Source organism: Engystomops pustulosus, chromosome 6 (genome assembly GCF_040894005.1).
Source record: "Engystomops pustulosus chromosome 6, aEngPut4.maternal, whole genome shotgun sequence".
Taxonomy (NCBI): domain Eukaryota; kingdom Metazoa; phylum Chordata; class Amphibia; order Anura; family Leptodactylidae; genus Engystomops; species Engystomops pustulosus.
This window is the reverse complement of record NC_092416.1, coordinates 124,682,753-124,754,841: the sequence shown is the minus strand read 5'-3', so window position 1 is coordinate 124,754,841 and position 72,089 is coordinate 124,682,753. Positions and strand designations below refer to the sequence as shown.

The 72,089-nt window shown below is 41.7% G+C and overlaps 1 long non-coding RNA gene across 1 annotated transcript; it reads right to left on the bottom strand.

Moving 5' to 3' along the window:
• Positions 1-18,851: 18,851 nt before the first annotated feature.
• LOC140066057 (uncharacterized) lies at positions 18,852-60,771 on the bottom strand. The gene is made up of 4 exons (XR_011848093.1): positions 60,591-60,771; positions 56,875-56,915; positions 26,550-26,658; positions 18,852-19,108 (listed from the first exon to the last, which is right to left on the bottom strand). It is a non-coding gene; the product is annotated as an uncharacterized lncRNA (long non-coding RNA).
• Positions 60,772-72,089: the final 11,318 nt, after the last annotated feature.

The window sequence follows — 72,089 nt, the reverse complement described above, 5'->3', positions numbered from 1 at the left end:
ACCAGCTCTGGCCCTGCCTCTCCGTCTGGCCCCACCACTGCCTCTTCCAACCTGTTCTGCTATAGGAATCGCCTCCGTCTCAGAAGCACTGTGTTCACCCGGCCTATCAACCCAGCTTGGGTCTGTCACCTCATCATCCTCCGATCCCTCAGTCTGTTCCCCCCTCGGACTTCCTGCCCTGACAATAACTTCACCACTGTCTGACAATCGTGTTTCCTCATTGTCCGACACCTCTTTACACGCTTCTTCCACTACGTCAATAATGTCATCATTACCCACAGACTGCGACCGGGGGAAAACCTGGGCATCGGAAAATAGCTCAGCAGCAGCCGGACAAGTGGTTTGTGACTGTGGGAAGGGTCCAGAAAACAGTTCCTCAGAGTATGCTGGTTCAAATGCCAAATTTTGCTGGGAGGGGGCAGACTGGGGGGAAGGAGGCTGAGGTGGAGGAGCTGGAGGAGTGCCGATTTCGGTGACATGGGTGGACTGCGTGGAAGACTGACTGGTGGACAAATGGCTAGAGGCATTGTCCGCAATTCACGACATCACCTCTTCGCACTGTTCTGGCCTCAACAGTGCTCTACCACGAGTCCCAGTAACTTGAGACATGATGAACCTAGGGAGTGTAGCTCTGCGGCGTTCCCCTGCTCCCCCATCAGCAGGTGGTGTCTCACCCCGCCCAGGACCACGGCCTCTGACCCCTGCAGTAGTTGGACGCCCACGTCCACGCCCTCATCCTCTACCCCTAGCCCTCGGGTTAAACATTTTCCAAATTAAAGTGTAAACTTTAAAAAAAAAAATTTTGTGTTTATTTTTTTTTATTTTTTAACAAAACGATGCTATCCTATTGCTATGGCTAGTTTCTAACCTACACTGACAGCACACAACTGGATTTTGTGCTGTGCCTGATGACTTTGAGCTATAAAATGAAATAAAGGTAAAAAAAAAAAAATCAGCAGACTCTGCCTAATTCTAATCAAACCCCTAATAAATTGTCCCATTTCGGTGTTTGAGGTGGATATGCGTGTCACTAAGAGCTAAACACAACGGTCGCAGGTCTCCCAGCAAATTCCTCACAATATGGTACTAGCTGCACTACTAATGCCAGCAAGCCCAGCCACAAGCAAACAAAAAAAAGGAAAATATAACGCTATTGTAGGCCTAAGTAAGCCGTTGGGGTTCTCCTATGGCTATTTTGTAGCCTACACTGAAAGCACACTGCTTTGCAAGATGAGTTTGAGCTATAAAATGAAATAAAGGTAAAAAAATAAATAAATCAGCAGACTCTGCTTAATTCTAATCAAACCCCTAATAAATTTTCCCACTTTGGTGTTTGAGGTGGATATGTGTGTCACTAAGAGCTAAACACAATGGTAGCAAGTCCCCCTGCAAATTCCTCACAATATGGTACTAGCTGCACTACTAGTGCCAGCAAGCCCAGCCACAAGCAAAAAAAAAAAAAATGCATAACGTTATTGTAGCCCTAAGAAGGGCTGTTGGGTTGTTGTAGAATCACTCCTGCCTAACACTATTCTAATAGAACAGCCTAACGCTTTCCCTGACCAGCAGCAGCTCTCTCCCTAGTGGCATCCAGACACAGAATGATCCGAGCAGCGCGGGCAGGGGCCAGTCTATTCCAGGGTCACCTGATCAGGCCAGCCAACCTATCGACGTGTAAGGGTACCACGTCATGCTGGGTGGAGTGCAGAGTCTCCTGGCTTGTGATTGGCTCTGTTTCTGGCCACCAAAAATCACAACGGCGGGAGCTGCCATTTTCTCGAGCAGGCGAAGTATTCGTCCGAGCAACGAGCAGTTTCGAGTACGCTAATGCTCGAACGAGCATCAAGCTCTGACTAGTATGTTCGCTCATCTCTAATGATGTCCTATCAAAGTTAGGGGGGATGTAACCTGTGTTTACAGTATCAATTTTCTGATGGTTACCAAAGAGAAACAAAAATAAATGTCTAGATGATAGTCAAAAGCATCTATGAGCTTCACTGGGCCTTCTTAGGTGAAGATGCATGCAGAGACAATATCAGACTTAGCATGTGGGGAGACCTGCAGTCCCATGGCTGCACATCAGCATCAATCCGAATATAAGTTATGCTTGGCGATGCCATTCCTGTTAGAGTATCTTTAAAGGGGTTATGCCACGAAACTAATTACTTCAAAAAGCTCCCAAAGAGGTTAAAATATTTCAAAAATCTCTTCATAATGGTTACCTGGAATTATAAATACTTTTTTATTTGTTATTTTGATGCTTGTGCAGCATCTATTCTGTGTCACAGAAAAGCAGATGTGGGAGGGGCCTAGCCAGGCACATGCACGGCACTGACAGAGGCAGTTCAACCACAAGTCCTATAATGCTTTACAGGTGTCTCTCTCTCATAGGGTATGCTTCCACCTGATGTGTTAAAGTAGTCCCTAGACTTACTACAGCTGATTCTGCTAAAGAAACGCCATGTCTCCTCCACCAAAGCCATGACACTGTTTCGTTCACCTTTCATCACTGCATATGTGAGATACATATAACAGCCAATAACAGCTAAGATATACGTTTTTCAAACACATATAAAAAAATTAAATATAAGCTAGGATTGGCTGCGAGGGGCAATATAGACAGCTTTTTTTCTCATAAAATATAACATATATATATACTATACTGAGGACTAACTTGTGATATATATACACACACACTATGGGGGTGGGAATAAAGCAGAGGTGTTATTTGGAGCGCACAGTGACAGTTGTAAAAACTGACCCCTCAAGAAAGTGACGCAAATGCAAAAGTGGTGCATCAACTTTTAAAATGATGTTAATGAGCTTGAAGGGTTCTATGGGGTGTTACCAGGATTCCCCCGTGCCTCAGATTCATAGGTTAGATGCATAGATAGATAGATAGATAGATAGATAGATAGATAGATAGATATAGGAGATAGACAGACAGATAGACATACAGATAGACATACAGATAGATAGATAGATAGATAGATAGATAGATAGATAGATAGATAGATAGATAGATAGAAGATAGACAGATGGATGGATGGATAGATAGATAGATATAGGAGATGGATAGATAGATAGACAGATGGATGGATAGATAGATAGATATAGGAGATGGATAGATAGATAGATAGAAGATGGATAGATGGATAGATATAGGAGATGGATAGATAGATAGAAGATAGACAGATGGATAGATATAGGAGATGGATAGATAGATAGATAGATAGATAGATAGATAGATAGATAGATAGATATAGGAGATGGATAGATAGATAGAAGATAGACAGATGGATAGATATAGGAGATGGATAGATAGATAGAAGATAGACAGATGGATAGATATAGGAGATGGATAGATAGATAGAAGATAGACAGATGGATAGATATAGGAGATGGATAGATAGATAGAAGATAGACAGATGGATAGATATAGGAGATGGATAGATAGATAGAAGATAGACAGATAGACACTCACATGTTGCTGACCTCTGGATGGACTCCTGCTAGTCAGGGACAGGGGTTCTTTGTAGGACAGCAGGGCAGTATAGAGGGATGCTCAGTAGTCAGGACTTACAGGAGGAGGGCTGCAGGACATGTGTGAGATGAAGTGAGGTCAAGGCTCAGCTCCTTTACTTGTTTTGACTAATGGTGGCTACATAGGGAGGGGAAGGGAAGAGCTGCTACACTGTAATATGTCAGAGCTACAGACTGGTTAGGGGCAGACTGTGATCTGCATGGACCCTCTGTATTCCTGGGTGTATTTACCTTTAATGTGTCCCTGTTTGCACTGGTGGAGCCTGGTGTTATCACTGAGACATTCAGTACAGATCACACTTCACTCCGCTGCACAGCTCATTTGGCCCCTCCCCCTCACTCCCATTGGCTGCTCCCTGTCAGACTCGGCCAGGGGAGAAGGCAGTCAGGACGGGACTCAGCTACCAGCAGGGGGAGCCAGCAGTCACCTTACAGCAGAATAGCTCAGTAAGACTGCATATTTTCTAATAACAGTAAATGGTGAAAGGATAGCTTACAGTGCACTGAGCTAGAGGATGTCTTTCTGCTATGATGACACAACCCCTTTAAGTTTAATTTGGATTTCTGTAATACCGTACAACCTCCAGAGCACCACAAACAATAAAACAAATACAAGTAAACAAACATAGTAACACATCAAGCAAGATAACATTTCAGGTGCATCTGGCAAAAGTATACTTATACCGACTACTTTCATCAGTTTTCATGCGCACAGAGGGGTTTCTCCTATTCTTGTGTCTTTGTGGGTGGGGAAGATCAAAGAAAATGGTAGGCTCTGTGGTGGTCCGTAGAAGGGTTCATTCCAATCTGGGATATCCAGCAAGTTCAAGGCCTGGAGGAAGCCTGCAAGGTCCTCATAGAGTTAAAGTCACACTTTTTGTGCCAGAGCGGGCATGCAGGGAAGCCCCAGCGATATGCAATATTCCTTTCTTGTATGTGAAGGGCTCACCTGACGAAGGTCTGGGCGAGCTCCCTTTGCTTTATATGGAAACGCCATGTTGCTGGCCAAAGGTGTTGGCTCAGAAGGTCTCACCAGGGGGCAAACTGGCGATTCAGCTGCCGTGGTCTGAGTCCCAGGTCCACGAGACGCAAGTGGAGGCCTTGGCGGGGAGGGTGCTACCCGTGAGGTCCAGTTTGGGGGGGGGGGCTTTTATAGTGAGCAGTTCCCTCGGTTCTCCTTGTTCCCTGACGCTCCATTTTGATGTGGGGAGATGCCAGCTGAGGAGTGCTGGGACTAAGATGGCAGCGCCCTAATTCCCAAACGGCGGTAAGCTCTGCCTGTGGAAGTGAGCAGGTTTGGATTGGGGAGAAATAATTGGATATGGGGGTCACTACTGCTGTGGTGCCTTCCTGGCCTCTGTCCTGACCATTTGATTTCTCCATAAAAGCGTGGCTGGGAGTCCCAAAAAGCTTGGCCCGGTGCAGAGCTCCTTCTTAGTGAGGCCATCTCCTGGCATGGCTAGGCACGCTCACCGTTTTAAAACATTTCAAAGAAGCAAATAATGGCAGATAGTAGGAAGAGGAGGGCACACTTGTGCTCTCTATGCGAATACTTTGTTACACTGGTGTTCAATATATAGAAATATACCTTTCTTCTTTATACTATATAGCATTACCTCCTTAACTGAAAGTATTGCTGGACTAAAGAGATGTGGTGCATTCTCTATACAGCTGCAGCAATGAAGGTTTTTAAAATATCAGAGATACCATTGATCAATGCTTACCAAAAGCTTTGTCGCATGTAATTGATCGATTTGCCCATTTATTGTCACTGCCTTGCTTTACATGCTTTATAGTGCTTGCACTAATTTGGAGTTACTCCAAGGATATGAAAGCAGTCCCCCTTACGGTGGGTTGTACATATTTTGTTAGTTATATTTTGTTTGTTATATTAAGTTATCTCATGTTCACAGCAGAGGGAATAACAATCATTGGGGATTTGCTTAATAGATTTCCCCCTTAATAGCGAGAATGGGTGTCCATCCATTTCATTCAATACTATGGGGGTATTGGAAACTGCCAAGCCCAGCACTCAGCTATCTCTGCAAATTCTGTAGACAGTGAATGAGAGACTCTCAGATACCCGAGCCATGTGCTCTGCAATTACTTACACTTCCTAAGTAGTGAATGTAGCATCAAGATGCATCCGTGACCTGTCACTTCAATTAGTGAAAAACAGGACCCCCATTCTTGTGATTTGTCCCAGCAGTCAAACCGGTACCTATCAGATAGTGATCCCTCATACTGTGGATATGGGATAACAATAAAACTGGGTAATACCTCTTTAAGCTGGTCATACACAGTAGTGGAAGTAGTACATGTGTACAGAATAGGAGAGGGAGAAAGCCACTGCCAGAAACCTGTGGCAACAGATAATCATTAATGCTACCAAATATGAGAGTTGGCTGACAGTTCACATCAAAAATCAGTGGGTTAAGCTTAAACATATTTATAGAACTTGGCCATCTGTAGATTCTCTGCTCTGTTTATTTAGCCTTTGTTAGCAAGTGCTTTTAATTGCCAGTGTAAATGTTATGTAATTCCTTTGTCAATTAGCAAGTTTTTCAAAGCAATTATGTACTATGAAATAGCATTTTCCTCCATTAATGCCTTGGGAAGTCTCAGCAATTCCCCCATGTCAGCCATCTCATTTGTGAATGATATTTGTTCTCAACTGCTTTAGCAAATATATTTAATTTCATTCAAGATTTTCCTATTACGCAGACATTACAAGGTATCTGTTTTACAGAAATAATTATAAACTATTAGTTACTAAGCTGTTTCCAATACTAGGTGTTAGAATTAAATTAATTAAATTGCTTGGTCCTATAATTTCGATTGAGCTACCTGGAGCCTGTCAACATGAAGAGACATCCTAGAAATACTTTGTACATGGAGAATGACAAGTTTTATTAATAATCTTCCAGGAATGAGATGGATCCAAAGGAAACACTGTGGAAAATGTGACATTTGGAGGTGATTGACAGGTATTCTGCCATTGGTAAGTCCTCTTAAATTTAAACCGAAATCCTAGCTTTATTTCACAATCAAATCCAGACTGTCTCGAATATTATTGAATTTCCTATAGTATATCCACCGTCCTATGTTCTGCCTTTATCTGTTATTAGAAAGAACAGAATTGCTCGGCATATTCCTGAGAAGAAACGTTGAATGAAAATCAGAAGTTGGGAGAAATCCAAAGGCTGAGAGCAGCAAGATAATCTAATTTGAATTCTAAAATTAAGACATTTTCTACGTTCAGTCATAAAAAAGCATCAGACATTTCAGAATATAGCTATTTAACTATAAAAGCGATGATAAAATAAATCTACAGAAAGGGCTTTATGATTATGATATTAGATGGCTAGGGAAATAAAGCTAAGCACTTAACACGCTCAGCCAAATCATTGCACTACTGTATATCTTAATACAGGGTCTCGGGGGGAGATCATAACAGTAGAATTTCTTTTATTATAATAATAATATAAAACCTAACAGAAACACGCATAAAAAACACAGCACTCTGGCGATATCTTTCCTTTACAATATATACAAAAAGACCATTTCACAAACATCCACACTTACTACACTAAATATAAGCAGAGACGCTACAATTTAAATGAAATATAAACATGACAAAAATAGTAACATGAGAAAACAGACCTTATTTTCTTATTGCTGATCAAGCTGCAAACTTACAACAATAATACCCAACCACAGCCCCGCTCCCACTTCAGTTTATTATATACACAAATAGGCTGCATTCACACTACTGTACGGGGGATGTATGTATGGCTGCAAGCTTGTGGTCATACATACATCCCCCATAGACAACGATGACTGCATGGAGCTTTCACTATACTGCAAATTTCTGGAAAAATGTCTTAAACGCTTATCCCACTGTCATATATGTTGGTATAAGCAGCTGGTTGGGCATACAGCATGGCACAGAAGGAAAGCTTTTTTTCAGTTTTTTGTTTTTATTTCTATCCTCTTCATGACTGCTTTACGTAAATATACATCAGCTCTTATGAAGACAGATTGCAGAAAGGACGTTTATAAACTTCATGACAGTGAGTAACTTCAAACGGCTTTATGTCCTGAACCCTCGTCCTAGAAACACCCCTTTAATATGATATATGGATTGTGTATGAATGCTTCACCGAGCAAGAGATATCCACCCTTAAATTTGTACTGAAAATGTAGATTTTTATGTACAGCTTTCTATTGCTGATTGTAAATTTAAGAGTGGATATCTCCATTCATTCACAATCACGGAAACTCTCCTGTTTAGTATGACACCAGAAAATACAAAATATTTTGTCTCTGCAGGAAAGAACTTCACCTTCACTTTTCATTATTGCAGAAGTACATGCACCCTCTGCATCTGTAGCTGAACCTGGGACAGGGTGATGGAATAATGCTGTACATATTTATAACATAGTTTGGTTAAAAGTTACTACTGCTAAAACATTTTAATTAGAAAAAAGATACATTTTAAATATGTAATTATTAATACTACCATATCAAGATAAACCCTCATGTCTTGAAAAAATCTAAGTAAAATTTGTTATTATATGTAATACTTTTCCAGAGATATCGTCATTTAAAGAAGTGCATAGCAGAACGTCAAAAATTTACAAAAAAAAGAATAAAAAAAATATAGCAATAATAGTCGACCGACTTAAGACAAGAAAAAGAAGCTCCAAGAACATATGGGAAGTGGAAAGTATTGGAGTCAGTAACCCCAGTTAGATTTGATCTTAGAATCAGGACTGGTGTATGTCTTTGTATGGTTATATGTCAGAATGTAAGATATTTGTATACACAATGTCAAGAGGTTTTGAGTGGTGTTTAATGCAAAGAGGGAATAAAGTGAAATTTCAAAAATCTCCGAATAATGACACTTAAAATTTTTTCGCTGAACGCAAGAGGCCCGAATAGCCCATATAATAGGAAGGCTTTATGGAATGAGGTAGTTCAGGTATGCTGTAAAGTGGTATGTATCCATGAAACACATTTATTAAATAAGGATATATAACAGAAACATTTTGAAAGAAATTTTTGTATGAATCTAAATAGTAAAAAAGCAGGAATTACCATATTTTTCAGACTATAAGGTGCACTTTTTAGCATGAAAATCTTGCTACATAGTGCCTGCGTCTTATAGACCTAAGGTCAGGAGGATTCAGCACTGCGAAACCCTTCTGACCACTGTAATGGAGATCAGGAGAGGCGCTGAGATGATGCTGCATCTGATCTTGTAGAGAGGAAAGCCTCCGCACTGCTCTCTCTCCCTCTCCCCGGTGTCTCAACATGCTTACTCACTGCTTACAGGACCTGTAGTGATGTCAGAGTCATGTGACTGATCACATGCTTCCTATTCCACTCAATGTCCTGATACTTCTGAGAATGGGGATATGCTGCACTGGGACAGGGTCAAAACAAGAGGAAGGGAGGGAGGTTCTGTGTGTGTGTATTCGTGTGTTCCTTATGTGTGTATAGCAAAGCTGTGAGTGTGTTAATGTGTTTAGCAGTGGCCAGCGTGTTCCGTATTTGTGTATGTAGCAGTGTACCCTGTGTATAACAAAGAACAGTGTAACTAGCAGTGTTGAGTGTGTTCCTATTTCTTTTTGTGTGTGTATAGCTGTGCTGTGTGTGTAAATGTATGGATGTACCAGAGCTGTGTGTGTTAATGTATGAAACCAGCAGATCTGTATGTGTTGTGCTTTTGTGCAACCAACTGGGATATTTAAACTGGTGTAACATATATTTTTCCTTTTTTGGAAGACTAAATTTGCATGTGCATGTTATAGTAAGGAACGTCTTATAATAGTATTTTTGTTAAATCCACGGTAAACTTACAATTGATAGATTGTTTGAAGGATACAGAAGAATGGTGCAAAATTGTGGGATGGATTTAAATTGTACAGTTTTGCAAAGTACATCTGGAATGCTTCTGCATGAAGTAAGCCGACACCTGGAACCGGAATCTAAGTGGCACCCGGTTTTCAACAGAGCCCGCCGCAAAGCTGGTTGGACTTGTTGCAGCGTGGTACCACCAGTCCGCTCCACAGGTGTGACTTTGTCCACGGTGGCGAGATATACAAACGTTGAGGAGAATCATAGTTGGGGACAGGCAGGAGATCAGGACGTGCAGCACAGGATCAGAGTTGGGGATGCAGCAACAGCTCAAGGCAGACAGCAGAATCACAAATACAGCACAGGGCATGAGACAAAGCTTTCTCTAAGGCACAAGGCAGGAAGATCCAGCAGGGTGTGCAGGGAGAAGCTGGTTTATATGGTATTCTGGGAAATGGGCAGTGCCAATTAATGATGCACTAGCCCTTTAAATCTTCTGAAGCCGGCCCAAGCGCCCTAGGAGATGGGGACACGCGCAGACAGAGGACAGGGAACAGGACAGGTAAGAGGTGCGGGTGCTGCGCTTGTGAGGAGCGAGGGGCATGGGTGAGGCCGCGACCCAAGATATGTGTTGCGGGAGCACCCGTGACAGGTTCTAACTGAATTTCAGTTGGGCCCCATCCTGGGCTCCCAGTGTTTTTTTTTGTCTCTTGTCACAAAGAAAGCCTTTGACAAGATACACTGGGGGTATCTGGAGACCACTTTAAAGAAGTTTGGTTTGAAAGGTCAACTATTACAAGCCATACTGTCATTATACTCGAATCCAAATGGACAGTGTGAGGGTTTTATTCCTCAGGTTATGATGATAGCACCCTTTGCTCAAAATATCACACTGAACCAAAAAATTAAAGGGATCCATGTGGGTACAGAGATGCACACCATTGGATTATATGCAGACGATGTTATCTTTATGTATACTGATTCAAAAGATTCAATAAACGCCCTGATGGGGTTAATACATAACTTTGATAAAGTCTCATTTTATAAATTAAATATAGGTAAATCGATATTGGTTCCAATAAATCTGCCAATGGCGATGAGAGAGAAAAAAATAGATAAGTATAGTTTCATAAAAATCTTGAAAGGGTTTAAGTATTCAGGAATACTAATGTGTTTACCAGTGAGTACTCTGGTGTCTAAAAATGGTATATGACAACATGAAAAAAGAAATAGAAAGATCTTGGATTGCTAGGATACAGATTTGTAAAATGACATTTTACCAAATACGGTACTTAATCTTGCTTACCACTATTTTTTTTCGAAAACTCTGTTAAAATTGTGTTAGGATGGATTTATAAAGTTTTATATATGTTTGTATCAATATATGCTCCTTATACAGGTCAGTGTAAATTTTTTAAAATTAATGTTAAAAAAATAGATGCAATTAAAAAGGGTAGTTTGGTGTTATGTGGAGATTTCAATGCCCTTGTGAGCGGTTTATTGGACTTATCGCATATTAATAGAACTGAGACTAGTAAGATTGTCCCAGAATGGGAATTACATGATATTTGTAGATATCATCATGCAAATGAATGTGACTATACATACAGTATTTCTCACCAAGACATAGGTCTTATTCTAGAAAAAATTATTTCCTTGTTAATAAAGAGACTATTCCTCGGTGTATGGAGTCAAATACAGGCAGTCCCCGGGTTAAGTACAAGATAGGGTCTGGAGGTTTGTTCTTAAGTTGAATTTGTATGTAAGTCGAAACTATATATTTTATAATTGTAGATTCAGACAAAAAAAATGTTGGCCCCAGTGACAATTGGAGTTTGAACATTTTTTGTTGTAATGGGACCAAGGATTATCAATAAAGCTTCATTACAGACACCTTACAGATGATTATAGCAATCTGGGACTATAGTAAAGCATTCAGAAAGCTTCACCAGGGGTCAGAGGGGTCTGTCTGTAACTATGGGTTGTCTGTAAGTCGGGTGTCCTTAAGTAGGGGACCGCCTGTATTGGAGATATAATGTGGTCGGATCATGCTCCAATTATGCTAATCTTACAGGATGGCCCCCCTGACATGACTATAGCTGGCCATTTTAAAATCTGTAGAGTATCAAGCAATTGTACTAAAGATACAAAAGAATTAAAAAATAACATAAATAAATGAAGAATCCCTAGAGAATACATATCAGCTGTTTATTAGTATAAATTATGAATATAGTTCAAAGGGAAAAAAATGCAAAAATGAACTTCAGTTGGGTCCCAGCCTTTGACAAGATACACTGGGGGTATCTGGATGCCGCTTAAACTGGTTCGCGACCGCCCGCCATGTATTCGGGTCCCGCTGCATGGAGAGGACTCACGGGCTGAGCCCTCTCCATAGCCGGTAAGTCTTTGCTGCATATTGCAGCAAAGACTTACCAGGATAACACCCATGATCAGTTCTAGCACCGATCGCAGGTGTTATCACAGCGATGGCTGCCGGCAAAGCTGCCGGCAGCCTCAAAAAGATAGCGCCGCCATCTTGCCTAGGATCGTCGCTCCTCGTGACGTCATCGGGGAGCGTCGATCCATCTCCATGGTAGCCTCGGGTATTCCAAAGACCCAAGGCTATTTCGTTTTAACCCCTTCATTACAATGTGCTGAGGAAAATCCCCATATACTGCCATACCGTAGTATGGCAGTATATGATAGGATCGATCAGACAACCTCGGGTTAAAGTACCCTATTGAGTCTGAAAAATAGTAAAAAGAAAAATAAAAAAAAAGTTTTAAAAAAAAATTATAATAAAAAAACCTAAAAATTCAAATCACCCCCCTTTCCCTAGAACTGTCAAAAATATAAATAAACTGTAAAAATTATAAACACATTAGGTATCGACGCGTCCGAAAATGCCCGATCTATCAAAATATATTAACGGTTTTTCACTGCATTTAACCCCATAACGGAAAATAGCGGGTTTTTTTGCCATTTTGAAAAATATAAAGAAATCTATAAAAAGTGATCAAAAGGTCGTTCAGTCCTAAAAATGATATCATTAAAAATATTATCAAATGTTGCAAAAAATGACACCACCCACAGCTCCATAAAACAAAGTATAAAAAAGTTATTAGCGCCAGAAGATGGCAAAATAAAAAAAAAAAATTTTGCACAGGAGGTTTTCATTTTTGTAAATGTATGAAAACATTATAAAACCTATACAAATTTGGTATCCCCGTAATCGTAACAACCCAAAGAATAAAGTAGACATGTCATTTGGGGCGCTCAGTGAAAACCCTAATATCTAAGACCACAAGAAAATGGTGCAAATGCTTCCAAGTACACGGCATGGAATATTCAATACCATCACTATGAAGTGCAATTTGTTACGCAGAAAACAAGCCGTCACACAGCTCTTATGTGTAAAAATACAAAAGTTATAGATTTTTGAAGGTGGGGAGTGAAAAATGGAAATTAAAAAACAGGAAAGGGCCCTTAACCGGTTAAAGAAGCTTGGATTAAAAGATGAACTATTACAACCCATTCTGTCATTATACTCAAATCCAAATAGACACGTATTAGTGTCAGGGTGTCAGGCACCAGGGGTAGTGGACCCACTGGATCAATGCAGATGAGGACGTAAGCCGACACCTGGGAGCAGAGCCTAAGTGGCACCCGGCTTTAAATCAGGTTGGACTTGCTGCGGCATGGTACCACTAAGTAATTCCACAGGTGCGACTTTGTCCACGGTGGCGGCCAAGGGGAAGTACAAAGCCGTATAGCAGAACAGTAGTCGGAGACAGGAAGGAGGTCAGGACAGGTAGCACAGGATCAGAGTCAGGGGCGTAATGGAAGGTCAGGACAGGCAGCACAGAATCAATGTCAATAACGGAATCGGGTCACAACAGAAAATCACAAGCACAGGGTATCGGATACAAGCTTACTCAATGGCAATGAGGCACAAAGATTCCGTGGGGTGTGCAGGAAGAGGCTGGTTTATCAGGGATTCCAGGAATGGCCAGCACCAATCAATGGTGCACTGGCCTTTTAAATCTTTGGGAGCCGACACGCGGGTGCCTTAGGAGGCAGGGACGCACACGCCAGACCGTCAGAGCAGGAAGGAGGACAGGTGAGTTGGACAGCAGGGTTGCCGGAGTTCGGGGAGGAGCCTGCGGCCTGAGACGTGGGTCATGGGAGCACCCGTGCCTCAGGATATAAGTTATGGCGCCCTTTGCTCAAATAATCAGCCTATACCAAAAAATTAAAGGGATCCATGTGGGTACCTAGATGCACATTATTGTGCATTGTATACTGACCCAGAAGAATCAACAAAAGCCCAGATGGGCTTAATACAATGCCTTACTTAATCTGCCAATGGCGATGACAGGGAAAATAATTGATAAGTATAGTTGCATAGATGGCTCAGGAGGGTTTAAAGGACATCTATCACCGGATCAAGGATTGTAAACCAAGCACAACTACATAGTGATGTTTGACCCCTCTGTCAGGTTCTGCTCTTCTCTTAGCTTCTTATGCCCTGGTTTTTAAGAAAAAAAGGCTTTTAAAATTATGCAAATGAGCCCGAGGGGTTCCAGGCTCCATAGCAGTTAATGGAGCCTGGAACCCCTCAGGCTCATTTGCATAGTTTTAAAGCCAACTTTCTTAAAAACAAGGGTATAATAAGCTAAAAGAACAGATCCTGACACACACCAGGGGGCACACACCAGTATGTCTGTGTGCTTGGTTTGCAATCCTTGTTCTGGTGATAGATGTCCTTTAAGTATTTAGAAATACAAATGTGTTTACTATTGATCACTCTGGTGTCTTAAGACTCAGACACTTTCTATCAGGAATTCCTTCAAACATGAAAGAGACCAAGACAGCATTTGAAAATGTGTTCTTATCCTAACCATTGATGAGGAACCTTGGAAACTAGAAGGGAAATATTGTATAGATGGTATTATACCCCTAGTAAACTTGCAAAAATATTCCCAAATTGTTCTAACAGTTGTTGGAGATGCCACGCAGGATATGCTTCATATATTTTGGAAATGTACTGTGATTCAGAGGTTATGGCAACAGGTTAAGAACTTATTAACGGATATCCTAAAATCCCCTATCACATTAACACCGGCCTTAGACCTTCTGGGACTACGGTTGTCAGACTATATGCCAGAAGAGCAAAATGTTATATTCCATGTTTCTACTAGAGCAGTGGTACTCAACCTGTGGGTCGGGACCCCAGCGGGGGTCGAAAGACCAAAACCGGGGGTCGCCTAAAGCCATCAAAGCCGCAATTTTACTGTGTTTTTACTGCGAGTTGCATGGTTTGGGGTCACCACAGCATGAGGAACTGTATTGCGGGGTCACAGCATTAGAAAGGTTGAGAACCACTGTACTAGAGTCATCACTATCATAGCTTCCCTGTGAAAACCCCCCAAAATACTGTCATTCACTGAACTAACTAGGCGATTGAATATGACATGGAACCTAGAGAAGGTTATGGCTTTCACAAATGACACACAAAAGAAATACTATGCTAGATGGAAACCCTGGGGGAACTGTATTTTTTATAAAGCCTCAAATGTAGAAGATTGTGGGGGTCAGAACAAAATTGATATTAATCGTAACAGTAAAGTGCTCAAATATTTCTTTCTTGTACAAATTGATTGGATATGTATAATTCATTCTTATTGTATACCCAACTGAACTGAACTTGCCTTAGCTATTTGATATGTATACTCTCAAAAACCATTAGTGCCTGTAGTTTTTGTTAGTGGTTACACTACATTACTTCATCTATGTTATGTCTATTATGTATGTAAAATTGTAAAATGAAGTCCGCTTAGACAATGGCATATCTGCATATATGTATCTTGTTCAATAATATGTGTGTTCATGCTGACTCTAATAAAGTTGTTATTAAAAAAAAAAAGGGAAGACTAGGGGTACCAAACTTGGGGTTAAATCACAGAGCAACAATTTTAGATGCTTTGAGTGAATGTTGAGTACACATAAATTGATTCAAATCGAAAGCATTGGAGTACCAAAAATTAAATCAGAAATCTTATGGAGAGTTTATATATTGACCATATTAAAAGAGATTATTATTTGGACTCAATTAGATACAGTATGAAAATTTGGAAGGAAATATAATGCAGATGCATTATGAAATTTCCCTAGCTAAAACATAAAACAATGGAAATATAGAAAGAAAAAATGGCAGATGTAGGAGTTTAATCCCTATGTAATCCTGATGTTAAATAAATAAGGAAGTAATCTTCCATTCTTACTTCTGTCTTTTTTGTTTTTCAGCCACTTAGAATTAATAAGAAATTGTATGGGATGCTTAGAGAGGAAGAGTGTGTATTGTTTGTATTAAACCCTGTTTCCTTTAAGTATTGTTATATTTGTTATAGAAATAAAAAGGTTTTTCTATGTCTAAATGTATAATTTGTATATATGTTTGCACATATAAACTGAATGTACACATGAAACTAATAATAAAAAAAACAATATTGTTTTTGTACTTGTGCATGTTACAATAGGTGCCAGAAATGTATGCAGTCAACCATCCTGTATGGAAAGGGTTCAACCTGTGAGCCCACTTCATTCATGGTTAATATTGGTTAATACGGGGTTAACATCTTTCAAAGAAAACTTCTGTTTTGGCCAAGAGAACAAGAATCTTGAGAGGCATTTGGAACATTATTATTAAAGTATTTTAATATACATTTGGCAGTTTGTCATCCCTAAGGGTTAAATAAACAACTAAGCACTTATTTACTTATCACCAGTAGATAAGTCACCAATTACCATTAACAATTCCAGTTAATTGTGTAAATTAGCAATAATGAGTTGTTAGTTACAGTGCAGCTGATGAATTATGTATGTGGCTGTACATAAGGTGAATCACTGTTTTTTTTGCTATATTTAGTTGCTGTTTGTTTTTCTTCCTAATGATTCATCAACTGGGGAATGTTTTGTTATTTTACTCAGTAATTGATTGGAACTTCAAGAGCAGATAACAATAGAGACTGCAGGGCTAAAATCCATAAATAACATTAGCTTTTAAAAAAATAGTATAGTATAGTGTCCCTCTTGAAGGTTGGGAGAACTCTAGCTGCTCATGGCTGATATCTCCTAAGAGCACCTGAGGGCATATGGTATCTCTGGGTACAGGCTGCATTTAGATGGCTGTGTGCTTGCCCAGGGCTGGATCACAGAGCCGGGTGGAGAAGGGAGGGGGAATGAGCGCTCCTCACACTTCCCCTCTCCATTGAAAGATAAACAGCCGCTCTGCAGGATGGGTCCAAAGATAAGATTTGCAGTGCGGCTCACAAATGCTGTGGTGGTAAATACAGCCATTCAAATGGATGACCGTATTTCCCAAGTCAAAGGGGGCTGTGTGATAGCCATGTAAAAACATTACAGTATGGCTAGCACATGGCCAAAAAATAACTTTGTGTGCAAGGGGCCCAACACTGAGCTCCAGAATAAAACTCCCAGCTTCCAGGGAATAGATAATGCAAGGCAGCTGTAAATCGAAGCTCCCAGAAAGCCAAACCTAGTTGTCACACATGCTCAGAAACCTGCACACAGGACCCATTCAGAGAGTTCTGATTAAGGAACATTACAGACCCAGAGCAAATAGGAAATAAGATTATACACCCCAACAAACACAAAAGCTAAACAAAGTCAGAGAAATGAAGAAAACAAAACTCGGAAAGATGATAAATGATGATACAAATGAGAGCTGACAATAAAGCAGAATAAAGGAACTCACAAGAAAACAGAAGTATGCCAAAGGACCAAAAAAGGTAAAGTATAAACAACTTTTATTGATATATAAATAACACCACAACACAAAAAAACCATAAAAACATTTAAAAGTGTGAACAACACACTAACAAACAATCCAGCAAGGGGACCTAGCATGTGATAGTGCTGGTCACCCCTACAAACCACCAGCTCCCCCTCCTGAGATAACACCCCCCTAGCCGCTCAGGGTGCCCCCCTGAGGAAGCCAGTTGGGTGGCGATACGCGTGGGGCTGTGTGCCCCAGCTTCCCCTCACCTCCCCTTTGCGTCTATCCCGGTTGCAGCAGGTAGATATGTGGATCCATCTTGTACATATACCTCATTGCACTTGCTTATAGATTGTTCTGTTGAAGGATTGCTGGTTACTTTTTGCTGATTCTCCTGGGATTATGAGCTTTGACCACACACACTGGATATCTCATCCACTATAAGATACATTTCTGGATTTTGTGCGGCTAGGGGGCGTTATTTCAGGAGGGGGAACTGGTGGTTTGTAGGGGTGACCAGCACTATCACATGCTAGGTCCCCATGCTGGATTGTTTGTTTGTGTGTTGTTCACACTTTTAAATGTTTTTATGTTTTTTTTGTGTTGTGGTGTTATTTATATATCAATAAAAGTTGTTTATACTTTACCTTTTTTGGTCCTTTGGCATACTTCTGTTTTCTTGTGAGTTCCATAGTTTATATGTATAGCCTTGACCCTCATTATACTCATCCTAGGTGTGCTAGTCCCGCTTTTTTCGTTTCTGTGTAATAAAGCAGAATAAAAACCTCATATCACAAAATAAAAAATAAAGCACTCACCAAACCAGAGAAAATATAACAATGCAGAATCCACACCAAAGTTTTGATCAGAGTACATACTCTAAGGCCAGATGTACAATTATATTAAAGGAATATAGAAACCAGACCAAATAATAGATTTGGACACAGAACAAAGACCAAATGATGATTAAAGGAAACCTACAATTTAGAATGGCAGGGGTAAGCTGTAAGTACCGAGCACCAGCTCAGGGTGAGCTGGTGCCGGTACTTATTTTCGTTAGTGTTATAAACTGCGGTATCGCGGTTTTAACACTTTTTAAACTTTAGAGCAGGAGAGGCTTCGGCGCTGCGTGCGCACGATCGTGCGCGCGCCTACATAGGAAATAGCGGAGATGTTGCGTGCGCCTCTCCTGCTCTAAAGTTTAAAAAGTGTTAAAACCGCGATACCGCAGTTTATAACACTAACGAAAGTAAGTACCGGCACCAGCTCACCCTGAGCTGGTGCTCGGTACTTACAGCTTACACCTACCATTCTAAATGGTAGGTTTCCTTTAAGAAAAAGACCCCAAAAGACAATAAATAAAGCTATAGACCAAAAGAAAAAATAAAGTATGGATTAATGACCAGATGATCTGATCTAGGCCTCAGAAGAGATGAAATTTAAGAATACAGACCATAGAACATATAATAAAACAAATCCTGAATAGTGATGAGAGGACACATAAAAATTCTCGGATGAACCTGAATTTTAAAAATCTGTATGAGATACTCAAACCACGGACCCCTACCAGTAACACCCGCGAGCGGTGCCAGTACCGACTGTTAAAATGCCACAACAGCTTTCTTTTCAGGTTAAAGCTCCTCTTGTGGAACGATTTCAGACCTTTCCTCCTTGCTGTAACTTCTCCTCCTTTCCTCCTGAATGAAGCGCTTCCTCCAGGCATTTCTGCTATGTAGTCAGGGTTCTGTAGATGTCACAGTGCAAGTGTGGCTGGGGCATCTGCCCAAGGTGGGGCATGATTTGCTGACTTGCCTGAGCCTGTTGTGGCACATTAACAAACTGCTCCATCATGTCAAGAAAGCTGAACTGGCTGCTGCTGCGGCTTCTAGTAGGAGGTGCATGACTCTGTGGGGAATAAAAATGGACCTCTTTATCAGCCAGCGGCCTCTGATTCACCAAACTGCAGAAAAGTTTGTACACAGTTTTTCCTGTTATAAAAAATAAATAAATTCTACAAATTTTCAAAGGAAATTAATCCTTTATGTAGATTAAACACCAACAGGAAGAAAGGGGGTGTGGTCAGTGGGCCGCTGATCACAAACCACCCAAAGAAACAACTCACATACTGAAATAGCCAGAAAAAAGAATTCTTTTGAGAGACAACCTTGTGGTTTAAAAATTCATTACATTTTATTATTGTACACATACCGTATATTCCGGCGTATAAGACGACCTGGTGTTTAAGACAACCCCCCTACTTTCCTGTTTAAAATATAGAGTTTAAGATATATTCGCCGTATAAGTTTACCCCTTTTAAACGCATACAAAACACCGGTAAAAATTAAAAAAAAAAACATTTGAATTTAACATGGTCCTTTTTTTAATGTAAATTCTTATGACATGCAGGTATACAGCAGGAAAACTGTCGCTCATAAACATAAGGCATACAACAACAACATTACTATTACAGCACAGCCCCCAGTAGTATACAGCACAGCCCCCAGTAGTATACAGCACTGCCCCCAGTAGTATACAGCACAGCCCCCAGTAGTATACAGCACTGCCCCAGTAGTATACAGCACAGCCCCCAGTAGTATACAGCACTGCCCCCAGTAGTATACAGCACAGCCCCCAGTAGTATACAGCACTGCCCCCAGTAGTATACAGCACAGCCCCCAGTAGTATACAGCACAGCCCCCAGTAGTATACAGCACTGCCCCCAGTAGTATACAGCACAGCCCCCAGTAGTATACAGCACTGCCCCCAGTAGTATACAGCACAGCCCCCAGTAGTATACAGCACAGCCCCCAGTAGTATACAGCACAGCCCCCAGTAGTATACAGCACTGCCCCCAGTAGTATACAGCACAGCCCCCAGTAGTATACGAGTATGGGTAGAGGAAAAGGTTGGCGCTACGGATGGGTGCGCTTGTAACCCAGAGAGTTTTTACCACAACACAAATTGGTGTATAGGCTAGGTAGGTATTTATTATAATAAATGGTTAAAAACTGGTCTCAAACATAGGTAAATTGGCAACGCGTTTCGGGGGGACCCTTCATCAGGCCAATACTATAAAACATGATAACAAACAAAACCACAAATAAATGTATAAAAATATAAATAAGTACAAATTGGTTCACCTATGATGTGTCTACTTATAAAAATATATATGCGAAAAAAGTGAGAAAATGAACATAAGTGGTAAAGAGATAAGCCCGTGCCTAGAGAATCTTGAATGGATGCCAATATAGTTATAGTTATAGTTGTAGTTATAACAGGTGGCAGAGGTGCATCAACAAGAGTACTGAGGCTATACGGGGTGAAGAATAAGGGCAGAGAATACTTACAAAATACAGCGTCCGGGGGGACCAGCAGGAGCTGTTAGTGTAGAGCGCGCTGCAGCGCCGACTGACTATAAGCAGTACGGACGCTGGTAAGCGCGCGAACGTCGGATCACGAGTGCGCATGCGCACTGTGTGTTCAGCGGCCACCGCGAGGTGGCGCGTGCGCAATGGTGGGGAGGATGGTTACCGAGGTGAATGTGTGAGTAGCGCTTAAGTGAAAAATGCTGCGCCGTATGAGCCTAATTAAAGTGATGCACTGTCAGAAAAGGATCAATGAGTATTATAACAACAAAAAGTACAAAATGGAATTATGGGAAATGTAATGGAAAATGGAAATGTCTAGTGCAATTAGGATGAGCAGCAAAGAATAGATATGATCAATGCATAAATAAATGAATATATAGATACAGATAGATGTGATGATGCACATGGAGACAGAAAGAAAAAGGCATACATGAGTATTGCACGGGATGTACAATGGTATATAATAAGTAAATAGTAAGTTAATAAATAGATATATAAATAAATAAATGTAATAATGCACATAAAGAAAAAAACATATGACAATACTGCACAGAATATATATAGCTAAATAGTAGGTAAATAGAATATGTACAAAAAAGATAAAATATATATATAAAAACATCAGTATACAAAGGATCAGTGTATATCCCACAATCCACTCCACAGAGATACAGTCTTCTCATCAAACGTGAGATGTATTGGATTTTTAAACTCCAAACTCTGACGCCAGCGGGCTTGAACGAATCACTTGAAAACATTTTCTAACTTCCCACCTTTTCCCCTCGATTTTTGTTATTAAGATTATCGTCTTACTCTAATCGATATATTTTTAGGCTTAGCCATTTTTATAAACCATTGTGGTATTTTATCCTAATACACTGATCCTTTGTATACTGATGTTTTTATATATATATTTTATCTTTTTTGTACATATTCTATTTACCTACTATTTAGCTATATATATTCTGTGCAGTATTGTCATATGTTTTTTTCTTTATGTGCATTATTACATTTATTTATTTATATATCTATTTATTAACTTACTATTTACTTATTATATACCATTGTACATCCCGTGCAATACTCATGTATGCCTTTTTCTTTCTGTCTCCATGTGCATCATCACATCTATCTGTATCTATATATTCATTTATTTATGCATTGATCATATCTATTCTTTGCTGCTCATCCTAATTGCACTAGACATTTCCATTTTCCATTACATTTCCCATAATTCCATTTTGTACTTTTTGTTGTTATAATACTCATTGATCCTTTTCTGACAGTGCATCACTTTAATTAGGCTCATACGGCGCAGCATTTTTCACTTAAGCGCTACTCACACATTCACCTCGGTAACCATCCTCCCCACCATTGCGCACGCGCCACCTCGCGGTGGCCGCTGAACACACAGTGCGCATGCGCACTCGTGATCCGACGTTCGCGCGCTTACCAGCGTCCGTACTGCTTATAGTCAGTCGGCGCTGCAGCGCGCTCTACACTAACAGCTCCTGCTGGTCCCCCCGGACGCTGTATTTTGTAAGTATTCTCTGCCCTTATTCTTCACCCCGTATAGCCTCAGTACTCTTGTTGATGCACCTCTGCCACCTGTTATAACTACAACTATAACTATAACTATATTGGCATCCATTCAAGATTCTCTAGGCACGGGCTTATCTCTTTACCACTTATGTTCATTTTCTCACTTTTTTCGCATATATATTTTTATAAGTAGACACATCATAGGTGAACCAATTTGTACTTATTTATATTTTTATACATTTATTTGTGGTTTTGTTTGTTATCATGTTTTATAGTATTGGCCTGATGAAGGGTCCCCCCGAAACACGTTGCCAATTTACCTATGTTTGAGACCAGTTTTTAACCATTTATTATAATAAATACCTACCTAGCCTATACACCAATTTGTGTTGTGGTAAAAACTCTCTGGGTTACAAGCGCACCCATCCGTAGCGCCAACCTTTTCCTCTACCCATACTCTTGTACTTACGGTTCCAACGGATACCGGTCTTGGAGCGCTTGGGAAGCTGCTGAGGTAACCTGAGAAGGATCCACCAACAAGGGTAACCTAGTTCCCTACACCTCTATATATGCTACTAGCCAAGTGGCTACCAGGTGAGCACCCTCTATCACTCACCTAAAAGAAACCGTTAAAAAACGTTATCACACGAGGCGCCGTCCTCTTCGGTTGTTTTCTTTGTCTTTTTCCTTCTCACCCAGTAGTATACAGCACTGCCCCCAGTAATATCCAGCCAGCCCAGCATTAATAGAAAATAATAAACTTATATACTCACCCTCCGGTGGCCCCGACCTGCAGCGCTGCTCCCCCGATGTCCGCGTGGGTCCTCTTCTGGCTTCGGCGCCCGTCTTCTGTCTTCACTAACTTCGTGCCGGGCGCCGCCATTGTTCTCCCCTGGACGGCGCCTAGTATGACGCGCCGCTGCTGACGTCATACTAGGCGCCGCCCCGGGGAAAAGCATGGCGGCGCCCAGCAGAAGAATGAAGACTGCGCGGAAGATGATCCGCGCGGACATCGGGGCCAACGGAGGGTGAGTATGCACCCCAATTTCTTTTTGAGGCTGCCAGCAGCCATCGCTGTGCAAACACCCGCGATCGGTGCTAGCACGTGAGCCCTCTCCATGCACCGGGACCCGCCGTATAAGACGATTACCGGCGTATAAGACGACCCCAGAGAAGACAGAAGATTTTTCTGTCTTCAAAAGTCGTCTTAGACGCCGGTATATACGGTATATTAAATGACAAACAGAAATAGGGCAACACACAGAAAGAATTGCACAAAACCCAGTAGTAAACTATGACATATAGCAGCAAGGGTTCCCTAACATGCCACGATAAGGCAGCTAGTAATAATACAAAAATGATTAATATAAATTACAAAGGTATATATTGCACTGAGTAAGGGGGAAACCCACATAGTATGCATATAGGTAAATGGATCACATACAGACCGTTGGCAGTGTGCAAAGACCCCGACACGTGTTTCGCCCGGAAACGGCTTCGTCTGGGGGAATCTACCTTTATGTAGATTGTTGTATCCAGCTTGACTGAAATACTGTAATAAAAAGATATTCTGCAACAATGCAGAAATGTGTGACTGTATTTTGTTGGACAATACATATAGGGTCTGGGAGTTTGATAGTAATGACGTTGTAGTAATATTTTTATGCCACTGGTAATAATAATCTAGGACATGATTAATAAAAAGGTGTATACTATGGTGCTAGTATTATAATAGTTCTCATATTGGCACTATTGGTACTAGTAGTGAGACAGCATTGTATTATTGAAATTAAACACATTTAATTTAATCAGTCATTTATATACATTTTTTCAATTGCATGTTATTAAAAATGTTCCTGTCTGGAGATTATTTCCCATAAATGTAGCCAAGTTGTTCCTTTAGAAACAATATAGTCATCTTTGGATACGACCACCTCCGCATTCCGGCAACAGTGTCTTCGCAGGTGCTATTGAGGCGCCCAACCACCTAGATTCGACATTCATTACCACAGGCTTGCTGTGGGACATGGAGTAACTCCCAGACATTTCATATGAATAAACAATTTGGTTCTTTGAGCAATTACTCCAGCAGCGGTGGTCGTATCCAAGAAAAGCTATCGCATTTCTAAGGGAAACATGGCTACTTTACTGGGAAATTGTCCTCTAATGTATATATCTTTTTTAACCCCTTAACGACTTGGCCTTTTTTAGTTTTTTCACTTCCATTTTTCACTCACCAACTTCAAAAATCTATAACTTTTTTATTTTTCCACATAAAGAGCTCTGTTATGGCTTATTTTCTGCGTAACAAATTGCACTTCATAGTGACGGTATTTAATATTCTATGGCGTGTACTGGGAAGCGGGAAAAAAATTCCAAATGCAGTGAAAATGGTGAAAAACCACATTTGTGACGTTTTCTTGTGGGCTTGGATTTTACAGCTTTCACTCTGCGTCCCAAATGACATGTCTACTTTATTCTTTGGGTCGGTATGATCACGTGGATACCAAATTTGTATAGGTTTTATAATGTTTTCATACATTTAAAAAAATTAAAACCTCCTGTACAAATTTTTTTTTTTATTTTGCCATCTTCTGGGGCCAATAACTTTTTCATACTCTGGTGTACGGAGCTGTGGATAGTGTCATTTTTTGCGAATTTTGATGCCGTTTTCATTACTATAATTTTTGGGACTGTGCGACCTTTTGATCACTTTTTATTAATTTTTTTATATTTTTCAAAATGGCAAAAAAATGCCATTTTCGACTTTGGACGCTATTTTCCGTTACGGGGTTAAACATAGTGAAAAAACATTATCATATTTTGATAGATCGGGCATTTTCGGACGCGGCGATACCTAATGTGTTTATGATTTTTACTGTTTATTTATTTTTATATCAGTTCTAGGGAAAGGGGGGTGATTTGAATTTTTAGGTTATTTTATTATATATATTTTTTTTTTAACTTTTTTTTTATTTTTACTTTTACTATTTTTCAGACTCCCTAGGGTACTCTAACCCTAGGTAGTCTGATCGATCCTATCATATACTGCCATACTACAGTATGGCAGTATATGTGGATTTTACTCCCCATGCATTACAATGTGCAATTAGCACATTGTAATGCATGGGTTAAAACGAAGTAGCCTCGGGTGTTCGGAACACCCGAGGTTACCATGGCGACGGATCGCTGCTCCCTGTGACGTCATCGGGGAGCAGCGATCCACGACAAGATGGCGGCGCCCATGCGGCGCCATCTCTTTGAAGCCGCCGGCAGCATTGCCGGCGGCGATCGCGGAGAAAACACCCGCGATCAGTGCTAGCACCGATCGCGGGTGTTACCGGTAAGCCTTTGCTGCAATATGCAGCAAAGACTTACCAGCTATGGAGAGGGCTCGGCCCGCGAGCCCTCTCCATGCACCGGGACCCGCGTCGGGAAGGGGTTAACAACATGACATCCAATTACATAAATTACAGAAAGAATGTGGCAGATAAATTAAATAAAATGTGAATGCCCAGATGAGAATACCCCTTTAAATGATGTATATGCAGCTTCTCCCATGGAGTCAGACCTTGTTTGCAATCTGACTCCAGGGAACTTAATGGAATTGTTTTTGAACTTAAAGGAATTGTTTTTCATGATAATTTTGATCACAATTTGCTCTTTCAAACAGCTTACAGCCTAGGAGTACTGCTGATGATCAGAGCTTATAGAATTGCAATCACAATCAACCTTTTATCTGTATAGTATGTGATGGAGTAAAAAAGCCTGTTAGTGACTGGAGAAATGTATGATCACAAATGAAAGAATCCATTTCTGGAGAATAGGGGATAATTACACCCGACAATGTTAGCAAACAGAGTAAGTGTAATTATATATATTGCACATCAGTTTCTGTAGTATAGTTGTCTCAAGTGCTGATGCGAAGGTGCCAATCACACAGAGTTTCCTCCTACAGATCAGATGAATGTATGACAGACAACAGAAGGAAAATGTTTTCAATGCTATTTACATAGTTACATTCATACTTACATAGTATATGTGATTGAAAAAAGACACATGTCCATCAAGTTCAACAAAAGAATGGAAGGGATTCGATGAGGAAGGGATGTAAGGGAAATAATTATTTTTTCCTGTAAAAATATTTATTTGTTTTTTCCAAAAAAATAAAAAGAAATACCTAGTCACGTACAAAATATCATACAATACAATGTTTTTATATGTAAATAAATGTTTACATTGTCCATAATAATAATACATGAAGGAAAACCCACCCAACCCCTCCCATTCAATGCGCCAGGAGCGGAAGGAAAAGAAAAAAAGAAATAGAGAGAGATAAAACAAAAAATGAAACATAAAAGAAACCATTAGGAACCCCAATCATGTTGACATGGTTATCAATTACCTTATATTTATCATAACCAGGCAACCCTTACCTTTTCCATTTTGTTTTTTAGTCCAATCTTACTCCCATATATTTCTGAATCTTTTCCATATATGTTCTCCATTGCTGTCCCTAGATGACCTGTTTTAACAATGATCAATCTAGCAGTAAAGAAACATTGCGAAAATAAGTACCACATCTTCATGAAAATATATGAGAGTCTAAAAGAAGATTAAGGACCATAAGTATTACGGAAAGATGTATCAAAAAGTTATTATATTCACAATTCATGACCTTCATTATTTAAACATGTCCAGCATATCAGAAGAAAAATTGTTTGTTGTATACATTTCCTACACTTAATCCTAAAAACTAATGAATACTAGTGCTAATAAAAATAAACAGAAAATAAGCAGTAATTGTGCTCTTCTCACTTCCTCTACTGGTGGTCCTAGGAACTAGATAGAGGTGCAGTGAGGTATGATTCTTACTGATTGGAATGGGTGCAAGGTCTAGCTGGCAGTCACACAATCCTGGCTTCACCATCTGCCATACTATATGGATGAGCAGTTTTTCAAACAAGTACACTAGTATGCTCCAGATTTCCTACTGTTGGCCTACAGGGACCTGATGAATGAGAGAATGAGAAGAGTAGAGAAGTGAAGAGGGTATCTTGTGTCTAGATCCCTGGTGCTACCTGTTGTAAAGGGTTTTTTTAAAATGTACCTAGTGCCCTATGCTTGAGGCCCTTTATGTACCTGAGTTGCAATCTTTTCCACAACTACTGCCTTGATAAAACAACAAGGTGGGCCTAAGTTTTGAGTAGGAATGACCTAAGCATTTTGAACCCCAGTTGTAGTTCTGATTATACAAGACACTGTTAGCTACAGACTACAGTCACAACCGAGGATGAGCATCCTCTCTGCATACCCCTATTACAACACAAGCACATCAAAAAATACTAGATGTGGAGGGACAGTGCAGGGGAGTTCACATTGAAACAAGTCTATGATCAAAAGAAAAAGTGTTTTTGTGATGCACACTATCCCCTATAGGAGCTGCCAAACAGTCACAGATGGATCCCACATCTAGCAATTAGTAAAAATAAAACAGTCTGACCGGAGCTCCTTGTGTGTCCTTTTATATATCCTTTGATAAATCGATGATTTCACTCCTTTCCCAACTATGTTCCAAATTCTTCAGTACACTTCCACACAAACGGTATTTGGATGGGAATAGATCGCTATTCAGACAGTTTTAAGCTGCGTTTTCTTGCATCCTGTAGCCAAATAGTGTACAGCTACTATAGAAGAGATTAAGCAGCAGATAGGGTAGTATGTTCAAATATATGGAGTTTATTTTATTAAAACATACTCACAAAATAGAATAAAAACATGCGCATATAAAATCCACCATGTGGACGCCAGACTCGCTAGTTCGCCCGACCCAGGGTTTCGCTACCACGGCTTCTTCCGGAGCGTTGCTGACTAGTAACCTCTCAATCTTTTTATACCTTACACATAGCACAATTACTGCCTTCCATTCTATTATAAAATAGATACATCAGACCATTTAGCAACTATTTAGTATACATACAATATTAATATATAAAAAATAACAAGAATGTTCTACCAGGAGAAAAATAAAATATCTGTTGTTACACAGCTTTATCCAATCTAGTATATCCCAAGACTTCACACCCTCTTCCCCATATTGTAGACACACCCCCCATGTAGGGGTTAAACATTGAACATGGGGGGTGTGTCTACAATATGGGGAAGAGGGTGTGAAGTCTTGGGATATACTAGATTGGATAAAGCTGTGTAACAACAGATATTTTATTTTTCTCCTGGTAGAACATTCTTGTTATTTTTTATTTATTAATATTGTATGTATACTAAATAGTTGCTAAATGGTCTGATGTATCTATTTTATAATAGAATGGAAGGCAGTAATTGTGCTATGTGTAAGGTATAAAAAGATTGAGAGGTTACTAGTCAGCAACGCCCCGGAAGAAGCCGTGGTAGCGAAACCCAGGGTCGGGCGAACTAGCGAGTCTGGCGTCCACATGGTGGATTTTATATGCGCATGTTTTTATTCTATTTTGTGAGTATGTTTTAATAAAATAAACTCCATATATTTGAACATACTACCCTATCTGCTGCTTAATCTCTTCTATAGTAGCTGTACACTATTTGGCTACAGGATGCAAGAAAACGCAGCTTAAAACTGTCTGAATAGCGATCTATTCCCATCCAAATACCGTTTGTGTGGAAGTGTACTGAAGAATTTGGAACATAGTTGGGAAAGGAGTGAAATCATCGATTTATCAAAGGATATATAAAAGGACACACAAGGAGCTCCGGTAAGTCTATGATCAGATGCTTTGGGCAATTGATGCCATTGGATAGTTCAATGAGGTACAGTTAGATGTAAGTCTTCTGCACCAGGACCAGCAAAATATTAAAGTTTTTAGCAAGCTGGAATGGGGAGAGAGATCATTTCCTGACAACTTTAACCAATGATGAATCAAAGAACTGCTCACTGATGCTGGATTCTCTGAAGCCTTTGTTGTTAAAAGGGCCCACATAGTTCCAGACCCTTCACTACATCTGGCAGACCTCTGCTAACTAAATTGCTGACACATAAGTGAATGGACAATATGCCCCATTTAGGAAGGTGTCAACAGCAAATCCAGAAAACACAAGGGCCTAAATTTTCCTGGACATCTTCATGGTGCAACGGAAGTGGAGAGAAAAGAAGAAAAGAAAAGAATGCTCCAAGAAAATGTGCCATATTACAAAGCTCTACTATATATTGTAGATAAGAACAAGGTGATATTAATTACCTCCCCAAGGCAAGTGGAAGAAAAGCTCATCACACAGTACATTTACCCAGCTAACTGAGCTAATGGCATCCTGGGAGGCTTGAAAACATGAGTTGCTGAGTTGTCAATTGTTATTTTTTGTTATTTCACATATTCTCCTATGTTAAATACAATTAGATTATATCACTCCAATTTAGGCTGTCACCGCATTTGTATTTTTCCTGCTTTCCAGAACAGGGCAGGGAATATTAGATACTAGCAAGTACAATGTGTTATGCAGAAAACAAGCTCTTACTCAGCTCTGGAAAAAGAAAAAAGTTAAAGATTTCTGAAGGTGGGAAGTGAAAAGTGGAAACAAAATAAAAAAAGGTTGTTAAAGGAGTTTTCCTTCCAAACACATTAATCAGCTAATTTGCTGATTGGTGGGGATCTCACAGATCACAAGAACGGGTGAGCTTGACTTTTCAGACCACCTTTTCACACATACAGGGGTTCATTTATAGATGCTTTTTTTCTCTATTTTTCTGTCATATTTGCAACTTTTTGATATGCATTGTTAATTTTGTGCAAAAATCTGTGACTTTTTTCCTTTCAAAGTTCCCTGTTAGTTTATCAATGTTCCATCGCATTTATCTTTGGGGTTCAGATGTTGCCACTTAAAAAAGGCCCAAATCAATGTACAACAGTTGAGAGAGGGAGGTGTCTATCGCACAGGAAGGACGAATTCATGTCTGTTGTACCTGAAATCAAAATATCACTCATACAGGTCCCCTAATTGGACAGTAAAATAGTAAGTTACACTTTCTAAAAAAAATATCATAAATAATAAAAATAAAAAACACCCCAAAAATGGATTCATTCCCCATAAGTATACATGTATAGTATAAAAAATGAAATCATTAAATAGAAGTATATGGCACCCTGTTGCAGTGTGCCACTAAGCTTTCAATGGAGAGGGGAGGAGTGAGGAGCACTTAATCCCCCTCCTTTTTCTATCTGGTCCGGGTGAGCACATAGCTGTGTGAATAAGGCCAAACACTGAGCTCCAGAATGAACCACCCAACTCTCCGGGGTTCAGATACTGCAGATGTCATTCACAGCTCCAGGCAAGGCAGCTCTGGGTGTGGCTCACACGCTCAGAATCCTGAAACCACATCCCATTCAGAGAGTTTTGACATACTTTTTGTCTTATGTGGAGCATTATAATTTATTATTCGAGTTGGTGTCTTGTGTAGTATCACTTATCACTTATCGGGTCTGTGGTCTATATTCTGTTTGAGGTCTATATTAATATCTATTGCTTGATCTGAAGTCTATAATACTACGTTTTTAATATTCTAAGTTGCCTTATTATTTATCTTTAGGTTTGGCGTCTATATTTCTATTTGTCCTCTCATTTAGGGGTCTGTAATAGTTATTACAAGCTATGTGCCCTTGCTTTTCCTATGATCTGGTTAAGAGTCAGTTTTTTAAGTTTAAGCCCTACTAAATATTATTATGTACTGCATGCTCTGGTCTGCTGCAATCTTTTTTATGTGTCCATTGGTATAGGGGCCATAATATTTCCTTTTTTATTTTTATTTACCGTACGCTCTGCTGTCTTAGTTCTCATTGGCTCTGGGATCTGTATTTTTATCCTAAGGTCTGGGCTTAGAAGCTTAGAAGCTTAACTATATGGCAATACATATAAAATATGCTGATGAGTAGTGAAAACATGCAGGATGTGTATACTCAAAGGCAAACATCATCCAAAAATATACTTGAAAAATATATCTTTATTTAATATACATTGCACAAACTTATTAAAAACATTTAAAAATACACAAATCCATGCGTGTACTACTATGCATGGTATGGATAATGAACATGCATATGCCTCCTTGTCTCTGATTTAGTGTACAAAGAGGAGGAGAAGGAGGAGAATGAGGAGGAAGAGTGCATACATGAGAATTATTCAGGTTGAGCTGCTTTCACCTGGTGGAGAATGGAAATCATGAGAAATCCATGCTTGATTGATCTTGCTAAGCGACAGGCATGTAAGCTTATCGGTGATGAGGCCACCAGCTGCACTGAAAACCCGCTTGGACAACACGCTAGCGGCAGAGCAGGCAAGAACCTCCAAGGCGTACAGCGCCATTTCAGGCCACATGTCCAGCTTTGAAACCCAGTAGTTGTAGGGAGCTGTGTGATCATTTAGGACGATGGTATGGTCAGCTACTTACTCCGTCACCATCTTTCTTTAAAGATCACCCCTACTCTGCCGAGACCGGGGACAGGTGACAGTGTCTTGCTGGGGTGGCATAAAACTGGAAAAGGCCTTGTAGAGCGTAACCCTGCCAGTGTTGGACAAGCTGCCTGCTCGCCTACTCTCCCTCGCTACTTGTCCCACAGAAGTATGCCCTCTGCCGCTAGCGGTGTCAGATGGGAAAGACTGTCTCAGCTTGTGCACCAGGGCCTTCTGGTATTCATGCATTCTCACACTCCTTTCCTCTACAGGGATGAGAGTGGAAAGAATTTGCTTGTACCGTGGGTCCAGGAGAGTGAACACCCAGTAATCGGTGCTGGAATAAATTCTTTGAACACAAGGGTCACGGGATAAGCAGCCTAGAATGAAGTCTGCCATATGCGCCAGAGTCCCAACGCGCAAGAATTTACTCCCCTCACTGGCCTGACTCTCCATTCCCTCCTCCTCCTCCAACTCCTCTTCTTCTGCCCATACACGCTGAACAGTGAAGGACTGAGCAATGGTCCCGTCTTCTGTCTCTCCAACATTCTCCTCCTCATCCTCCTCCACCTTCTTCGATACGCGCTGAGAAACAGACTGGAGGGTGCTCTGGCTATCAACAAGGGAATCTTCTTCCCCCATCTCTTGTGACGAGCGCAAAGCTTCCAACTTCATGCTGACCAGAGAGTTTTTCAACAGGCCAAGCAGCGGGATGTTGAGGCTGATGATGGCAGCATCGCCACTGACCATCTGTGTTGACTCCTCAAAGTTACTCAGCACCTGACAGATATCAGACATCCACGTCCACTCCTCATTGTAGACTTGAGGAAGCTGACTGACCTGACCAGTTTTGGTGGAAGTTGACATCTTGCAGTCCACAATCGCTCTGCGCTGCTGGTAAACTCAGGATAACATGGTTAATGTGGAATTCCACCTCGTCGGCACATCGCAGAACAGTCGATGAGCGGGCAGTTGGAGGTGGCGCTGCGCTGCCCTGAGAGTGGCAGCATCTGTGGTCGACTTTCTGAAATGCACACAGAAGGCGCACCTTCGTTAGCAAATCAGACATATTGGGTTATGTCTTGAGCAACCGCTGAACTATGAGATTTAACACATGGGCCAGGCATGGCACATGTGTCAGTCTGCCGAGTTGCAGAGCCGCCACCTGATTACGGCCGTTGTCACACACAACCATGCCTGGCTTCAGCTTGTGCCAGCCACTGATGCCCTGTAATAGCTCTTGGGCGGTGTGCCTTTTATCGCCTAGGCTCAGCAGTTTGAGCACCGCCTTCTGTCGCTTAGCGACGGCACTTCTGCTGTGCCTAGAGCTACTGATTGATGGCGCCATGCCCATGGATGGTGATTCGGAGGAGGAGGTGGAGGAGGCATAGTAGGCCTGAGACCATGATCGAGGTAGGCCCCGCAATCATCGGCGTTGGCAGTATATGAGCGGCCCCAGGGTCAGACTCGTTCCCAGCCTCCACCAAGTTAACCCAATGTGTCGTCAGTGATAAATAGTGGCCCTGCCCGTCAGCACTCGTCCATGTATCCGTGGTTAGGTGGACCTTGTCAGAAAGGGCATTGGTCAGGGCACGGATGATGTTGTCTGACACGTGCTGATGCAGGGCTGGGACGGCACATCGGGAAAAGTAGTGGCAGCTTGGGACCAAATACTAAGGGGGTTGCGAAAGGCCTCGGTCTCTACCAGCCTATAGGGCAGCATCTCCAGGCTCAGTAATTTGGAGATGTGGATGTTGAGAGCTTGGGCGTGTGGGTGGGTGGAACTGTATTTCCTCATGCGCTCCAGCATCTGGGGTATAGACAGCTGAACGCTGCGCATGGAGACATTGGTGGATGTTGTGGAGGATTGTGGAGGCGAAGGTGTGGTTTTTGCACGGGAGGTGTTTGGGCCGGGGTCCTGGGCAGGGGGCTGACTAGCAGAGGCAGCAAATGACACAGGTGAAGGAGCAGTGGTGTGCCCGGCCAGAGGTGAAGGGCCTTGGTTCCATTGAGTGGGGTGTTTAGCATTCATATGCCTGTGCATACTGGTGGTGGTTAAGCTAGTAGTGGTGGAACACCTGCTGTTCCTGGTGTGGCACAGGTTGCACACCACAGTCCGTCGGTCTTCCGCTGTTTCTTTAAAGAACCTCCAGACTTCAGAAAATCTAGCCCTCGCCACGGGAGCTTCACTACGTGAAACATTTGACGCTGATGCACCAGCTCTGGCCCTGCCTCTCTGACTGGCCCCACCACTGCCTCTTCCAACCTGTACTCGTATAGGACTCGCCTCTGTCTCAGAAGCACTGTCTTCACCCGGCCTATCAACCCAGATTGGGTCTGTCACCTCATCATCCTCCGATCCCTCAGTCTGCTCCCCCTCGGACAACTTCACCACTGTCTGACAACCGTGTCTCCTCATCGTCCGACAGCCATTGACGCATTTCGGAACTAATCCTTAGTCATAGTGGCACCACTCTGACTAAGGATTAGTTCCGAAACGTGTCAATGGCTGTTTATATCCCTTTTACCCATGTGCACATGGCTTTTTAATCGTGTGATTAAAAGTTAGTTTTTAATGTTTCTATTCTTTTTCCTATAACTATATTTTTGCATCTACGCTGGAGTAGAAATCCTTTTCCATACAAGTTGTCTCAGAACGGCCTGACTTTTACACTCTGTGCGATGAATTTATATCGGTGAGCTGAAAAAACCCTTTTTTCTTCTTCCTATATACCTCATGCAACCGTAACCAAAGCTAGACATGCAGTCCCATGTAACATAGGCCTCAGCCTCGGACATGCAGTCCCATGTAACATAGGCCTCATGCAACCTCATTCCCAGCTAGATGCGCAGTCCCATGTAACATAAACCTTACTCCTAGACATGCAGTCCCATGTAACATACACCTCATGCCACCTCAGTTCCCAACAGCCATGTTGTTCAGACACATTTACTAAAAACATGGCAAACTGCACTAAATGCAATTTGCCTGTGTAGTGTGCAGGGTGCGCTAGATTCAGGATTTCTGGTGCACTTCATGAATCTGGCACTCCTTGCACTGCTCCGACAGAGTGCACCACTTTTTCCTGGTGCACCTCTAACATAGGGCGTACAACACAATTCTGTCGGACTTTCCATGATAAATTTGGCGCTTGGTCTCTCTGAGCACCAGAACGCCCCATAATTTGTGTCTCATTATGCCAAGTGCAAGTGCAGCTGCACCACAAAAGATTCGCATGCGACACAAATGTGGTGCAGACACTTCTTAAATACCTGTGCAAGCAGTTTGTACCGAAAAGATCATTCAAAGTCCAACAGAAAACCGGAGCACAGCCCTTAGTAAATGTCCCCATTGGGTAAAACAAATACATTTGCGCTTTTACCATCATTATGGCGCTCATTTACTAAGGGTCCGCGGATTCCGTCGGGTTTCCCGAATATTTTCACTTTGCCCTGTATTGCCCCAGGTTTTTGGCGCACGCAAACAGATTGTGCCTCATCGGCGCCGGCTTGCATGCAACAGAATTCAGGGGCATGGCCGTCGGGCAACCCGACGGATTCTGGCAAATCGCGGAATTTAAAAATGGAATTGTGTCGCAAGATCAATCACTCACATGCACCAAGAAGAAGAAGGTGATCTCCAGCGGATCTCAGCGCAGAAGCGACACATGCAGGAATTTGGACGCACGACCTTAGTGTATCGTGGCAGACCCGAATGCTCATGGGACAACGGTAAGTAAATCTGCCCCTATGTGTTTTACGATTTGTTTTGCCTAATGCATTTGCAGTGCCTTTTAAAATGCAACGAAAATGCATTCTGTAATTGTGATCTAAGTACATACAGGTAATATTTCCATGTAGCAGTAGGTGGGCCCCCAGAATCTATTTCACAGGTGGGTTGTAGGCCCACCAATCCGACCCTGGTTTGGGGGGATGCAAACCCACAGTAACTGGTACTTGTTGTTTGCCGGTTAAAACACTCTTCAGCTGGTGGTGCTTCCTCCCAGACTTCTGCTATATTACTTCTGCTAATATTACTCTACTATATAGAGTTATAATAAAAGGAGTCATGTGGAACAATTCTTATTAGGAGACATCTACAGTCAGTAAACTGATGCTAGATGTCCAATGATAAATGTGGGCCATGGTGTATACTGCATATGTTTATATCTAAATTGTATGTACTCTATATGTTTGTGTAATTGTGTTTATAATGTATGCATGTATGCTGTATGTGTTCATGTTTATAATGTATGCTGTATGTGTTCATGTTTATAATGTATGCATGTATGCTGTATGTGTTCATGTTTATAATGTATGCATGTATGCTGTATGTGTTCATGTTTATAATGTATGCTGTATGTGTTCATGTGGAAACTAGTAGAAAAGGGGAAATTTTAACTGGGGCAGAATGCATAATAAATGCCCCCCAATGTATTGGTTTCCTGTATCCTGGTGCATTATCTGTAACATCTGTGCCTATTTGGGCTTCAGCATTATTCTCTGCCCATATAGTACAGAAGATGTTATGCTGACTGTATTTTATACTTAGCTTGCATTCTGTCATGCATGAATGTGAACTCTGTCTACACAAATGTGTGTAGTTTGTGAAAAAGGGCCCAGTCCCATGGACTGCAAACCTTACAAGGACTTCCCGAACTTTAGCACAGTTACTTTTAAAGTGAATACAGTCTTGTGCATGGTCTGCAGTCTGTGGGATTGGGCCAACATATACGATCATGTGCAGCCTTATTCCATTACTGACTGTTTTAACCGTAGCGTGCACCACAACATACAAAAAATGGGGTAGGGTGTATGGAGAGAGCAAACGAGCTGAGCTCTCTTCATACAAAGCAACTGTCAGCTGTATAACAAAACTGTCACCCGCCTATAACTGCTTTGAAGCAGTTAACCTGTAAATGCAGTGGTCAAACCCAACCACCTAACAGCATTGCTGGTGGTCACCACTATCTTGGATGGCTGATTGGCACTAAGTTGGCACCAAGAATTTTTGTACAGCTTTCTAGTGCATCACATTGAATATTAAATGGCACCACAAAAAATTGGTCTAGCAGATAACGGGATAACGGAAAAAATAAAAATGTAATAACTTTTGGAATAAGGTGTGTTTAGGCCGCGTTCAAATGGTGTGTTTTGATTGCTTTTTAGCAAATACAATGGAAACACAATGGCCCAGATTTATTAAATTCCTTGCACAAATTTTCTTTTGGACTTTGCACATTCTTTTATGTGCAAACTGCTTGCACATGTATTTAAGAAGTGTCCGCGCCACATATGTGGTGCACATGACCCTTTTGTGTTGCGGGACACACATTGGGGCACATTTACTTACCCGGTCCATTTGCGTTCCAGCGGCGGCTTCTCTGACGAGCGTTCGGGTCTTCCGTCGATTCATGAAGGTCCTGCGCCCGATGTCCACCAGGTGGCGCTGCTGCGCCGAAGTCCGCCGAGGTGCCCCGGAGTTCATCGTCTTTATCGGGGTGCATGTGAGTATGGCCCGTGCGACCAATTTTTTTTAAAATGCGGCGGTTTTTCTGAATCCGTCGGGTTACCGTTCAGCCACGCCCCCGATTTCCGTCGCGTGCATGCCAGCGCCAATGCGCCACAATCCGATCGCATGCGCCAAAATCCAGGGGCAATTCAGGGGAAATTGGCGCAAATCAGAAATATTCGGATAACACGTCGGGAATCGGGCCCTTAGTAAATGACCCCCATTTTGTCACTGAAATGGGCGTTCTGGTGCACAGTCAGACCATGTGTCACATTTAACATGCAAAGTCCAACAGAAGTCTGTCGCACCCCCATGTTAAAGGTGCACAAAAAAAGATGATGGGTGGGGCAGTGCAGGGAGCACCAGATTATGAGGAATGGGCACCACAAACTATGAATCTGGTGCCCTATACGCTGTTTTTAGTAAATGCGGGCCAATGTTACCTAAGTATATGATCACGGTTGGAACCTTTGGATTGTTTCCTGAAATGCAAGCAAAACCCACTGTGTAAATGCAGCCTGTCTGTTGCAGTAATGTTGTTCGCAGTTAGGGGGGAGGTGGACCCTGTTAAGAATTTTGCCCAGGAGCCTAGAGGACACATATGCCAGTGGATCTCTTACAGCTATGGTTAAACCTTCTTGACAGGGGCAATAGTGTTTGGACTTGATGATGGGGTACTTTAATTACTTATGTTCACTGCATTGACATAACCAGACTTTTTATTTCACAGCACGGACCTACTGTACATTGCCTTCACTTAGCGCAGTGGCAGTCATAACGGTTCATGGAATTATTATCCAAAAACTCTACAGTAAGTGCATGTTAATTGATTTTCTAAGGCCCGCGAAAACAGGCTCAGAATTTTTATTTATATAATTATTAGTATTTTTTTTATATTTAAAGTCGGGTAAAAACCCCAAAGAAGTGTAATTTGCCTCTTTTATTCTGCTGTTTTATTATTGAGGAGCTGGACAACTGTTGTAAGAAGTTATAAAAGATGCAATGTTCTCTATTGCTTTCCCAGTATCATAATATATTGACCTTTTCCAAAGAGAGGTGTTATTGTCAGTTCACAATCACCAGATGAGTCACATCCCGCTGTAGTTTCGCAACATATATCTTTTCATGCATTTTTTCTAGGTCATTAACTCTTAAGACCAAGCACATTAAAACATTCTTCAATTTATCAAACTGCAAGTGTTCTCCTCTAATATATATCAGCTTTACACAATTTAAATAATGTTGAATGTTCAAAAAACAGTATTTATGGGGGGCGTGGTTTGGCCGCTGACTCGAATGGCCGCGTGAGAGGAGAGCTCCGGCCAGTTCTCCCGCAAGCAGCGACAAAGCCCAGCAAAGAGGGACGATATGCCCGGCAGAACCTCCGGCCAGATGCCCGGCGCCCCAGGGAGGAAGAGAGGGGCGAAAGATTCGGCGTGCAAGCCGATAGCCCACTTCTTAGATGGAGCGGCGGGCCGTTCCCAAGATGGCGCCAAACAGCATGGAGCGGACGAGGAGCGCGGCGGGACCGCGAACAGAAAAACGGCCACCCCAACCCTGCCTACTAAACAGGTACCCTACACCAGAAGTGGGACAAAGATCCCCCCTGCTAAACATCACCAACCAGGGGGAAGGGGAACAAACTTACCGGCCACTCGTCCTCAGCTTCAATTATCCCCAGCTCACATCATAGATGAGAACAGCATGCTACCCCTGTCTCTGCAGCTAAGTGGCAGCACTGAGTCCTCATGCTCTCTCCTCCAACAGAAGTTAATGGAGGAAACAAGATCTGCTTCTAGCAGCCCTGCTAAACAAAGAATGAAGCACCAAGACCCCTCACAGGGAGATTTGTCTAATACTTCATTGCATGAAAACTCAGATTCAAATAAACAAGAAATAGATGGATTTGCTGCTTTTCAAGCGGCAGAAAAGCTGGTCTCAGAATACACTCTTAAAAATATGCTGGAAGTCCTCCGTAGCTCACTACAGAAGGATATTATATCAATCGTGAAACCTATTCAAACTTCCATCCATGAGCTGGGAGACAGAGTATCTCATACAGAAGATAAGCTATCCTCTTTTGTGCAAGCTCACAACGAATTAGTGGACTCCCATAACTCACTTGAAGAATCAATATCTGCAATTCAGGCTAAAATTATCGACTCGGAAGACCGAGACAGACGCAATAATGTCAAATTTAGAGGCATTCTAGAAACCGTGCCTAATGCTCATTTGAAAGCCTATATCCAACAACTGACTAAAGCACTTCTCCCTAACCTGGCAGAATAAGAACTCTGTATAGACAGAGCCCACAGAGTGCCCAAACCCAGCAATCTCCCCGATTCAGTACCTCGAGATGTCCTAGCAAGGTACACATTCTTCCACGTAAAAGATCAACTTTTATCAGAATCAAGAAAATTACAAACCCTCCCAGCTCCTTATGAGTCGATAAAACTCTTTACAGACCTATCTGCAGCGACACTGCAAGCCAGGAAGAAGATGTACCCTATTACTTCAATCCTTAGAGAAAAAGGAATTCTCTACAGATGGGGTTTTCCTACCAAAATTCTGGTGAAATGGAAAAACACCATAGAAGCTATCAAATCCCTAGAAGAGGGCCTGGAAATGATGAAAACCTGGGGTCTAATCAACGAGGAGGACCTTCACAATCCAAAACCCCAACGCCAAAACCGATTGGATCCGGATTGGCACACTAAATGAGCTGTCTACCAACCAGAAGTCCCTAAGAAAGAACTTTCTTTAACCCCTTAAGGACCAGGCCCTTTTTCGTTTTTGCGTTTTTATTTTTCACTCCCCACCTTCAAAAATCTATAACTTTTTTATTTTTCCATGTACAGAGCTGTGTGATGGCTTATTTTCTGCGTAACAAATTGCACTTCGTAGTGATGGTATTAAATATTCCATGCCGTGTACTGGGAAGCGGGAAAAAAATTCTAAATGCAGTGAAAATGATGAAAAAACACATTTGCGCCATTTCTTGTGGGCTTGGTTTTTACAGCTTTCACTGTGCACCCTAAATGACATGTCTATTTCATTCATTGGGTCAATACGATCACGGGGATACCAAATTTGTATAGGTTTTATAATGTTTTCATACATTTACAAAAATTAAAACCTCCTGTACAGAAAAAAAATTCTTCATTTTGCCGTGTTCTTGCGCTAATAACTTTTTCATACTTTGGTGTATGGAGCTGTGGGTGGTTTCATTTTTGCGACTTCTGATGACGTTTTCAATGCTTCTATTTTTAGGACTGTTCGACATTTTGATCACTTTTTATAGAATTTTTTCTATTTTTCAAAATGGCAAAAAAATGCCATTTGCGAATTCGGGCGCTATTTTCCGCTACGGGGTTTAACGCAGTGAAAAACGGTTATTATATTTTGATAGATCGGGCATTTTCGGACGCGGCGATACCTATTGTGTTTATGATTTTTACTGTTTATTTATATTTATATCAGTTCTAGGGAAAGGGGGGTGATTTGAATTTTTATGTTTTTTTAATATAATTTTTTTTTTTTTACTTTTTTTAATTTATTTTTTTTACTATTTTACAGACTCCCTAGGGTACTTTAACCCTAGGTTGTCTGATTGATCCTACCATATACTGCCATACTACAGTATGGCAGTATATGGGGATTTTGCATACCATCTATTATAATGTGCAGATCGCACATTATAATAGATAGCCTCGATCATGACAGCCTGGGATCTTTGTGTGATCCCAGGCTGTCATGGCAACGGATCGCCGCTCCCCGGTGACGTCACGGGGAGTGACGATCGGAGCCAAGATGGCGGCGCCCACGCGCCGCCGGCTCTTTAATGCCGCCGGCAGCTTTGCCGGCGGCAATCAAAGGGTTAACACCCGCGATCGGTGCAAGCACCGATCGCGGGTGTTAGCGACGGGCGTTTGCTTCATTATGAAGCAAATGCCCGGTGAGTATGAAGAGGGCTCAGCCTGTGAGCCCTCTTCATACTCCCCCATGCGCAGTAAGACGTAAGGGTACGTCTTATTGCGCTATGGGGTTAAAATTGGAGACTGGCGACCTCTACCCACGTTTCCACCTGAACTGTCCACCCCAAAGATGTACTCGTTTTTACCGGTACCAAAAAATTTGTTAGTAGTTTTTATGTCCTTGTACCTCTGTTACATGTTTAACCCCACAGGCCTAGTCTTTTACTTAAAAAATGCTCCAATGTATCTCATAACGATGCCTTTACAGCTGTTGATGGAACATATAGTATTATATATAGCTATTAAGATTAAAGTATAATGGGGCTAACAATTTTGTCGCTCAATGTAAAGGGATTGAACACCCCATACAAAAGATCTCTTCTTTGGAAAGAAGCCAAAGAAGAAAAATGTGACATTATGGGGCAGATTTATCAAGCAGTCTGAAAGTCAGAATATTTCCAGTTGCCCATGGCAACCAATCACAGCTCAGCTTTCATTTCACCAGTGCTCATGAATATTTTAAAGGGGAGCTGTGATTGGTTGCCATGGGCAATTGGAAATATTCTGACTTTCAGACTGCTTGATAAATCTGCCCCTATGTGTTTACAAGAAACACATGCAAATTCTATAAACCCACCAAAAATATCTAACCCATTATTTCCCCATATTTTTATGTCCACATTCACCCAGAAAAAAGGAGGGGTCCTTATTGCCCTTAAATCGACTTTATCTGTAACGGTGTCTCATTTAGAAATTGACCCAGATAGCCGATTCATAATACTAGTATGCGAAATCAACAGCGTTTTATATACTATTTTTAACCTGTATGCACCTAACGTAGGACAAACTTCTTTTATTAGGAACTTGCTGAAAAAAGTAGACAAAATTAAAAAGGGTTATCTAATATTATGCGGGGATTTTAACACCACCCTACACCCCACAGAAGACACCACATCAAACAGAAGCTACAGACCTCAGATTTTAAGTAATCTCCTATGGGAATACGATCTATATGACATATGGAGGTTACAACACACATCCGAAAAGGACTACACGTATTTTTCACCTAGACACAAAACATATTCACGCATCGATATGTTTATTATTAACAAAAATCTTATAGATCAAGTGAAATCCTCTTCTATAGGCTTAATAAAATGGTCAGACCATGCCCCCATTAAAATTACATTATTAGACCAACAATCAAACCACAATGACTATATCTGGAAAGCAGACATGACTGCCATTGCTCTCCCCCTTAACTGCGCTAAAATAGAACTCGCATTAAGAGAGTTTCTAACATTTAACGACAATGGAGAGGCAGATATTTTCTCTATTTGGCTGATGCATAAAGGATATATCCAAGATGATCTTAGGAAATTAGAACATAAAATTAAAAAAGCAAGAGAAGCTGAAATAAATCTATCACTAAAAAAAATTCAACAATTAGAAAATATTAACAAAAAGGCGTTTTCCACAACCTCAATGGAAATGCTAAATAAAGAAAGAAATCATTTAAGAAACCTCTTACTCCACAAACACGCACGCATGCTACACAAACTCAAAATAAAATACTATTCCCAAGACCAAAAAGCTGGTGCTCTTCTAGCTAACAAACTCAAAAAAAGGAGAATAAAAGCTCCTATATCAAAGGACGAAGTAATGAAGTCTATAAAGCTCTCCCCCTCTAATAAAGCACCTGGCCCTGATGGCCTCCCAGGAGCATACTACAAAAAATTCTCAAATACCATTGCCCCTTACTTAACCAGAGTTTACGAAGCAGCATCATCACGTGGAGAATTCCCTGAAGCCATGCTCTCCTCCATAATAGTTGCCCTCCCAAAACCTAATAAATCCACAGATAACCCCGCAAATTTCCGTCCGATATCTTTGTTAAACGAAGACATTAAGATCTATGCCAGAATCCTAGCGAATAGACTTAAAAATGTAATCCCCTCACTTATCAACCACGATCAATCAGGTTTTACACCAGGAAGACAAGCCTCAGATAACACTAGGAAAATAATAGACCTCCTACAGGTATGTGAGCTAGAACATAGCCCAGCCGCGTTTTTAACAATCGACGCCGAGAAGGCATTCGACAGGGTGAACTGGGACTATCTTTTTGCTACCTTAGACAAATTTGGACTCAAGGGACCCATTTTGATGGCTATTAAAGCGCTTTACTCTAACCCTACGGCAAGGGTTTTTATCAATGGCAGGTTGTCTCAAAAGTTCACCCTGTCGAACGGCACACGACAAGGATGTCCCTTGTCCCCCATTATTTTCATCCTTTCCATAGAACCGTTAGCAGAGGCTATCAGAAATAACCACCTAATCACAGGTGTAAAAGTGGGAAGGCAAGAATACAAATTATCGCTATTCGCAGATGATTTAATTCTTTCGTTAACAAAACCTGAACAATCTATTCCCCAGGAAATGAAAACCCTACACGAATTTGGGGAAATCTCATATTATAAAGTAAATAACTCCAAATCCCAAACCCTCCTAGTTAATGTAAAAGCAGAAATTACCCATAAACTAAAACAAGAATTTAATTTTGACTGGCAACCAGAGCATATAACGTACCTAGGGATAGAATTGGCTTTCCCGACAAAAAATTTATACAAATATAATTATATCCCTTTATTAAACAAAATAGACAAAGAATTAGCAGAATATTCTAAAGTTCTCCTATCCTGGTGCGGTCGTATTGCGTCCTACAAAATGATGACCCTCCCAAAATTTATATATATTTTTAGAACCATCCCTGTCCCAATACCAGAACCATTCTTTAGAACAGCCAAATCCCAACTAAGAAAATTTTTATGGCAAGGAAAATGCCCAAGAATAGCCCTACATACACTATCCAAACCAAAATTGGCAGGAGGGTTAGGGGTTCCAGAATTAAAAGATTATTACACTGCATCGATTCTAAGCCACGTTAGCCCCTGGTGGCACAATAATACTAACAATAGATGGTGTGAGATAGAAAAACATTATAACCAGGACCACCCTTTACAAACTAGACTTATAAATCCTCTATGGAAGATGAAAACAGCAACACCAAAATTAAGCACCATGCAAGCCACGGACCAGGCATGGAAAGAAGTGTTATCCACTAACAGTCAAGATCTAACAAAACTCCTTCCGGAATCTATCCCTCTAGATACACTCGAATACAATATTCCGAACATAAATCTCCACCAGTGGCGCTCACATAACATTGTCAACCTGGCAGACATACTAAACAACCAAAAATTGGAAACTTTCACTAACCTTAACAACAGTCACAATCTCCCTCAGGGGGAAATCTTTAACTATCTTAAAATTCGCAAATTTATGCAGAATCTTGACACCGACAACCTACTAATCAACAAACTGGTTCTTAACTTTTTACAAGATAAAACAACAAATAAAAAAGGTATTTCTTTTTTTTATTCGTATTTGAATAACAAAAGATCAATATCTAAACTCCCATATATGAACGCCTGGGAGAAAGATATAGGCTGTAACTTTAGTAACAAACAATGGTTGAACGCTCTATCTTTAATACACTCTACCTTTCACAGTGTATCCCACCTTGAAGCTATAATTAAAACACATATGCGCTGGTATTTCACCCCTGTACGCCTCCACAAAATATTCTCCACTACACCACCAGGATGTTGGAGACTATGTGGCCAAAAAGGCTCACTTATCCACATCTTATGGGCATGCCCTAAGATATAACCCTTATGGATTGAAGCATATAAATTGATCAGCAACCTAGGAATTACCAATATTCCCTTTTCTCCAGCAACAGCACTTCTACTGATGAATCTAAAAGAGATCCCTTTCAAGTCTCGTACTATAGTAGCACAAATTCTAATGACCACGAAACTGGCAATCACAAGGTATTGGAAAGACACCCATTGCCCATCCATCAAAGAAGTCATAACCCAAGTAAACACTACATGCTCTTACGAAAAGGCTATTTCTTTACAAAACAATAATTATAACACCTACATTAAACAATGGGATACTTGGATCAAAAGTACATATTTCCTTGATTAATACTCTAGGCCATGTCACGTTATACGGTTTTAATGTTTATTGTTATATTGTTTATACCAGGAGCCGATGATGAATAACCAACACTATGACCTATACGACACATAATATCTCCCCTGTCATTTAGATCATCCTCCTTTCTATTTGTATGTATATGCTTTGTAGTCACCTACAATATATGTTTTCTATGATTATTACGTTTCGAACCATTGCAGAACTTAGATACAAATGTCCAGAACTAATTGAGCAAGAAGTGTGATGTCGGGAAAAGCAGTGATATTCTTTGAGCTTTCTGTTCATTTGTCACTTAAAAAGATTGTAATAGGTGCCCACGGGGCATATATTGTCTGTTAAATTTCTTATGGTTATAAACTAATAAAAAATGTTTTAAAAAAAAAAAAAAACAGTATTTATAGGATTTCCCAAAATGCAGTTGTAAGGCATGATCTGGGAACATTGAGGTGTCATAGACAGAGATAGTTGGCCCTGACATTAATCTGCCTATTCAGCTGTCCCTCCCTGATTGCCTTACCTACCATAAGTGGTAGTGGACTACTGGTCTGACAGCCTTACCTATGGCAAAATGCAGACACAAATATAAGACAATGGGGGACATTTACTTAAAGTGTCGGTGTCTGCATTGGCTTTGTTACCGACCTGCTCTCGGAAAGAAGATACACATTTAATATTGTAGAGCTGTGCAGAGACATTTCTGGCGCCGAGACCATTTTCTGTCCCTGGGACCAAAATCTGTCCCGAGCACCAGAAATGTGTCCAACAGTACCTGCTAGACCAGTTTTCTTTTGGTCTACTTTCCGCCAATTTACAGCACCCAAAAAGGGCTGCGACACATATTAATTGTGTCTGAGTTTCCACTCCGCCAAAGCCACGCCCCTTTTCGGAGAAGAGTCGGAGCAGACGGAAAAAGTAATTTTTTCTGGCGCCGCCAGCTAATAAATAGGTCTGAAAGCAGAACATGTGGTGAGAGCGCCACAAAACTGGCAGAAACGCCATAGTAAATGTCCCCCATTATCTCTTAGGGAAAATGGATGGTCACTAACACAGAGAAGCAGGGTTGGACTGGGGGACCATGAGTAAAGTAGATTCTGTTGGCCCATCTACTGCTATATGGAAATATTATTTCAGCCAAGCTGAAACGATTTTTGGAATGCCTTATAAAACACACTGCAAAACACATCATTATTAATGATGGCAAAAACACAGATTTGTTTTGGATTTGTGTTTTCACTAATGTGTTTGCAATGAGTTTTAATGGTCAATGCAAACTCATAGTGAGCACTTCATAAGCCGTATTCATGAGATGCAACTGAACAGTGTTTTGAAATACATTTTAAGTGCATCCAGAATAACTTCTCCCAGAGTACAGATGAGTTTAGACTTAAATGCTTGTTTTCATTAAGTAGAATAAGTGTTGATTTTTTTTTAACATGGCAAAACATGTTGATACTTACCAAGCACAAAAGTTTAGGTTTAAACACATCTTATTATGTTATTCTGAATGTGCTTGAAATGCGTTTCCCGACCTTGCCACCTTCGTGGTCCAGCAATCCCGGGAGATCGCCGCTTAACGCGCACAGCTGGAACAAGTTACCGCCATGCTTTAACAGCTGCTCGACACCCAGCAACAGGTTCCTGAGGGCTTTATAACCCAGTGCTCCCTGCACATAGAACTCATGCCATCTCAATTTGTCATAGAGGGTTCCAAGGTGGCATTTATCCTCAGCCTCCTCTCCGGGAAAGCCTTGGCCTGGGCTACCCCTCTCTGGGACAGAGACGACCTGGTCACGGCTACTCTCACAACATTTCTGGTGGAGTTCCTGTCCGTGTTCGAGGTACCTGCACGAGCTTCCTCCACTGAGATTGCAATGTTGAACCTGTGCCAAGGGAAATCTTCCGTGGGAGAATATGCTGTCCAATTCCGTACCCTAGCCTCGGAACTCTCCTGGAACAACACAGCCCTGTCTGCAGCTTTCAAAAAGGGACTCTCCTCTCAAGTTAAGGAAGCCCAGATTGACATGCAGTTTAGGGAGCGTACTGAAGAGTTACACCTTGATCAACCCGAAGTCCATCCTCAACGCCTTCCTCGCCTGGCTCCTGTCTTCCAACGAGCGCTCCAGCCTCCGGTCGTACCTTCTGCAGAAGAGCCTATGGAGGGGGAAAGAGAACTTTTGGCTATCAAACTTTCCCTGGAAGAATGGTGATATCTTTTGGAGGCAGCTTACCATCCAGTCTGTGTTTACACAGATCATAAGAACCTCCCCTACCTCCAGACAGCTCAGCGTCTTAATCCCAGGCAAGCCCGTTGGTCACTCTTCTTCTCCTCAGTATATCATCTCACTGGAACAGTTGGTTGCTGCCGCTCTGGTGGATCTTCAGCAGCTTCCCCCTGGAAAAACGTATGTCCGACCTGCTCTGCGTACACTCTTCACTCCTGGCTGGGCATCCTGCAACGCGCTGTGGCCCTCATCTCTACTGGTGGCCTGACTTGTCAAGGATGTTTAGAACTTTGTGGGATCGTGCACCTCCTGTGTCTATAATAAGCCTTCCAGTCTGAGACCGGCTGGTCTCTTGCTTCCATTGCTGATACTAAGTTGTGTCACACGTGGCTATGGACTTTAAAACTATCCTTCCATCTTCCTCGCGCAATACCGTTATCTCGGTGGTGACAGACTGGTTTTCGAAGATGTCTCATTTTGTCCCTCCTCCAGGCCTGCCGTCTGCTCCACGTCTTGCTGTCTCTGATCGGAGAGTTCAGTGTGTTTCCCACTTCTGGGGTTCTCTTTGCAGCCGACTACAGGTAAAGTTGGATTTCTCCTCAGCTTACTACCCTCAGTCCAGACTCTGGGATGTTACCTCCGTCATTTTGTTTCTGCCCGTCAAGACGACTGGTCCACTCTGTTGCCGTGGGTGGAATTCCTGTATAATTCTCATATAATGCGCATCCTGAACTCCTTCCATGTCTCACTACTCAAGCCTGTCGACCTGAACCACTTCTCATGACAAGTATCTCCTCCTACTCTGGTGGCTGACTCCACTGACATCTATGGAGTAAAGGAGATCCTCTTGGTTGACTGGAAGGGGTTCAGGCCAGAGGAGAGATCTTGGGAGCCTGAGGACAACATCCTGGACCATGATCTCCTGCAGAGATTTCTTCAGCCCAAGAGGAGGGAGAGGCCGAAGGCGTGTCCTAGGGCGCGCGCCGGCTTCAGGAAATTTAAAGGGCCAGCGCCTCATTGCCTTAGAAAAAGCATCCTTGCAATTCTCCTGCGTTCCTGCGTTTCTGTGTTTCCAGCATTCCTGTGTGTTCCTTTGTATCATGCGTTTCTGCTCCAGTGTGTTCCTGCTCCCGTGTGTTCCTGCTCCCATGTGTTCCTGTCCTGTGTCCCGTTTGCCTGTGTTCCTGATCCTATCTGCCTGGACCTTCTGTTGCTGACCCTGGCTTGGACCTTGACGTTGCATCTCTGCTGCCTGCCCTCACCTAGTGCCTGGACCTGACCACAAGACTGTCTCCTTCTAAGGTAGTCGCACCTGTGGAACGACCTGGTGGTACCCTGCCGCAGCAAGTCCAACCCGCTTTGCGGCAGGCTCTGTTGAAAACCAGGTGCCACTTAGACTCCGGTCCCAGGTGTCGGCTAGTACCACCTCCAGCGGTGGTCCAGTGGATCCACGCGTCCCGAACTCTGACACCGCTCACTGAATTAAAAGTAAGGAAAACAGGACCTGACATTTGGGGGGTAAGCATGCCAATTAGAAGATCCTGCTGTAGGGAAAAAGATTTTGAAAGGATTGTGAACCCTTTGTTATGTTGTTACTAATAAAACATGGAGGGATTCCCAATTGAGCCATAGCCATATTTGGTTTCAACTTGCCACCATCCCCAGCCTTTCCAGATCGCATACTGGAATGTCTTAAGTGCAAGTGATATCTATCGACGGGACTGCCCACAATCACAGAACTATTGGGAAGAGGTTCTATCCGTGGGTGGCAGGATGAGAAGACGTGATCCCCACAGACCTAGTCTTTGTAAAGCTGGGGAGGAGGGTCAATCCTCATCTCAGGTGATAACAATAGATATGGGTGAATCGATTCTAACGAAGGGGAATTAATTTAGAATTTTAGGAAAACATCGGTTCTGCAGGAATCCGGAATTTACGGTGATTTGTGGAAACAAATTTTTTTCCCCTTTATTAGCAAATTGTCCAGACATGTAAGCCAATCAGCGACCGGCAGGCTTATATCAAGAAATCTGTGTCATATCCACATTTTGCTCAAAGTCCAGGGTGTCAGTTTTTGGGGTTCTGTATTCCCCAAATTTCGATTCTTTTTTGTTGCTAAAGTTCATATCAAGAAATCTGTGTCAAATCAACATAGTTAATTGACCAATATGTCAGATAGAGAGGTGGCAGGTGAAGCAGGCACAGGTCGCAGCACAGTAAGGGGACGTCGCAGCAGGGGTGACTCTGTGAGGCCAGAACTGCCTGTGTCATCTAGATGTGTGTAGATGAACAACCCAAAGGTTCTCGATTGGTTGACTAGGTCATCCACTTCCTTCCAAATTACATCATACAACCCCTGCCAAGAGTCTGTGGGTTCAACAGATACAACCCTTAGTTTGCACGGCCCAAGAGCAGGTCAGCGGCCCTCAACTGTCCTCAACCAGCCTCTGTCCTGTTCATTTCACTCAGCCAGAGATCTACTAGGTGGAGTGGGCTCAGCGCACTATACAGCGGGGACAAACTCTTTGAGGACAGTCAGAATATGCTTGGCAGTGAAGAGGTGGGGCAGACATCCACTGCTTCTTGTAGGAGGCGGGAAAGTAGAGATGCGGAGATGATGGGAGCCAACAGCCATGGGGTACAAAACCCGCTTCACAGTTACAAGTAAGCAGTGGCACAGGGGCTCAGGGAACAAAGTCACACAGGGAAGTAACTGCTCCACGTCATGCAGGAAGACATCAATTTGTGGCTTTCTCTGTGACAACTGCAAATCGGAACCATGGTGACAGACAATGGGAGGAACATGGTGTCTGTACTGCACCGTGGAGGGATGGTCCATGTGCCATGGATGGCGCATGTGTTCAATCTGGTTGTAAAAAAGTTAAGTCTTCCACCCATCTGCAAGACATTTCTAAAAATAGCCAGGAAACTGTGCATGCACTTCATCCATTCTTACAAAACCAAGCAGACCCTCCTTGAGTTGCAGCGGCAGAACGGCCTCCCCCAAGATAAGTTGATATGCAGTGTTTCCACCCGTTGGAATTCCTGCCTTAACATGTTAGACTCCTGTATGAACAGAGAAAAGCCATTAATGATTTTTTGATGATGCAACCTGACCATAGTACTCCCCTGTGTAACTTTGATGTCAGCCACTGGCAGCTCATGCATGACATCTGCCGTTTGCTAAGGCCCCTTTGAAGAGACCATGTTATTTATCAGTTACCAGGACTACGGGATGAATTCCACTGCTTCATGTCGTGAAACAGATGCTGCAAAATCTGTCTGGTCAGGGCACTGAAGAAGTGGTGACTACATCTTATGGCCATATGAGTCCGGTGGGTGCTGAATTGAAGGAGGAAGAGGACATTGGAGCACAAGCAAAGTCTGGTGAAATTAGTGGCTTTTCTAATCAAGTGATAGGAGAGGAGGAGCAGGAGCATCCAGAGGAGGTAGAAGATGAGGCAGATGACAAAGAAGCACCATGGCAGTATACAGTGGAGATAGAGGCCAGGAGTTCCTCAGAGTCACTTGCGCAGATGGCCCACAGCATGCTGCTTTACCTAACTAGTGACAGCGGAATAGTCAACATCTGCCATAGGAATGATTTTTGGCTTTCTACATGTATCAGCGTTTAACAGAACAGATTCTGTCGTAATCTATGGAATCATCTGATATCAGTGTTAAAAGAGTGCACTCTTGATGGTATAGTGGGATCTTGGCCCTTAGCTCAGTCCTTTCGAGCTGGCACAGACTTTTCCTTGTCAGGCTGTGTTCCCGCTTCACTTATTTTGTCAAGTTGACCCCTGTAAGTGCCCATGGAATTGGAGAGTGAAGCGATTCTAAGAGCGGCGGCTGTCATTTGCGTGTCATACTAAAACACAGCATTGTTTGAAGACCAAACCACGCTCCTTTTGTATATTTGAGCATGACATAACGTTCTACAACACCCTACTGGCTTTCTGCAGCCAGGAAATACCTGTTTTTTAACAAGATTCACCATGATTTGATTTTGGCCGAAACAAATTTTGTCGGAGAGTTCGGTGAACTCGGCGAATCTCTCTAGATACCAAGGTTCTTCCACCCTTTATGCCCTGTCGTCAAATGCAACTTATTATAACAATCTCTTTATTGTGCTTATCGCAACTTATTACAACAATTGCATGAACCTCATACACTGATGATGTCCAGAGTACTAGAACAACTTAAAAAGCTTTTCTTCAATGAGTGTCTAGATGCAGAGCAATAAAAAGCCAAGCTAACACAGAAACGGTCCCGCAAATGGAGATGCTTCTTCATTCCTTATCTCACACAGACCGAGAAATGCTTCTTGATACGTCCCTTTATTCTTACTCAGTGATACCTAATGAAAAGTTTTAAAGGTAGTTTGGGAATATTTGACTTGTTGCAGCATGTTACAGCAGTTACATATGACATGCAACTGCTTAGATGGAGAGAAACAGGAAAGATGGAAAAACATGTACCATATATTACGGCGTATAAGACGACCTGGTGTATAAGACGACCCCCCTACTTTCCTGTTAAAATATAGAGTTTAAGATATATTCGCCGTATAAGACTACCCCTTTTCCAATGCATACAAAACACCGGTAAAAATTAAAATTATGCCCCCCTCCCAGAAGCCATAATTAATGTCCTGCCCCCCCCTCAGTATCTATAATTAATGTCCTGCCCCCCCAGTAGCCATAATTAATGTCCTGCCCCCCCCCAGTAGCTATAATGAATGTCCTGCCCCCCCCCCAGTAGCTATAATTAATGTCCTGCCCCCCAGTAGCTATAATTAATGTCCTGCCCCCCAGTAGCTATAATTACTGTCCTGCCCCCCCAGTAGCTATAATTACTGTCCTGCCCCCCAGTAGCCCTAATTAATGCCCCCCCAGTAGCTATAATTACTGTCCTGCACCCCCAGTAGCCATAAATAATGTCCCCCACCACCAAACAGGGCCCTATATATTTAAGCTAAATAAAAAACATAATTCTTACCTTATCCCACTCCTCTTCGTGCTGCCTCTCATCAGGGGATCCGGCGCAGGCGACGGCTGATGACGCGTCTACAGGTCAGGTCCCGGGTCATAGACCTCAGCAGACCCGGCGCAGGCAGACGCATCACATAGCCTGCATCAGCGAAAGTGATGGGTGTCGACGGCGGGTAAGTAGGGTGAGGTGGGTGGGACGGGTGCGGATCGGGGGCCCGTTCTATTTTTGAATTATGACAGCTCCGGGCCCTCCCTGATCCAGCGCACGGACCAGATGCAGAACAGTCCGTGCGCTGTAACAGGCAGGCCCGCGTCTGTCACAATTCAAAACATCTGCCCGCTGTGCTGCGCCGAGTTATCAGCGCAGCGCAGGTGTGGGCCTCTGACTGACCGGCAGCGGAGCTTTGGTGGATCGCGGGAAAGGTGAGAAACATTACCGGCGTATAAGACGACCCCAGACCAGACAGAAGATTTTTCAGTCTTCAAAAGTCGTCTTATACGCCGGAATATACGGTATATTAACTAACTGAAACTTTTGTTAATGTGTGATTAATGGGAACAGCGAGTCCTTTATGTGTGATGTTGTATGTTGCAATAAAGAAAAGTGAATAAAAGTAATTTTAAAAATACATATATAAATAAAATACTAGAAAATTACTCAACTCTCCTTGTTCTCCCACAGCAGTCAAACGCCCTAATCTTTGTGCACGGTTGTGAAACAGCCTCTGCTGCACATGGTTCCCTGCATTGCAATAAAACTCTGTCTGCAACCTGGAAAAAAGAGGGACAGATCTTGAAATCCGGAACCACATTCCACAACATCCAATATGATTGGGTGGTATGCATTTTTATTACTGTGGAATACATCTGTAGGGGAAGTGAAACAGACTAAGCATGTTGTCAAACATGTGATCTTGACACGTCATGTGAGCAATGACATTTAGTTAACTGTCTCTTTTTAAGTGTTATGTTTTTACATTTATATCATTTCTTAGTGAAAGCCGAAGACCCGAGGTCTTGTTTGAGCCCATTCATTGCAATGTGTGAGGAGGAGAATCCCCATGTACTACCATACTGTAGTAGGATCAATCAGACAACCCTAGGAGGTCTGAAAAATCGTAAAAATAAAAAAAAAGTTAAAAAGAAATTATAATAAAAAACCCTAAAAATTCAAATCACCCCCTTTCCCTAGTCACATAAATATAAACAGTAAAAATCATAAACTCATTAGCTATTGCAGCGTCCTAAATGCCCGATCTATTGAAATATAAAAACTTTTTTTCACTACGTTTAACCCAGTAATGGAAAATAGCGATCATACAGTCCTAAAAATGGTAGCATTGAAAATTACATCAAAAGTCACACAAAATGACACTACCCACAGCTCCATACACCAAAGTATGAAAAGGCTATTAGCGCCAGAACATGGAAAGATTAAAAAAAAAATTGTACAGGAGGTTTTAATTTTTGTAAATGTAAAACATAAAACATACAAATGTGTTATCCCCGTGATCACACCGACCCAAAGAATAACATAGACTTGTCTTTTGGGCCGTAAAATCGAAACCTGTTCAAAAACAGAACAAATGCATTTTATCACCATTTTCACTGCATTGGGAATTTCTTTTCCCGCTTCCCAGTACACAACATGGAATATTAAATACCATCGTGATCAAGAGCAATTTGTTACACAATAAACAAGCCATCACAGAACCCTTTGTGTACAAATAAAAAAGTTACAGATTTTTGAAGGTGGGGAGTTAAAAATGGAAATGAAAAAACAAAAAAAGGGCCAGGTCTTTAAGGGGTTAAAGTTTTAATGCTGACATTTTGACGGATCTGTCCACAGAGGCATGTGATATTTTTGTTATATCTGGGATTGGCTTTTTTGGTTTAAATAGATTCAATCAGGTTATAAGCATTCTTGCAAATGCCACATGTCACCCATGCAGGCAGAAAGCCAGCATCATAAAATAAAAATTCCTTTCATCAACCACACATCTAAAGAATACAGGTTAGAGGGTGACAAATGGTAAAAAAAACACATTTCACCTCTTATTATTGCTCATATTTAGATAACAAAACACAAATGACATGGAAACTCAAAATAATACCAGCAGAATCAATTTAATTTTCTGTTTTTATTTTGTTTAAGCTGATGCGAAATCTCACTGACCAAAGTATTTCTGGGAGTCATTTTTTAGAGGGTTCCCTGACAATTTGGTTATTACATGATGTCCTAGTGTTACAAAGCTGTAATCTATGGACATGTGCAGCAGCTATTCTTCTACAGCATCATCACATGACCAATAACCAGTTAATCATACCTGTATAACATCTTCAACATTTCAGGATGGTCGACCGCTTAATATTACTAACAATGTATGAGGAGTGGAGGAAAGTCTCTTTGTCCAGGCTTCAGTCCAAGCAGGTCAAATTAAAAAGCACTGTTTAGTTTACACCACTAAACTAACAAGCCCTCAAGTAGGGAATGAAATATCCATTCCAGTGTTCCTTCTTTTATGTTAACTTGTTCATTTATCTAAAAAAAATAACCTCCAAAGTCAAATGCAGATTGTCCCAGTTATAATGTTAAATACAAAAGCGCTGCAATAGTGAAGTATTGTAACTTTGGCTTACTAATAATAATATATGCAGCTGTATCCAACGGATAATAATAATTAATAATAATAATTCTCTATTTATATATCGCACACAGATTACGCAGCGCTGCACAAAGCATGTCAAATTGGTCCATGTCCCCAATGGGGCTCACAATCTAATCAACCTAACAGTATGTTTTCGAGTGTGGGAGGAAACCGGAGTACATACTTGTCATGATATAGAAATAATCAGATATATAGCATCCCAATAAGGTGCTGTATGTTCCCACACATGTGAAAGTAGGGTTTTAGGACTGGTGCATGTGTGAGCATGATTGTTGAGTCCATTAATCTTAGCCTCTTTAGAATTTAAAACACCCCAAAAAATCAGTGATGTCTTTACGGCCACCCTAATGCTGAACCTTACTGTCATACTACATTACCCACCGCTGCTCTCCTCCTTATATTAGTCTTGTTTATCCTCAGGTTAAAGGGATGGGAAGAAGCAAGACCAGTGGGAGCAGAATCTGGTTAACATGTGTCTCACAACTGCTTGAGCCCCCCTGGTATCAGAGTCCCATCCCAATTGCCTGGGGTGCATTTTGGGGAAATCCACTTCTAGCTGTCATTGAAAATCTTTGACATAGCTTTTAAATAAAGCACGACTGTAACAAGAACCTAAAATACTCCACAGAAGGGAAAGATGTCTACTAAAGCTAAAATTTCAATAAACTTTTCCGGACTCCGTAGTTTAGTGTCCATAGATGAGGAACAATGCCTTTAAGAAAGAATTATGTTCTTAGCAGATGCCATTTTAAGTGGCTTGTTGCCATTTTGTAAACTTAAATGACATATTGCTGATCAGAATGTTATTCTCTATCCGTGTCCCACAATAGGCATGTCAAGTTTAATTTTTGTAATTGTGTAGTTTGTAGTTGTAGTAAAACTGGTGAAAAGTAACCTCTACTTTCTATTTTTGAATTTTGATATATCTCATACATATATAAATCATCTTCAGCATTTCTTTGTAATTCCACAGCAGACAAAATAACTGTGATTCTTTACTGCTTCAGTTTATTATAAAGGAACACCACAGGCTTTAACTTGGCCAGAAATAGAAATCTTATTACTTGTGTGGGCTACACAAGATCAGCAGCTTACAAGGAATGGAGATGACATCACTTATCGTCATCAACAGTGTAAACACATATGTGATTTCCCCTGAGTCCTGAGAATCCTGGGAAAATCCAATACCTAGAGCAAGACAAACAAGGGAATAACAAACTCATTTCCTTGTCTGTCTCCTTGTTTGAACAGAGGTAGGACGTGCTTGTATCTGCGTCAGAGGCTCTGTCAGGAGCCTAACTTGCAGATTCTGTAAAAAATCACTAATTCTGGTGTCTAGTCATTTGCACCCAAACATAAGCCGAATAGACCTCATTAAAGTTAATGGGGTCTGTGGGACTTCTATTTTTTTAAACAGTGGGAAGTCCCAATGCTAGTGGAGACCTATCTATTATTCTTTGAGGTAAAAAAGTCACATTAATAAAAAAAAAAACTGTCCTTTGATTGATATAGAAAACACTGACTGATGGAAACCTGGACACACTGCTTTATCTTTTTCCACATGTATAAAGCTAGCATTTATTATGTAACACATCCCATGTTTACAGCTAATCAGACTGCAGGATTTCTTAACATTCAACCAGAAGAACATTTGTGATATTAGGTACTGGAGTTAGCCCTCACCTTCAGGTGTTTTTTTGCATTTCTGTAAAGTTCGACTGCATCTAAACTATATATTTAATGATTTGTTCTGTCTACCCACTTTTGTCTATGTATCTTAGCTAGCAATTACTACACATGACCACCCACTTGACTGCTATTCCTGAACACAGATTGAAATCAATAATGTGTTCCAAACAAATCTGTAAATGAGTCTGATGCACTTACCCTGCTTTAAAATATCCTGCCTGCAGACTCCACTACATTACCTGAGGAACAAATAAGTGTTTATCAGTTTTATAAAATGACAGTCATTTAACAGCAGCTGTTACCATCTGGGCTTCAGTGCCTTCCTCTGCTCTCAGTGAACACAAGATGTGCTGCTGACTGCTAACTTACATTGTACCATTATACATCTGCAGTCTGTCCTGCACTAGTCTGAACACTGCCATTTATTTCCACCAACCCGGTCTGTGTCCTGCTGATTTTGTTCTGGGATGCAGATGGTTAAGCTAGCTATGATGGACAGAAGCCTTCTCCACTCTTATTCTTCCCCTGCTAGTCTGGTTAGTCTGGAAGTCTGGGTGAGAATGATTGGATCAGGACTCTGATATCTCATAAGAGGATTGTCTGCTCGCTTCCCATTGTTAGCTAAAAGTATTCTTTGGAGTTTGCTAGCCTCTAGGGTAAAATGGGCAAGTAGGTAGGGACCACTGGGAGGATCTAGCTTCATGGCTCTCTGTCAATGTCTGGCCTTTCCTTTCCATCTTTTGTCCATTCCCAAACCAAAGCAGCATTATGCATAAAAATATATTTAAACTAAAAAACATTGGTGTCATCAGACCAAACTATGGGTCACTTCGATCAACTTTACCTCTACATGAGACTCATAAGGGGGATTATTATTATTATTTTGACTAACAGATGGTCTTAGGTAGGTTTAGTAAAAAAAAATAGGAATTGCTTTCAGTGTGGTGTGGCTTAAGTTTTAGAAATGTTAACAAGAATTGTGCATAGTAAAGGGACTTTTACATGGCCAGCTAATCACGAGCAACAGAAATACTGCTCCTTATAACTACCCTGTCCAAATATGCTGCCCATCAGAGAGCCAACAAGAAACATATTTTCAGCAACACATTGGGGGGAATTTATTAATATGCTGCTAGCAGTGACTGTGCACAGCTCGACACACTAGTCTTGTGCTACGCTAGATTCATCAATGTGATGCTGAATTCTAGTGCAGTGTAAGACTGCATTCACACGAACGTATGGGGGACATATATACAACCCCCATAGTTGTCTATGACACCTGGGCCAAGTACAGTGAGCACAACATGGACACAAAAAAAAGATTCTCTATGGCTAGGGGATGGGTATCGCTTCCCTGGTCAGGTCTGCTGTAGTTTACCTTTTTCTTCCTGGTGTAAGTGCATTGTCTTGCATTGTCTTGTAAGTGCAATGTCTTGCAACACAAATTGAATCGTAAATCCCGCGCTCAGTCCAAATCAGTCTGATTGACCGACAGCCTGCCCCTCAATTTCCATCGCATTAAAGCTGGAGCAGCTGCACCGAAATCTGATCGTGTGTGACACAATTCCCTGCTAAATACCTGTCATGGCGGCGCAAATCCTAAAAATGTCAGGTCCAACGTAAATGTGATTCCTTGACCCTTAGTAAATAAGCCCCAATATGTCACACCAACTAGTGTTTTTTGGCACTTGGGCTATTTTCAACCTGTAGACTCCCCTTTTCAAAGGACCATGCCTTTTTCAGAAGGTCCCTCACCTTTGCCGGACATGTCGATAAAGGGAAAAACCTGCTCTAAATGCCTTTATTAATGTGTTAGATAGCCTTTTAGTTTGTTTAGTTAGTTTACTGTGTCTAACCATGAAACAACATATAACTCAGCTTATTTGAAGTGCCCTGTACACTCAGCATGCCATACATATAGAAGTAGCTATGCCATCTATTGTACAATGTAACAAAAATGCCAGACAATCCAGGTAATGGAAGACAGCAGTCTTAAGTAAAATCCCTTATCACAATTGTATGTAACATGGCACTGCTACAATGATATACTATGGTAGCTTTCTGTTCTCCATTCTCTGTAGTGCCCCAGAGATGGTAGACTGTTATTTACCTTCCAAATCTGCTGTAATGAATAGATGATTAAATGTCCTGAAGAGAAAACACCAGAACCAAAAACATCATCTGGAGATGGAGGAGATTATTAAGCATTAATGTTCTGTAATTATCTGTCAACATTTCCAAGATGAAGTGATTTAAGGTAAGCAGTGTCTGTAATAAAACTGATAAAACAGGCCCCATTTAACACCATACAGGCAGGAACTCAACAAATTGCTAATCTGTAGGAAGATTCATCTGTCATAAGTGAGGCATGGGCACTCTCCACTCATGGGCACCCTCCATTTATTCGCATATATTTGAGACTGGTGGCTATTCTTAGTTCCCTACAAGTTCCACTTGAGTCTCCTGGAAGAAACATGTAGCGCTGTTGAATGAAATGAATTGCTGATGAAGTTGAGAATAACTACTCTCAGCTCATGCATTATTTACATCTCTATGGAAGACTTAAGAACATCTGATTAATTACACAAGTGGTCACCAGAGAATAATGCCATACAAAAGCCTACAATACAGTACAGTCAGGTATCGGATTTTGGTGCAGCTGCTCCAGCTTTAATGCAAAGGAAATTGAGGGGCAGGCAGACTGAGCTCGGGATTTACGATTCAATTTGTGTTGCAAGACAATGCACTTACAAGACAATGCTAGACAATGCACTTACACCAGGAAGAAGAAGGTGAACTCCAGCAGACCTGACCGGGAAAGCGACACATGCAGGATATCGGGCGCATGATCTTCGTGAGTCACGCCACATCTGCATACCGGTCAGACAATGCACTTTCAGGGATCGCGCAGGACAGGTAAGTAAATGTGCCCCATTAGATTTGCTCTATGAAGTATTTGGCTCATAGGCGAGTATATAAAAAAATAAACTGACATACTCACCTTCTGATGCTCCCTGCAGCTCCTTTGGCTTCTTCTCTTCATTTGTAACAAAGCGGGCAGAGGTGTATCCATGCGTTCCACTGGCCGGCTCAAACTAAGAAGCGGCGATGTTGCCATTGCTGACGTCATAGTGTGCACCAGGGGGCAGAGTGCATGGAGGCGTCTCTGCCTGCACTGTTACGAGTGAAGAGAAGAAACCAGAGGAGGGAGCATCGGAAGGTGAGTTTATTGATTTACACACCAAGGGGTTGTCAGGTATTTCATTAATAGGGGGACTGCAGGGCATTTCATTATTAGATGGCTGCAGGGCATCTGCATTGAATTTCATTACTAGGGGGGCTGCTGCAAGGCATTCCATTACTAGGGGGGCTGCTACAAGGCATTTCATTACTTGGGAGTTCATGGAGCATTTCATTACTGGGGGAGGCTACTGTGCATTACATTACTCTGGGAGGCTGTGACCAATGCATTTCCCACCCTAGGCTAATACTCAAGTCAATACATCAATACATGTTATTTGTGGTAAAATTAGGGGCCTTGGCTTATACTCGGGTTGGCTTATACTCGAGTATATACGGTACTTTTTGGAACTCTCTGCTCACTCAGCATACTGTCTGCCTGAAAGGTATTGCTTTTCATATAATCACAATAGTCCATAGAAAAGAGGGAGACCTGAGTGCGAGATAGAAGCTAAGGCACAGACACAAACATGGTGGAGCAGCTATCCACCTAATGTCAATTTTTTTTTTTTCATTTAGGAGTCAGTGTAAATTTTCCTAATCTCTATGTGTATTCAGTATGATAACAATGTTGTTGTCACGGATGCACCTACGATCCATCTCGCGGGCACACCCGTGTCCCTCTCTGTGGCGTGGTCCCCGCTCCCGCAGCCCCGGTCCCCGCCCAGACTCACCTCTCCAAACCTTCTGCTTCCCAACAGGAAAAGTGAACAGGGATGCGCGTGCCGGCTCTCCAGAGCTTTGAGGCGGACTCTGGTGAAGACCAGGCTCCACTTAGACTCCGGTCACGGGTGTCGGCTAGTACCATCATCTCCCACAGTGGTCCAGAGGGTCCAAAGACTCTTCCTTAAGAGACTCTCTGACAGTTCGTCCCTACTAACTGTGACAGTTGTGCATGATAAATGTCCCTTATGAAGTCTCATCACATATAGGGTTGGTAACAGACTGTAGTCATGAAGGGAACTTGGATGTGACAGACCATAAACAATATAATATGTCATTTACTGGAGCTAAAGCAATTCATCTGGCTTAAAAAATAAGAAATCTAAGTATTGTGTAGTAATTAATATTTCCAGTAACATAAACACAGTATCCCAGAAAACAAGACCAAAATGAAAAAAATATCTATTATACATTTTTTTTTCATCAATTACTGGTTTTCTTATCTTAGTCACTAGGCCTGGGGAGAAGACAACTTTCATGCAGCCTGTGTGCTATATATGGACCCATCCACAATACTGTAGAGTGGAGGGGGTGGGGGTTAGGATGCAAAGTGGAGGAAGAGGGTTGTTTTAGTTCCATATATGTGTGATGTGTTAACATAATCTTAGCATAATTAAGAAGATTACCAAAGTCACAGTGCCTGGATCTATGAGTAGGTGTCCCTAGTTTATCAAGATAGATTTTGATGGTAGGTTTCCTTTCAATGAAATCAACCATTTAAAAAAAAAAACATCAAAGGATACTCACCTACAATCTTTTTCATTCCGATCCTGACTCTATCCTCCGCTAAGCTTAACATGCTGGGTTCACCTAAAAAAGAATGCTATAAAAAGCAGTAGGAAGTGCTGGGACAAGACAACCAGCGCTCAGAGCTGCTAATTATGCACACCCCCGCCACCTTCTTCTTCCATGCCCTCCTCCAGACACAGGAGGTGTTTCTTGCGTGATGTCCGTGGAAGTAGAAAAATAGTAAGCAGGATTAGAGGTAGAGAAAAGGTCCAAAAGTGAGGAACATTTGGATAGCCTATTTTAAAATCAGTCACAAAAAGTTTCTCAGTGATGGCACAGGCTTGACAGTTACACACATTTTTTGACAATTTCACTCAAAAGCAAATGGTTTACAATAAACAGTCCTTTTAAAGAATCTCAGAGCCCCATAACTATGTATACTTATGTATAACTATTATTTCTAACATATAACTTTGATCCTTATTTCAAGCATAAAATGGGAGATTCTGTGTAAGTCAACCCTCAACACTTATTAACAAACAACTCTGAGTTCTCCAGCCTTGTGAATGTACTTTAAACAGCTGAAAACTTTGCAAGCACTTCATTACGCAACTGCCTATTAAGTTTGGGTCTTATTAAGTACAATAATGATAATAATTCCTTTATTTATACAGTGCATACAGATTCCACAGCGCTGCACAGAGCTTACCAGAACAGTCCCTGTCCCCAATGGGGCTCACAATCTAATCAACCTACCAGTATGTTTTGGAGAGTGGGAGGAAACCGGAGGAAAATAATCTTTCATATTAAGTATGTGATTTGTATTATATGTGCTATAGACTGCACTGAGTGAAATCACAGAGCATAAGGAGAGTGACTGCTGGAGACACAACTCTCATGCTAACCTAGGTTGATTAGATTGTGAGCCCCATTGGGGACAGGGACCAATTTGGCAATCTCTGTGTAGCGGTGCATAATCTGTATTCGCTATATAAAAAAAGGAATAATTATTATTATAAAGGGGCTGTACTCTTTGCAGGGTTTTTTCTTAATCCAACTAAGCACAGCAATAGTGGCCATATATAAAAAGGAAATGACATATGCTATTTCCAGCTTTATTGTTTAGTACATTTATAATAAATATGTCATTATAGAATTCACTATGTATACTATCTTGCTCTTCAGAATGAGTTCAGGAAAGGCTTGAATACACCATTCGGATCTATATCACTATTGATTTACACCATTTCGCTCCCTCCTTGATGCATACCTCTATATATTTAGTATACTGTATATCCAATAGAACAAGCGTGGGAAGAGAAGTTGGGAATCACAAGGATGTTATTGCTAGTTTGTAAAGTAGAAGGCTACAAAGTAGTTAATTCAAAGGAAATCTACCACTTCTAAAAAGTAAAAAACATGTAATGGCAGGACACAAACAAGGACACTGAGACCCCCAATCTGTCCCTACCTACTTATTGTGTTCCCCCTAAACGTTGGCCAATAACTGGGCCACGTTCCCTCCCTGGGTAATGTGTGAACACGTAACAATACAAACAAAGACAATAAAGCAAGGTATACAATCCGAGTCGGCAACAGCGGGGAATAACAATAATCAAATCACAATCCAAATAGAGAAGTCAAGGCACAGGCGAGAGATCAGAAACCAAAAACTAGAGAATGCAAGAGAAGCAAGTGAACACAGTAAAATAGCAGTTTCACCAGAAAGGAGTAAAAGCTAAACTGGACACTTATAGGGAACCTAGGCCCTGCCACAGGTGGAAGTAGCAAGCAATCTACAGTGTTAACTCTTGCAAGACAGAATCAGTGAGGGGTGCGGCAAACATCAGGTCAGACAGCCATAGAACCTAGTTCAGACTGCAGGATGACGTAAAATTCAGTGTCTCTTAATCCTACCAGCACGGATAGAGGAGGCAGCAGGGCCGAACCCCTTCCCATGTACAAGACACTGGACAGAGTTCTGAACTCTGCGAGAGTCAAGAATTTTCTCAACTTCCAAGACATTATGAATACGGAGGGTATGGGGTAACTGAAGTCTGAATGCCAGTGGAGTTATGACTTCGGTAATAGTATGTGGACCCACATAGCGGGGAGCTAATTTTTCAGATGGAACTCTAACACACATTCCCCCAAGACATACTCAGGACCAGGTGACCGTTTTTTGTTAGTCTGAAGCTGTTACGAATCTTGGGATTTAACCAAGTTCGAAAGAGGGAGGTATTTACCCTATTGTTCACGGCAAACTCTGCGAGGGGAAGGAATTCTCAGGAATTGATTCAAAGTCTAATTTAATCTCTCAGTTTGGCCATATGTGTCCTGATGGAAGGCGGAAGAGAAGGACAGAGCGACACCCAGACGACCACAGAACTCCCTCCAGAATTTGGATACAAACTGAATACCTCGATCAGACACTATATTCTCTGGGATCCCATGTAGACGAAGTATATGATTGATAAACACATACCATCCAGATGACAGTTTTCCCTTGGAAATCAGGCAAATCAGTTATGAAATCCATAGATATGCAAAAAAAGAGCAAAAGGCAGATGTATACGGGTGAAAATATATAGCAAATTTTATTTGGAAACAAAAGTGAATGCTAAAAACAATTAAAAAACCCTGTCACAGAGGGTAACATGGAGCTACTCCCCAGCATGGAAAAAGCAAATAATATGGGATAAATGGTATATATATAGAAGTAGTAAAAGCATGTACAAACACGGCAACACAATAAATTGATACACTATCCGACTAATAAATATGAAGGTATACAATGTTGGATGAGAAAAGTAGTTAGAAAACACAAAGGAAAAATTCCAAAGGCAAGATGTGGGTATACCAAGTATGATATTACCGTGTGATGGAGATGAAGCTGGGGAGAGCAGGGATGCCCCACGCGTATCGCCCGGCGCACGGGCTTCGTCAGGGGATATGGACAAACTACCAGTGTAGAGTTTAAATAGCTCGCTGCTCTGACGTGGAAGAGACAAGAACCGCCCCCAGTGGGGGGCGTGGCTGTGACGAAGCTTCCGGTCGAGTGACAAGGCTTGAGGCGTGGAAGTAGTATATATCGCGGGACCGGAAGTGCACGTGTCCGGGCCCCACGGAACGGGAAACACGGCTAGCAGACTAAAGGTTCCTATCAGAAAGAGTCAACCTAGAAGTGAGTATGTGAAGTGTAAAAGGAAAAATATGTATAAAAACAGTAGCACTGAATGGTGATTATGGGTGCAATATGACAAGAACATTTAATTTGATGTATAAAGTTACTAGTGTACACTCTAAAATAAAAACATTGCACAATTCCCGAAGAAAGAAAAAAGAGGACCTTGAAAAAAGGAAAATATAAACATAAATATATATAGGTATACATGATATATTTAAATACAACTACTTAGTTAGAATAAGGATGTACACAGACATATGACTGACAATGCAGGCATGCTGATGCAGAGCGGATATAAAGCCGTAGCTATATACAATACATATGGAAAAATCCATCTAAACAGATAAACACATCCCAGTCTGTCACGTCCAGTCAAATGTACGTGTGTAAGTAAATTTACGTATCACGATGAAGTGCCAGTCTAAAAGCAACCAGGTAGGTGCAACAAGCAAATGTGAAAAAGCAACAACTGAAGTGAGTGTGTCCATGACTAACAGAGATATATGTGGCCATTGCACAGGGACCTCAAATAAAAAGACACTATGGTGGTAGCTGCCAAATGATGCATAAGCAGCATACGGAGTAAGCCAAGGGGTAAAGAAATGCGCGAGAGTCAGCCCTATCCACATATACCAAGAAATAGGTAATTAATATATATGCAAATATAGTGAAATATATACCAATACATAAATAAATATTGGATTTACATAGATCAAAGATATTACAAGCATGATTGGAAGTATAGAGGACGACGTATATGTAGACGGGACCTAGAAGTAAGTACATGCGTAACTATAGTGTGTATAAAGGAAGACATATGGCAGGATATAGAGCGCAAGGCCTGCGACAAATAAATATATACAACGGCTATCTGTTGATACCGGTATCACATATTCTAAGATACATGAGCAGAGCAGCAGACGCTCCCCAATTGCCTGAATGCAGGTGTAAACACAAAGAAAGAAGATACCGACCCAAGCCGGATTTACATGTACGTATGACTCACAATGCGCATGTCCCAACTAGGCTGTTAGGGAACAACGATGAATATAGATTGGATATAGCATATCGGCCCAGTTGTAGTGTGGTATTCACAGCCAATGGACCCGGAAAAAGCCCAGGTCGAGTATGGACCACGTCAGAGCAGCGAGGTAGGTGGTAAGTTAAAATAAATGTATTTCTAAAAGGTGAAATAGAAATGTAATTCAAAGATGCAATATCAAATATAATGAAAATGATCACTAATCAAATACTTATGCATAAAGTAGTCCCTGAAGCTTCCTGAAGTTATCTGGGGTCAAGGACCGCAGAACCACAAAGAAGGAAACAAACAAAGAACAGTCAGTAATTAAAGATGCAACGAGAACTGATAACCTAAAGGGATTCACGTTGGGTCCAAAGAATGTCTCTGAGGAAGGAGAGCACAAGATGGAGAGTGGAAGTATAGGGAATCACAGGTCGGATATCCACATGCGTAAACGGCCGGGAAGAATCATCAGGCGATGTGGTTCGTACAACGTCCCAATCATAGGTGAAGAGTGTCTGAAACTTAAGACAAAAATGTGAAACACAACACCAAACAATCACAAAAAAAACAACGATGTGAAATAGGGGACCCAATGAAGAACACTTGCTAACTGGTAGGGGGTCCAAGTGTGTATGTGGCGATACAGGAGTGAAAACAGACTTGTTCTAATATAGTGGACCGACGAAACAAAAGAATGGAGTAATAAGAGTGCAACAATTATGGGGAAATGACAAGTGAAAGTGAGATTGGGAAAGGAAAACAAAATAAGGGGCAGGGGGATGCCTGTAGAGAATTAAGTTTTATAATGGCCGGTGAATAGAAGTTCTTCATTCAGGCCCCTGGGGGCCATGGTATCTAACTGGTAGATCCATCTGGATTCACTGCGTAGTAGTAAGGATGTAAGGTTGCCACCTCTCATGTTGAGTGTCAGCTTTTCCAGGCCGACAAATCTAAGACCTCTGGTACAACTGTTATGGAATTGTAGAAAATGTAGAGCCACCGAGGTAAGTTTTTTACCTTTTTGCTTATCAGCCGCTGCCGTACGGATTGTTGAAAGATGTTGCTGACACCTTTTGCGGAATTCTTGAGCTGTTTGTCCCACATAAAGTTTGTGGCACGGACACATAAGAGTATAGATGATTCCCTTCGTTCTACAGTTGATATAACTTTTGATTTTAAAAGTCTTGTGTCCTGAAGGCTCCTCAAAGTCAAGGGTCCGAGGCATGAAGGGGCACACAGAGCAGTCACCACATGGAAAAGAACCGCACAGTCGAATGCCACGTCCCAAAGATGCTAATGGGCGTTGAAAGTGGCTCCTAGTGAGGACATCCTTCAGGTTCTTTGCCCGTCTGGCAGTTAGTTGTGGTTTATCAGTGATAAAGGGGGTAAGTCTGTTGTCGCTTTTAAGGATGCCCCAATTTTTCTCTAGAACCTTGTAAATGTCCGTCCACTGATTATTGTAGGTGGTAATCAGCCTAGGTCTAGGGTCCAAGGGACGCATCTTCGCTCGCAGCAGATCCTGCCTATTGCTGTCGCGGGCTCGAGTGAACCCCTTCGAGATAACTCGGCGTGGGTAGCCTCTGTTTTTAAACCGTGTGGTCAATTCCCGTGCATGGTGTCTGAAGTCATATTCATTTGTGCAATTTCTCTTCACCCGATAGAATTGGCCTGTTGGAATTCCTTCCTTCAGATGGGCTGGATGGAAGCTGGAGTAATGAAGGAGGCTATTAGAGGCAGTATCCTTGCGGAATAGGGTCATGGTAAGTTTAGGATGTACGTACCTGATGGAGACGTCTAGGAAATCCACTGATGAATCCGAAATGTGAACCGTAAGTTTAATCTTCCATGGATTGTGGTTTAGTACATCGATGAAGCTCTGACAGTCGTTGATGGTACCTGTCCAGAGGAGAAGGATATCATCGATGTAACGGTACCATCCTGCCACCCAATTTTTGTAGGCCTCCAATTGGTATACCACCTTTTCCTCCCACCACCCCATAAACAAGTTAGCGTAAGATGGGGCGCATTTGGCCCCCATAGCTGTTCCTGACACTTGCTTGTAAAAGACCCGGTCGAACAGAAAGTAGTTCTGGTGGAGTATCAGGTACAGGAGGTCCAGGAGAAAGGAGTCATGTCTCCTATCTGTGGACCATTCTTTATCAAGCCAGTGAGCAATGGCTTCCATACCTACCTGGTGTCCAATAATCGTGTAGAGGGCCTCCACGTCCAGGGTGATCAGTAAAATCGGGACAGATGTTTCAAATTCCTCAAGCCTCTGGATAAGGTGCGTCGTATCACGAATGAATGATGGTAATCTGGAAACTAGTGGTTGGAGAAAAAAATCCAGGTAGGTACATAGTTTTTCGTTTATGCTCCCAATACCTGAAACGATAGGACGTCCCGGTGGTCTGTCCAAGGATTTGTGTACCTTGGGTAGCATGTAGAAAGTCGGTATCGTAGGTTTGTCCGTAGTTAAGTACAGTGCTTCTTTCTTGTTTAGGATGCCTGCCCGCAGAGCGGCCGTCAGGAGTCGATCAGTTTTTTCTTTGAAGATTTGGGTGGGATCTGATGGTAAAGTAACATAAAAGTAGGGGTTACCAAGCTGTCTTTTTGCTTCTTCGAGATATAAATCCAGGGGCCAGATGACAATGTTACCCCCTTTATCAGCCTCCTTGATTATGAAGGAGGTGTGTTGTTTTAGATCATGCAAGGCTTTACGCTCTAGTTTAGACAGATTCTCCCCACGGTTGTTGTCTGTTTTAAGTGCTCTGATATCTCGTAATGTAGTTTCGTAAAATATTTGTAGAGCAGGAAACAACCTAAAACTAGGTGTACTTTGTGAGGGTACACGTAGAGTGAACCTCTTCCTACCTTGTTCAGTAGTACTTTCATTGAGGAGGTCCAGCAGATCTCGAAATACTTGTCTGTCCTCAAACGGGAGAGAGTCCAAAAGTGTAGGTTGGTGGTACAACAGTTTAAACGTTAGTTGTCTGCAAAACAAATATAGATCTTTAATAAGTACAAACTTATCAAGACGGTTCATGGGAGAGAAGGTGAGTCCCCTCTTAAGGACGGAAAGCTCTATATCACTGAGGTGGTAAGTTGACAAGTTTATAACCTGTAAGTCGACTACATTACCATTGTTGGTGGTCTTTCTACTTCTAGAGGGTTTATCCCGTTTGTAATGCGGGGACCAGTCACGATGCCTCGCACCTCTTTTTCTGGTGTTCTGCCGGGCAGGTCCCGAATCTTCCTGGGAATAGTCCGATTCGCTCAGGTCTGTAGACTGGGAGTCCGGAGCCGACGCGTCAGCAGTCGATTTATTTTGTATGGTTCTGGCATGAAAGCGGCGTCCATTACCGCGATGTGTCCAGTGGTAGCTCCTGTTTTTCTCGTAATCTCTTTTATCCCTCTGTAGTTTGTGTTGTTTATTTTGTATTATAGTTTTCTCATATTTATCAATAGTTTCTTGTAGTTTCTTGCAAAAGGGTTCAACAAGTGATACTGAATCAAACGTGGCAAGGCGCGTTTCCAGAGTCTTTATTTCCTCCCGTTTACAATTGAGGAGACCCCTGTCGTGGTCAAGGAGCATATTGACCAATATCAAGGAACACTGGGAGAGGCCTTTCTCCCAGGTCGTTTTTTCATCAAGGCCTATTTCCCACGAAGGGAAAATTTGGACCCTTAGTCCACGGGGGAAGATTTTTAGTTTTAGGTATTCTTCTAAAGTCCGTATATTCCACCAAAGCCTAGTAATGGATTTGTGTGCATTGAGGAGGTCATTAGACGTCCTTGCGAAGTCCGTATTGGCAGTATTCTCAGCAGCATCCTGAAAAATGTTAGCAGACTGACTGTTCCATGCCGTTTCCCGGGTTCGTAGGTCCATGTTGGATGGTCAGAAAATAAATACAAGGAGGCGAGGACTACTGAGAGTAGGACATAAAACACAGAAAGTGATCATGAAATAAATGTAAAAAAGGTATAGGAATACCCCCAAGAAAAATCGGGAATGTGCCCGATCGGAAAGCGCAAGTGGTAACTAAGGGTGGGGGTAGTATTCAGTTACATAATACACATGGGACCCACATCTGAAGAAGGTTAGTATGTAAAAAAAGAGCAAAAGGCAGATGTATACGGGTGAAAATATATAGCAAATTTTATTTGGAAACAAAAGTGAATGCTAAAAACAATTAAAAAACCCTGTCACAGAGGGTAACATGGAGCTACTCCCCAGCATGGAAAAAGCAAATAATATGGGATAAATGGTATATATATAGAAGTAGTAAAAGCATGTACAAACACGGCAACACAATAAATTGATACACTATCCGACTAATAAATATGAAGGTATACAATGTTGGATGAGAAAAGTAGTTAGAAAACACAAAGCAGCGAGCTATTTAAACTCTACACTGGTAGTTTGTCCATATCCCCTGACGAAGCCCGTGCGCCGGGCGATACGCGTGGGGCATCCCTGCTCTCCCCAGCTTCATCTCCATCACACGGTAATATCATACTTGGTATACCCACATCTTGCCTTTGGAATTTTTCCTTTGTGTTTTCTAACTACTTTTCTCATCCAACATTGTATACCTTCATATTTATTAGTCGGATAGTGTATCAATTTATTGTGTTGCCGTGTTTGTACATGCTTTTACTACTTCTATATATATACCATTTATCCCATATTATTTGCTTTTTCCATGCTGGGGAGTAGCTCCATGTTACCCTCTGTGACAGGGTTTTTTAATTGTTTTTAGCATTCACTTTTGTTTCCAAATAAAATTTGCTATATATTTTCACCCGTATACATCTGCCTTTTGCTCTTTTTTTACATACTAACCTTCTTCAGATGTGGGTCCCATGTGTATTATGTAACTGAATACTACCCCCACCCTTAGTTACCACTTGCGCTTTCCGATCGGGCACATTCCCGATTTTTCTTGGGGGTATTCCTATACCTTTTTTACATTTATTTCATGATCACTTTCTGTGTTTTATGTCCTACTCTCAGTAGTCCTCGCCTCCTTGCATTTATTTTCTGACCATCCAACATGGACCTACGAACCCGGGAAACGGCATGGAACAGTCAGTCTGCTAACATTTTTCAGGATGCTGCCGAGAATACTGCCAATACGGACTTCGCAAGGACGTCTAATGACCTCCTCAATGCACACAAATCCATTACTAGGCTTTGGTGGAATATACGGACTTTAGAAGAATACCTAAAACTAAAAATCTTCCCCCGTGGACTAAGGGTCCAAATTTTCCCTTCGTGGGAAATAGGCCTTGATGAAAAAACGACCTGGGAGAAAGGCCTCTCCCAGTGTTCCTTGATATTGGTCAATATGCTCCTTGACCACGACAGGGGTCTCCTCAATTGTAAACGGGAGGAAATAAAGACTCTGGAAACGCGCCTTGCCACGTTTGATTCAGTATCACTTGTTGAACCCTTTTGCAAGAAACTACAAGAAACTATTGATAAATATGAGAAAACTATAATACAAAATAAACAACACAAACTACAGAGGGATAAAAGAGATTACGAGAAAAACAGGAGCTACCACTGGACACATCGCGGTAATGGACGCCGCTTTCATGCCAGAACCATACAAAATAAATCGACTGCTGACGCGTCGGCTCCGGACTCCCAGTCTACAGACCTGAGCGAATCGGACTATTCCCAGGAAGATTCGGGACCTGCCCGGCAGAACACCAGAAAAAGAGGTGCGAGGCATCGTGACTGGTCCCCGCATTACAAACGGGATAAACCCTCTAGAAGTAGAAAGACCACCAACAATGGTAATGTAGTCGACTTACAGGTTATAAACTTGTCAACTTACCACCTCAGTGATATAGAGCTTTCCGTCCTTAAGAGGGGACTCACCTTCTCTCCCATGAACCGTCTTGATAAGTTTGTACTTATTAAAGATCTATATTTGTTTTGCAGACAACTAACGTTTAAACTGTTGTACCACCAACCTACACTTTTGGACTCTCTCCCGTTTGAGGACAGACAAGTATTTCGAGATCTGCTGGACCTCCTCAATGAAAGTACTACTGAACAAGGTAGGAAGAGGTTCACTCTACGTGTACCCTCACAAAGTACACCTAGTTTTAGGTTGTTTCCTGCTCTACAAATATTTTACGAAACTACATTACGAGATATCAGAGCACTTAAAACAGACAACAACCGTGGGGAGAATCTGTCTAAACTAGAGCGTAAAGCCTTGCATGATCTAAAACAACACACCTCCTTCATAATCAAGGAGGCTGATAAAGGGGGTAACATTGTCATCTGGCCCCTGGATTTATATCTCGAAGAAGCAAAAATACAGCTTGGTAACCCCTACTTTTATGTTACTTTACCATCAGATCCCACCCAAATCTTCAAAGAAAAAACTGATCGACTCCTGACGGCCGCTCTGCGGGCAGGCATCCTAAACAAGAAAGAAGCACTGTACTTAACTACGGACAAACCTACGATACCGACTTTCTACATGCTAC